Source organism: Muntiacus reevesi, chromosome 1 (genome assembly GCF_963930625.1).
Source record: "Muntiacus reevesi chromosome 1, mMunRee1.1, whole genome shotgun sequence".
Classification (NCBI taxonomy): domain Eukaryota; kingdom Metazoa; phylum Chordata; class Mammalia; order Artiodactyla; family Cervidae; genus Muntiacus; species Muntiacus reevesi.
In genome coordinates, this window is record NC_089249.1 from 86,875,082 (window position 1) to 86,947,170 (window position 72,089).

The following is a 72,089-nucleotide window of genomic DNA, read 5'->3' on the forward strand; positions in this document are numbered from 1 at the left end:
TTATCCATTTTGAATTTATCTTTGTGTATGGTGTTAGTAAGTATTCTAATTTCATTCTTTTACAAGCAGCTGTCCAGTTTTCCTAGCATATCACCTATTGAAGAGGCTATCTTTGCCCCACTGTATGTTCTTTCCTCCTTTGTCAAAAATAAGGTACCCTCCACACTATCTCCATAGTGGCCATTTTTGTTGTTTAGTTGATCAGTTGTGTCCAACTCTTTGCAACCCCATGGAATGCAGCACACCATGTTTCCCTGTCTTTCACCATATCCTGGAGTTTGCTCAAACTCAGGTCCATTAAGTCGGTGATGCCATCCAACCATATCATCCTCTGTCGTCCCCTTCTCCTCCTGCCTTCAATCTTTCCCAGCATCAGGGTCTTTTCTCATGAGTTTGCACTTTGCATCAGGTGGTCAAAGTATTGGAGTCTCAGTTTTAGCATTAGTTCTTCCAATGAATATTCAGGGTTGATTTTCTATAGGATTGACTGGTTTGAATTCCTTGCAGTCCAAGGGACTCTCAGGAGTCTTCTCCAACACAACAGTTCAAAAGCATCAGTTCTTTGTCACTCAACCTTCTCTCTGGTCCTACTCTCACATACATACATGACTACTGGAAAAGCCATAGCTTTGACTATATGGACCTTTGTTGGCAAAGTAATGTCTCTGCTTTTTAATATGCCATCTAGGTTTGTCATGGCTCTTCTTCCAAGGAGCAAGCCTCTTTTAATTTCATGGCTGCAGTCACTGTCTGCAGCCCACGAAAATAAAGTCTCACTGTTTCTATTGCTTTCCTAACTATTTGCTGTGAAGTGATGGAACTGGATGCCATGATCTTGGTTTTTTGAATGTTGAGTTTTAAGCCAGCTTTTTAGCTCTCTTCTTTCACCTTCATCAAGAGGCTCTGTAGTTCCTCTTCACTTTCTTCCATAAGGGTGGTGTCATCTGCATGCCTGAGGTTATTGATATTTCTCTCAGCAATGTTTTTTTTTTTTTTAATTAATTTATTTTAATTGGAGGCTAATTACTTTATCGACACAATGGACATGAGTTTAAGTAGGCTCCAAGAGTTGGCAATGGAGAGGGAAGCTTGGCGTGCTGCAGTCCATGGGGTTGCAAAGAGTCTGACACAAATGAGCGACTGAACTGAATTATTTTACAATATTGTGGTAGTTTTTGTGATACATCAACATGAGTCAGCCACAGATGTAAATGTGTCCCCTCACCCTGAACCCCCCTCCTACCTCCCTTCCCACTCCATCACTCTGGGTTGTCCCTGAGCACTGGCTTTGAGTACCCTGCTTAATGCATTGAACTTGCACTGGTCATCTTTTACTTCTCCTGGCAATCTTGATTCCAGCTTCTGGGTCATCCAGACCAGCATTTCACATGATGTACTCTGCATATAAGTTAAATAAGCAGGGTGACAATATACAGCCTTGATGTACTCCTTTCCCAACTTTGAGCTAGTTGTTTTTCCATGTCCAGCTCTAACTGTTGCTTCTTGACCTGGATATAGGTTTCGCAGGAGGAGGTAAGGTGGTTTGGTATTCCCATCTCTTTAAGAATTTTCCACAGTTTGTTGTGATCCACACAGTCAAAGGCTTTAGCATAGTCACTGAAGCAGATGTTTTTCTTGAATTCTCTTGCTTTTTCTATGATCCAACAGATGTTGGAAATTTGATCTGTGATTCCTCTGCCTTTTCTAAATCCAGTTTTTATACCTGGAAGTTCTTGGTACATGTACTGTTGAAGCCTATCTTGAAGGATTTTGAGCATATTCTTGCTAGTATGTGAAATGAGTGCAATTGTGTGGGAGTTTGAACCTTCTGTGGCATTGCCCTTCTTTGGGATTGGAATGAAAACTGACCTTTTCCAATCCTGTGGCCACTACTAAGTTTTCCAAATTTGCTGGCTTATCAAATGCAGCACTTTAATAGCATCATCTTTTAGGATTTGAAATAATTCAGCTGGAATTCCATCACCTCCATAGTGGCTGTGCCAGTTTACATTCCTACCAACAGTGTAGGAAAAATCCCTTTCCTCTGCACCATCTGCACCATTTGTTTATAGATTTTTTTCGATGTTGGCCATTCTGACTAGTGTAAGGTGGATCAGGTGGCTTCACAGGTGAATTCTATCAAACAGTTAGAGGGGAGTTAACATCCACCCTTTTGAAACTCTTCCGAAAATTTGCAGAGGAGAGAACACTTCCAAATGTATTTTATGAGGTCACCATCACTCTGATACCAAACCCAGACAACAAAGAGATACGTAAAAGAAAATTACAGACCAACATCACTGATAATGGCCTTTCATTTTCTTTTTATCAGCAACTATCACTGATGAACATAGATATTCAGCCTGAACAAAATATTGGAGTGTCCAAAAGGTCTGTTCACTTTTTTCCATAAGATGGCTCCAGTAGTATTTATTTCTGTTTAACTTCATTTGAAACAATTTTGTTACACTGTAATTTGACAGCTGGCATACCAGTATGCATTTATAAAAAAACATAAAAATTGGCAAATTTTTGTGTAGCCATTTTGATATTAATGATGGAAGAAAAGAGCAATGTTTTCAGCACAATTTACTTTAATATTTCAAGAAAAGCAAAAATGATACTGAAACACAGCAAAAAAAATTTCTCTAGTGTATGAAGAAGATGCTGTGACTAAATGTGTCAAAACTGGTTTGTGAAGTTTTGTGCTGGAGATTTCTAGCAGAATGATACTCTCTGGTCAGGTAGAGCAGTTGAAGTTGATAGTGATCATATTGAAACATTAACTGAGAACAATCAATGTTATACCACACAGGAGATAGCTATCATACTCAAAATATCCATATCAAGCATTGAAAATCATTTGTACCAGCTAGGTAATGTTAATCTCTTTGATATTTTGTTTCCACATAAGTTAAACAGACAAACCTTCTTGACTGTGTTTCTGCATGTGATTCTCTACTGAAACTTAAATTTCTATTAAAAAAATTGTGACAGTGAAAAGTGGATACTGTACAATAATGTGGAACAGAAGAGATCATAGGGCAAAAAAAATGAGTGACCACCATCTACACCAAAGACCAGTCTTCATCCAAAGAAAGTGATATTGTGTATATGGTGGGATTTGAAGGGAGTTCTCTATTATGAGCTCCTTCCAGAAAACCAAATGATTAATTCCAACAAGTACTACTTCCAGTTAGATTAACTGAAAGCAGCACTCAGTGAAAAGCTTCCAGAGTTAGTCAACAGAAAATTCATAATTTTCCATCAGGATAATGCAAGACAGCAAGCTTCTTTGATGATCTGGTAAAAACTCTTACAGCTTGGCTGGAAAATTCTGATTCATCTGCCATATTCACTAGAGACTATACATTCAGATGTCCATTTATTTTGGTCTTTATTTTCTTAGTGAAAAAAAATTCTCAATTCTCTGGAAGATTGTAAAAGGCACCTGAAACAGTTCTTTGCTCAACAAGATAAAAAGTTTTGGGAAGGTGGAATTATGAAGTTGCCTGAAAAGTGGCAGAATGTAGAGGAATGAAATAGTGAATACATTGCTTAATAAAGTTTTTGGTAAAAATGCCTTTTATTTTAACTTTTTGACCAACCCAATACTAGCAAACTAAATCCAACAACACATTAAAAGGATCACACACCATGGTCAAATGGGTTTATCACAGGGATGCAAGGATTTTTCAATATCTGCAAATCAATCAGTGTGATATACCACATCAAAAAATTGAAGAATAAAAACCATATGATCATCTCAATAGATTAACAAAAAGCTTTTGACAAAATTCAGCATCTGTTTACGATAAAAACTCTCCAGAAAGTGGACATACAGGGAATCTACCTCAACATAATAAAAGCCATGTATGACAAGCCTACAGCAAACATCATTCTCAGTGGTGAAAAACTGAAAGTATTTTCTCTGAGATCAGGAAAAAGACAAGGACGTCCACTCTTGCCACCATTATTCAGCGTAGCTTCGGAAGTCCTGGTTATGGAAATCAGTGAAGAAAATGAAATAAGGGGACTCTAGATTGGAAAAGAAGAAGTAAAACTGTCACTGTTTGAAGATGATATCACTATACACAGAAAACCCTAAACATGCCATCAGAAAATTACTAGAGCTAATCAATGAATTTAAGTCAAAGAATATAAAATTAATATAAAGCAATCCCTTGTATTCCTATACATTAACAATGAAAAGTCAGAAAGAGAAATTAAGGCAATAATCCCACTCACCATTGCAACAAAAATAATAAAATACTTTGAATAAACCTGCCTAAGGAGACAAAAGATCTATATGCAGAAAACTAAGATACTGATGAAAGAAATCAAAGGTGACACAAGCAGATGGAGAGATAATGTCATGTTATTAGATTGGAAGAATCAATATTGTGAAAAACGACTGTACTACCCAAAGCAATCTACTGATTCCGTGCAATCCCTATTAAACTACCAATGGCATTTTTCACAAAATTATAACAAAAAATTTCACAATTTGTATAGAAGCAAAAAAAGACCCTGAATAGCTAAAGCAATCTTGAGAAAGAAGACTGGAACTGGAGAAATCAAGCTCCCTGGCTTCAGACTACACTACAAAGCTACAGTAATCAAGACAGCATGGTACTGGCACAAAGACAAAAATATAGACCAATGAAATGAGCTAGAAAGCCCAGAGATAAACCCATGCACCGACAGTAAGCTAATCTTTGACAAAAGAGGCAAGAATATACAATGGAGAAAAGATTGCCTCTTCAATATGTGGTGCTGGGAAAACTGTACAATCATGTGTGAAAGAATGAAATTAGAACACTTCCTAACACTATATACAAAAATAAACTCAAACTGGATTAAAGACTTAAACGTAAGGCCAGAAACTATAAAATTCTTAGAAGAAAACATAGGCGTACACTCTTTGACATAAATCACAGCAAGATCTTTTTTGATCCACCTCCTAGAGTAATGGAAACTAGAAACAAAATAAACACATGGGACCTAATTAAATTTAAAAGCTTTTGCATAGAAAAGGAAACCATAACCACTTTTCATCAAAAATACAACCCTCAGAATGGGAAAAAATAATCACAAAAGCAGCAACTGACAAAGGATTAATCTCCAAAACATATAAGCATTTCATACAGCTCAATGTCAGAAAAACAAACAGCCCAATCAAAAAATGGGCAGAAGATCTAAATAGACACTTCTCCAAAGAAGACATACATATGGCCAAGAGGCACTTGAAAAGATGTCCAACATCACTCATTATTAGAGAAATGCAGATCAAGAAAAGATTTAAAATCAAGCATATCTCAGGGACTTGATTTAGAATGATAGCAAGGTATGGCGCTACAGAATGGGAGTGAAAATGAAACAAATGTGTAAGTATGACAAGAGGTGTACTTTGTGTAGATCAATTGGGATCTTTGTAAAACTAAAATTAAATTTAAAAAGAGAAGAAAATGACAACTGGTGACCTAGAAATGTATATTCTTGACACTGCTATAAAGGAAAATATGTTGTGCAAAATGTAATTTGCATGCTATTTCAGAACAAGCACAGTTGTAAAATGAGACACACTCTTCATATTAAAAGTATTATCTTTTGTGCTGCAGAGAATATGCAATTATTAGTGACAGAAGAGACATCATTCTTCTTCCATTTCTTGTGTTGTTTAGACTTGTACTTTAGTGTTAATTTCAACAAATGTATTAAATTTCTCATTTAGAAGCTAACTGACTTTCATTCAGCTCTATGGAAATTCTCTAGGTTGGGGCACACAGATGGAAAGGAACCAGAGATGTTATTCCTCTCCTTGCCAATCATAGAAGTGAATTAAATGACCTCCTGGTACAAATACATATAAACTCTCTTTGTAGGTGTTTAAAGGTACTCTTTCTCAGACTTTGGGACAGAAATACATTAGTTTATGATAGTACAAGTGGTAACCATGTTTATGGTGTAGCAGTAAAAGCAATCATAATTCCAACGATAGATTAGGGAGTGGACTAACCCCAGGTCCCTAAAGTCTGACAAGTATACAGTAAATCCTCAGGTAGATCTATCAGCACAATGATGACAGGAGCTTATATAAGACTGAGCTAAGGTTTCTTCTGGGCTTGCATCCAAAAGCCAGGAATTGTAGAGAAACTTTACCCTCGGTAATTAACTACTAAGTCAATAATTATTTGAGTGGGAAAGGGTTAAAATCAATGTCAGTCTTTGCATACTGCAGCTTTTCTATTTTCAGAACCTATCATCCAAAAAAAAAAAGCAACAACACACAACTCTAATGCCCTTAGCAGATGGATCTGTGTTATTGCAGAACAGGGACCTGGAAAGTCTCCATATACCAAGCTATAAATATCCTTTTGACATTTATTATCCTCACTTGAGTTCAGGTGCTTAAATACTTGGACTGAAGTCATGTTTGTTGCAGAAAAAAGCTGATCTTTAAGCATGCCTTGTCGCTGGCTAAATTATTAGCAACAGACAAAGATGGAGGGTAAGTACTCCGGAGCAAGGGAGTCTCCCACTTAAGAGAGGTCATGGAACCTTTAAGTCAAATTAGTTGAAGTTTAGATTCGCTTGTAGTACAAATTCCCAAACACCTCACCTCAGACAATTTGATGGATCACATCCCAGCAACTCCCCACCAACCCCCAACTTTCCAAACATGTATCTACTAGTGTGGTGTTCTGTGGTATTGAATTTGAATCCCAGCACTGCCAGCTGCACTGGATTGTAAATTCAAAGTCCAATGAATCTCAATTCACATTGCCTTAAGGGAAGTGTAGGATTATGTAAACCAGGAGATAATAACCACTATAAAATCCTTCTAATAAAATAAAATCAAACTAAAGGTATCAACGTAGATTAACAGTCCTTCTCCATTTAGGACTGTGAACTCCTCAAGTGTGGTTATTTTGTGGTTCAGGAGAGGATTTATAAGTATTGTCCTTAATTAGAGACCACTTAATTCTCTTAGGGATGATTATTTGCAGCCTGGAAAAGGTTTTATCCTGAGTGGAAAAGAATCCATGCATGACTTTGTCTGGGATATTACATAACAAAAAATTTGTTACATTACATAACAAAGTCTTGCGGATATATCCATCCCAGAGCTATTCCTAACCCCAGCCCAGAGGACCCAGAACAGTGTGAAGCTGAAGAAGACCCATAGGCCTCCTCTATCCTGTTCTTCCCCAGTACGAATGACCCCTTAGTGGCTTTCAAAACAAGCTGATTTGGTGTGGTGGTGTACCAATGCATTTACAGTGCTTGGAACTGGGCAACACATTTTAAAGGGATATTGTCAGAATACGTTGTCTAGAAAAGAATGAGGGGCCTAAAATTTATGAAATATAAACATCGTCAAAGAAGCTGGACTTCTCTTTTCCAAACTAAACATCAGTAAGGTATCACAGTGCTAAGTGGAGGCTCAGAAGCCAGATTGTCTACTTTCAAATCTTAATTCTTCTACTTAGTAGCTCTGTGACTTTGAGGAAGTTATTTACTTCTTCTGTACTTTCAGCTTCTTCATTTGTAAAAGGGGGAAAATAATAGTGCCTAATATATAATGTTGCTAGAGAATCAAACGTTGCAAGAGAATCAAATGAGTTAATAATAATAAAATGTCTGAAAAGTATTTGAACATAGTAAGGCTTTATCAGTGTTTGACAAGCAAAGGAAAAATATGTAAACTGTTTTCAAATATGCAAGAACCTGTAATACAGATGTGTAAGTAAGCTTTTATTTGAGTTGCTATAGGTTAAGGATTCTTAATTTGGGCATCTGTGGAAAAATTTCAAGTAGCCCTCCAAACCCAACAAAGTATTGTGTTGGCCAGAAAGTTCATTTGAGTTTTTTTGTGAATTTTGCATATACATATACTTTTCTGGGGTAAATGTTCATAGCCATTCTTTATATTTCCAAAGAATACTATTACCTTAATCATTGAAAATTAAACCAAGTGAATGTAAGTTTCAGGGAGTTCCACTTTGGCTTATAGGAAAGGAATTATTCTTAGACTTTAATGATCAAAACTCAGTGGGTCCTTTTGGGAAAATTGGTAGCTGTATCTCAAGAACTGTTTATTTTTATGCTAAAAGAACACATCTTTGGGGTTGGAGGGTCACCTGAATGGAGTCTCACTATCAGAGGCCTTGGAGATGAGATAGAGCTCAGGATCCCCGGCTTATACCCCTTTCTTCCTCTTCCTGTATCACTCCTTCCCCATAGTTGAAAAATATGTGGGTCTCCTGGATCTTGGCAATTTAAGCTGTGAGGTTACATAGTGCACCTTTGCACCAATTACTCAATACTAAAGCCAGTCCTATTACTCCCTTGTTGAAAATTTTCTGGTATCACTCCAATGACTAAGTAATTTTTTTGCAAAGAACATAAATCCAATTATAATATTACATCATCCACTCTTCCATCTGTATTTCTTACTTAATAGAGTCCCAATCTTTCATTAATAGCTAATTCAAATATTATATGCTCTGTGAAGTCTTTCTTAAGTCCTCTAAAAAGAGTTAGCTGCTTTGTATTATGAATTCCTATGATTATTTCACTTAAATCTCTACTGTAGCACTCTTGATCTAGCTTATCTCCCATATTAGAATAGAAATACATGAAAGGCTGAGACTGTACATTGTTCAACAGTCTATTCCTGTGGTAGACATTGCTAGGTACCCACCACATATCTTTTCTCTACTCTTCCTTACTGAAATAATGCTTTCTGGACTCCCATGCAGCTAGAGGTAATCATGTGACCAATGAGATATAAAAGAAGGCCACATGATTGGGTTCTGGCTAAAGAAATATTAATTCAAGTGCTGTACCATGCTTTTTCCCGTCATCATAACCCACCCCCTCCACCCCCACCCAACCCATGCATGATCTTCTGCGCGGGCTTTTTCCCTCTCCAATGACCCTGACTACATGTTGAGGGTAAGATAGGAACCTTGTTTTCTGAATAACTACCTCATCCCCACTAGCCACATTTTTGTGTGTGTTAAACTTCTAAGGAGAAGGGCATGACAGAGGACGGGATAGTTGGATGGCATCATGGACTCGATAGACGTGAGTTTGAGCAAGCTCCAGGAGTTGGTGATGGACAGGGAAGCCTGGCGTGCTGCAGTCAATATGGTCACAAAGACTTGGGCACAACTGAGTGACTGAACTGACCAACTGAAAACTTCTAAGATATGCTGCTTATTTGTCACAGCAGCACAGCCCAGCATACTCTAACTAATAGTCAAAGGTTGACGAAGCAGAAAGCTGAATGCTAGTTCTTTGGTAACAATCTGGAACCCCCATGATTATCTCTAGACTTCTCGTTGCAAATAAACGCATATCTGTAATATTTTTCTTTTATTTATGACTAAATCAAATACCTTACTGTTACTATTTTCAGTGTTCATGAAACAGTAAGCAGGAAGCTCCTAAGAAGACATATAGTAATATTATTTCTGAGTTTTAATTGAGAAAGAGTAACATTTTAAGTTATTTAAAAGTAAAGTCTATCAAAGAAAATAGATCTGAAGCTACAAAAATAGTTGGTTAAAAAAAGGAGAGTAAATACCATGTGGGATAAGAAACCAGAATGTGAGTCTGATACAAAATGAATTGGAGTAAAGAAATAAACAAAGGAAAAAGGAGAAGAGTAGAAATCATCATGTTATGTTTCAAAAGTTGGATCCAGATCTAAGGTAAAGACATTCTCAAGAGAATAGAGAGATGCTACTTATAGAGAGACCTTTCTTCCTTGAATATTTCAAATTCCCACACATAAAGGAAGTCAGGTCCAATATAGCAAGGACCTTTTGAAATATCTGATGTCTGGGGTGGCTACACTAAGACTTGCTGTTTTTCTTATACACACAGTCAGAGTTCTTTCAGAAAATTTATAAAATCATTGGTAAAGGTCCTTGTAAGGCCTTAAGCATCTAAATAGCTATAGACCTGTGCATAAAGCTAAATGTGATTTTGAGGCAATGAAACTCTTGACTCCTGGAATACAAATTATGAGATTTTGGCTCTGAAGGAAAGCAGTGCATATACAATTCACTGAAGCATGGGAATATTCAGAAATTTAGTTAAGAGAGATCAAAGAGTTTAAAAAGCAGAGCAGAGGCCCTAATTTGGGCCCAAGTCTTTCTGTTCTCAAATTTGTGAAACTGAATCTCATTTCTTATGAATTTATTATCAAATCTAAGTGGATAAAACATGCATATAGGTTACAATGTCTATTACATAAATTTGGCTAACTTTAAAGCTTCACCACATATCAGAAAAGAGAGGCTGACCTCTTTGCACCATAAATAGCACCATCTATTGAGAGAGATGGCTGCTTCCTCAGCTGGAAGAACCAAATTTTATGCACAGTCCAACCATAGTATAAAGAAAGGTGGTTATTTTCTGCATGTTGTTAGTGAGTCATCCCCAAAGTGCTACTTGTCACTTACTTTTGGTATCCTGGTCTTTGAAAGAGGTGCTATGGTTATTTTTTTGTGTTCTATATCTAAATCTTCAAAGAACTATGTGATGCTCTCCTGTACTTTACATATCTTCTGGACAACTTTCCTAGTGCTGGCTCAGGGGTGGATTCATTGATTCATTCCTTCAATAATTATTTAAAAATCATGAGCTATAGGCCAAGTATTGCCTTAGGGACTAAGGATAAAGAAGAATAAGGCAACTTTTCCACCTTAAAGGGGCTTAGAATGAGGAAAGTGGGGAAGAAAGAGTGATGCTAACTGTTCCTAATAAGGTGTATAGATTGGTATATGACAGACCAGGATAGCCCAAAAGCTTGGTACTAATAATATGCTGAATTTGGAAAGAGGATTGAGAGAGAATTTTGATGATTCTGATCTCTGTCTTAGATCTCATGGGTTAGATGCTTTTTACAGTCCACAAATTAGCAGGATGCAGAGCAAGGTGCTGAGTCAGGCCTGTAAGCAGCTGCCCAAGGCATCAATCTATAAAAGATACTAAAATACCACTGTCATAAATTTTAGCTATGGGGCCAGTTAATGACTCAAGTTTTCACATGCAACCCCTTAAATTGGTGTTGTCCAGGTAAATTGCTCCCAATGTTGGTAAATGGTATAGCACGTGGAAGAGGAATAAAAGCAGCCCTCCACAGATGCCACCCTCCTTCCTTCGAGGAATGATGGGAAGCACGCATTCCAGTTGCAAGGTGTAGCGACAAGGTGTCTTGTCCCCAAGCCTGAAAGCAGATATGAGTCACCTGGGGCCAATACCTACTGTCAACTACAAATCTGAACTTAACTAAAGTATGGCAAGGCTGTTTACCTCGAACATGTGATGTGCTCTATTTGTTTATTTTACTCCCTAAAACTTAAACATGTTCATTAAGAGGTTGATTGATTGAAAAGAACTTAAAGAGAGAAAAACTTACTGAGATTTTTAAAAAAATTTCAGAACATGTACTCTGCTTTGATGAGTGAAAGTGAATTAATGAATGTAATTCTGTTTCTCCTATTTTAGTATACACTCTCTTGAATATACAGTGAAAAATAAAATAGAGCAACACTCAACCTCTGCTATGTCAGAATATTACTTTAAATATTTTGTTACTAAAAGTTGATTGATTGCAAGACTTTGTTTTTCTTTTTCTTTTTTTTTGGTAGAACTGACACTACAAGCATGTACAGCAAGATAATATTTGACTACTTGCTGACATTACTGTAATCTTGCTAGGTGGTCTGTTGCACTAAATTTCACAATATGAAGCCAAATTATATTGCAGGAAATATTTATAAAAATGAACAGTGAGCTTATTTGTCCTCATGATTCTAATTATACCTCATTCTCTGTTTCAAATATTACAGAAAAAGTGCTAAGAAATTCTATTTGTAAATCTGGCATGTGGCTTTAGAAGCATTTAGAATAGCTCATTAAGATGGATTTACCCACAATGTTGTAGAGATTCTATGTGGATAAAATATTCACTGACATGTTAACAAAGTTTATATCCAGAGTAATTTTTGTTTACTTTAAAACTCTATCACATGTGTGAAGAGGGAGTCTGACCTACTGGATCTAGAAACACCCATTCAAATGCATCTCTTTTATTTGACACTACCTGTATAAGATGTTACTATACAAAAAGTGGTCATAAAATACTTTGCTCACCTATAAATAAAAAAACCCTTAAAAAATATTTTTAAAAGACTACATCCACAGAAGTGAAACTTCATCCTTACTAACAGGTAATTTATTTTGAAGTGATGAAAACTGTAAAATAAAAGACAATTTCAAAAATATCAAAACATTTTATTTTGTCAGGTGATATAGGAAGTCTCTTTATCATAAAGATATGAGTCTACAGTGTTTATTAAGTCACTTTCTCCTATCATATCCCATTAAATATTGAACAAATAATTTTAAAATATCACATTAAAGGAGTCTTTGAATATTCGCCTGTCTGATGTTGGTTAGAATTAGAAAAGTCAGTTTTTAGAGCGAGGAGACAAATGATTTTAGACATGACAAGTTACAGATACTCAAGGAATATAAAAATGAAGACACCAAGAAATTATATATTATAACTATAGGACAGCATAATGGGTAACAACATAGACACTGGAGCTTGGCTGTTTGAGTTAAATTTCTTGCTTTGTTAAGTACCAGTTACGTGACCTTGGGCAATGTATATCGCCTGTCAATGTCTGGATTTTCTTCATCTATAGACCTTTTGGGTTGCTACTGGATTAAACTAAGTAATATTTGTAAAACGCAGTGTCTCAAACACAGAAAGTACTGTTTAAGTATTTGTTGAATAAATACATGGGGTTTAGAACTTGGAATTGAGATCTGGGCTAGAAGCAGGAATTTGAAAGCCATCAGCACAGGGTGATAGCTGAAGCTCTGAGATAATGAAGAGTAACACCGACCAGAAATACCAAGTCAATTGACTGTCATGGGCCAAGAACAGATTCTTCAGGAACACTAACATTTAAGGAGTAGCTACAGCTAGTAGTAGATTCAGTAAATGAAACCAATAAGGAAAAGCCAGAGAAAGGAAAAAGCTAAGGAGAGAGCATTATTGTCAGAAGTCATAAAATTAAAGAATGGAACTAGGTATAGCCAACAATGTCAGATGCCACACAAAGGCACTGAAAAGTGCTTACTGGATTTAGCATTTCAAAAAATATTATAGTTGTTCTATGGAATGGGTTCGGTTGAGTGAGTAATTGCAGCTAAGACATACTGCCAAGTGTTAACTAGTGCGAGAGAGTATGATAAAGCAGATAGAAGTGTAGGCTGTTTGGAGGAACATGCTAAGAAAAGAACCAAGGCAGTGACTATAAGGAGACTTTTGGATTAATAATATTAATCGGTTTCTTTTTCCTTATTTTTTTCTTAAATGAGAGGTACTTGAGACTGTATATGGTGTTTGAGGAGGGTGATCATAGAAAGGAAGAGAATGCAACCATTGGAGCAAAGTCCTTAAAGAGACAAGAAGGGATCAGATAAAGAACATAGATAGATAAATTGGTCTGAACAGGAGAAAGAAAGAACCTATTCCTTGAAACTCAAGGAAGAGGAAGAATGGATACAGATAAATTTGGGAATGGGAAGTTGCAGGACTCCATATCTCATCAGTAAGCTGTACCCCGCAGTGTGAGATACAGGGCTGTGATCAGTAGCTGCCCATGAACTGATGAACCAGGGCATAGGCAGATGTTGTTGTTGATGAGATAAACAAACTTTGAGGCCAGATTATCAGAAGGGCCATCCACGTATATTGTGAGGCTGCCAGTGACGACAGGAGTTACAGTGGAAAGTGAGATAAGCAAAGGACAGGACTGAGAACTGGTACAGGGCGGCGCAGTCAAACACCGTGAGCTTTACAGGAGGAAGGGTTTTTATACGGAGGTGGAAACATTTATGTCTTCAGTGCTGTGCTGGTCGTTTTCTGTTTGTTCCTTCCCCCCTAAAATCAGACTGGCTGGTAAATGAATTTCGCCAACGTGAGACATTAGCAGGAAATTGGAGGGCAGGAGAAGAGACAGGTTGCCCTGTTTTTTCCCCGCTCACTCCTTTATTTCAGCATACTTCCAGTAGTAGCCACGTCCTTCTAAAACTGGAACTCCATATCTTGTACTCTCACTAGGTTCTGTAAAAATGTCCCTTCCCCTTAGCCCCAGGGATGGTAATACCTTTCCATTTTTGCTAATATCTGCATCTCTTATTTAGTTCCTTATTGCACTCCATAGCCTGCCACTTCTAAGCAGCCACGTCATTTAGTCGATAGAATTTCATTCTTTTGCCTGCTGCTCCCCTCAGTGATACAAGAGGCACTCAGGAGTTATATGTTATTTAATGGCTGAAAGTATGTCAAGTGTGGGAGAACCAGCATCTTCCACTTCGGAGGTATGCAGGAGAAGTGAAGTCAATAAGCTGTTTCTGGAAACTTCAGAGAAAGACTTCACACTAAGTTGGACAGCATTTGCTAGGGAGTAACAAGATCAGAGTTTTAGATTCCTATTTATTAATTTTTTTAAATATTGGAGCAAAGCTGATTAACAATGTTGTTACTTCAAGTGTACAGCAAAATGATTCAGTTATACATATACTTGTATCTATTCATTTTAAAATTCTTTTCCCATTGAGGTTATGATACAATATTCAGCAGGATTCCCTGTGCTATATACAGTAGGTCCTTATTGATTATCTATTTTAAATATAGCGGTGTGTGCATATTGACCCCAAACTCCCAATCTATTCCTCCCCCTCCCCCATTCATTCCTGGTAATCATAAGTTCCTTCTCTAAGTATGTGAGTCTGTTTCTATTTTGTAAATAAATTCACTGTATCTTTTTTTTTTTAGATTCTGTGTGTGTGTGTGTGTGTGTGTGTGTGTATATATATAATTCTGTATATGTGATACTTATTTTTCTCTGTCTGACTTCACTTAGTATGATAATAAACCTTGAGTTGAGAGAGGCAGAAATACATTAGAAGTGGTTACTCTATTAATAAAAGTAGAAAGCCAAGGAAAAGCAAATAGTGCTTCATGGGTTAAAATAAAAATGAAGAATAATGACATAACTGAGAAACAGGAGTAAGAACTATCAAATATTTGAAGAGAATTAACAACAGGTGGTCTTAATCTGCTATGGGGTGGGAACTGGAAATTGTCTATTTTGTTTATCATAAGCAAATTATTTTGGCCAGAGACCAGAGTTCATTTTCTCCCTTCTCTGTTTGCTCAGGCTTCTCAGCCAGCGGGTTATTGTGAAAAGCTGTTCCAGTGTTTGCAGCCCTCCTGCACTCAAGAATGACAACACAGCCAGGCGCTGGATGCTGAATGACAGGATATAGCAAAACAATGGAATGGTCTTCCTTATTGTAAAACACTGGTGACAGATCAGTAGAAAGTTAGTAGTAAATGTAGAAAGAAAGAGAAAAGGATTCAGAGTTGCTAGTTTATTTCCTTCTTTTCCTTTGTTTTATAAAAATGGTAGGTGGAGTTTTGTTTTAATTTTTTTATTTTGGTGGAAGAAGAAATAAATTTGGAAGTGCTATCAAAGATCTGTGATTCCAATACTAGAATTCATGGATATTAACATTTCAACATTGTTGCTTCAGATATGATACTTTGACGTTTTTACTTGGATATAATTTATGTGTAACTGTTGGCCATTTGTCTTCTTTGGGAAAATATCTATTCAGGTCCACCACCCATGTTTAATTGGATTATTTAATCTTTTTTCTTTTGGGTTGTATTAGTTCCTTACATATATTAAATATTAATCTCTTATCAGTTCAATGTCTGCAAGTATTTTATGCCATTCTGAAGGTTGATTTTTCATTTTGTTGATTGTTCTTTTGCTGTGCAGAACTTCTTGGTTTGATGCCGGTCCTACTTAATAATTTTTTGCTTTTGCTGCTTAAACTTTCAGTGTTGTAACCAAAAACTCTATTGCCAAGACCAATGTAGAGTGGCTTACTCCTTGTGTTCCTTGTAAGAGTTTTACAGTTTCAGATCTCACATTTAAGCGTGCAGTCCATTTCAAGTTAATTTCTGTGAGTGGTATAAGATAGGGGTCTAGTTTTATTCTTTTGCATGTGTTACCCAGTTTTCCCAGCAACATTTACTGAAGAGACCCTCCTCTCCCCATTGGCACTTTTGTCAAATATTAGTTGACCATGTATGTGTAGGTTTTTTCTGGGCTCTTTCTTCTGTTCCACTGATGTATGTGTCTTTTTTCTTTGCTTTTTTTTTAATTCAGTCAGGCCCTATATGCCTTTTGACAGTAGAGTTGGATATATTTACAGTAAAGTAATTATTGCTAGATAAGAACTTAATACCATCTTATTGTTTTATGGTATTTCGTAGTTCCCTTGTTCTCTTTTGCTGTCTTCTTTTGTGAATTGATGATTTTCTATAGTAGTATGCTTTGCTTGATTTCTTTCCCTTTATCTTTTGTGTGTCTACTGTAGGTTTTTGCTTTGTGGTTACCATGAGACAAACATAAAACATGTTAGATATCATAGTCTATTTTATATAGATAACAACTAAAATCACATATAAAAACTCTACCTTTTTATTCTCCCCCAACCCCCCAAATTTTATGTTTTGTTATCACAGCTGACATCTTTTAATATTAGTATTGCATATCCATTAACAAATTATCATGGCTATAGTTATTTTTAATACTTTTGTCCTTTAACTTCTATACTAGAGTTGAGAGCTTAACATAACACCAATCACAGTCTGAGTAGTCTTAATTTGACCATATACTTATCATTATAAGTGTGCTTTATACTTTCAAATATTTTCATGTTACTAATTAGAATCCTTTTATTTCAGTTTTAAAAACTCTTTCCATCATTTCTTGTAAGACAGGTCTAGTGGTGATGAATTCCCTCAGCTTTTGTTTTTTGGGGAAAGTCTTTATTTCTCCTCCATTTTGAAGGAGTACTTTGCCAGATAAAGTATTATTGGTTGACAGGTTTGTTTTTTGTTTTTTGTTTTTTTCCTTGAAAATTTCAGCACTTTGGATATATCATTACAATCTTTCCTGGGCTGTGTGGTTTCTATTGAAAAACCCACTGATAACTTTATAGGAGTTCCATTGTTAAGTGAGGACTTCTCTCCCTGCTTTTAAAATTCTGTTTGTTGGTGGGAGGGATGTTCAAGTGGGAGGGGACATGGGTAAACCCACAGCTGATCTGTTTGGTAGAAACCAACACAGTATCTTTTAAAGCAATTATCTTTTAATTACAAATAAATAAATTAAAATTCTCTTCATTTTTGATATTAGACAGTTTAATTATAATGTGACTTGGAGAAGATCGTTTTGAGTTGAAATTTGGGGTGACCTATTAGCTTCTTGAACTTGATATGTCCATCTCTCTGTAAATTGGTAAGTTCTCAGTCACTATTTCTTCGAATAAGCTTTCTGTACCTTTCTGTCTCCTCTTATTTTTTGTGTGTTTATTAATTTTGTTAAAAACATTTTTTGAGAACTATAAAAAGTCATAAAATCATCTAAGAAAGAAAAATAAATAGAACAGAAGCTTAAAATGCAATAGTAGCAAGGAATTCAGAAAAATAAGAAAACAGATTAAAAGAGGAAAAAGCTTCAGTGTAATGAATTGTCTGGGCAACTTTTCAAATCCCATATATTATGAACACTAGTGTTTTTTGAGACTAAACATGAGTGAACTTCAATATTTAGACAGTATATGTTTCTTGATAATTTTCTCCATCTAATAGGTGTGTCAACTATTTCCTTAAGCATTTATGACAAATGATTTTTTAAGGCTTAAAGTTTAACTGTCTGCTAATTTAATACATGGGCAAGACAAGCATAAAAGCATGGCAGTAGGGCCTATTTTTTAATTTTTAAATTAAAAGAGCTTTTCATTTAAAAATAATTTCAGACTTATGGAAATGCTCAAAAACAGTAGTAAAAGCGCTTAAATAACAGTAATCTTGATTCTCTAAATGTTAACATCCTACATAACTATACTACAGCTATCAATATCTAAAAATTGACATTGAAACAATATTATTATCTACAGACTTTATTCATATTTTACCAATTAACGTCCTTTTTCTGGTACAGGATTATACATTATTTTACTTTTCATGTGTCATTTAATCTATATAAGTCCTCCCATCCTTCTTTGCTTTTGCATTAGTACTCTTCTAGCCAGATTTTTTTTTTTTTTGGTAGAATATCCTTCAGTTTGTGTGTGCAGACGTTTCTTCCTAATTACCTCAGAAGTTATGATGTGTTTTTCTCAGTGTGGCATCAAGAAGCACATGAATAAGACTTTTCCCATTACTAGTGATGTTAACTTGATTAAGTGACTTGATTAAGGCCATGTTTGCCAATTTTCTTGTCTCCAGAGTTACTGTTTTTCCTTTTGCAATTAGTAAGTATCTTGTGGTAAGATATTTTGGGACTAGGAAAGTATCCTGTTTTTCATTATACTTTTACCCACTAACTTTTAAAAATCTATTGATGATTTTTCTCTAAAGCAATTTGTTTGCTAAATGATATTTTTCTACTTCATTTCTTTCTGCATTCTTAGTTGGAATTTTAATGTAAGGAAGAGAAATTCCTCCTCCCTTGTTTATTTATTCAATTATATCATGATGGACAGATACATTCTCACCTCATTCTGCGAACTATAATCCATTACTAACTTTATTATTTTTCTTTTCAAATTATCTTAAATTTGGTAATCAGAAGCCCCATCTACTTGGTCCCTTTGACAAGTTCCAACCATTTCTTCAGTACTTCCTTACTTCCTGGTCATAAAATGCTCTAGGCTTATCTTTTACTTATTTATTTGTATTAAAATATTTTTACTTCTAGTTTTATTGAGATACAATCGACTAGGCTCACGTTTTTCTTTCCTTGCCCCAGCCTTTGAATCAGCTTTTCCTCTAAGGAGTCCTGTTGCCTTTTATTGGAGAATGATATCTGAATCTAGTATCTGGGTGTTAGACTTCCCTGGTGGCTCAGATGGTAAAGAATCCACCTGCAATCAGGAAATCTGGGTCAATCCCTGGCTTGTGAAAATCCCCTGGAGGGGGCTATGGCAACCCACTCTAGTATTCTTGCCTGGAGAATCCCATGGACAGAGAAGCCTGGAGGGCTACAATCCATGGGCTCACAAAGAATCTGACATGACTGACCAACTAACACTTTTCAGTTTCTGGGTGTTAGGGATGTTCATGGCTCCTAGAGTGTCATTGCCCCCCTCAGAAGAGAGATTTAGGAATAATCTAAATACCTAAGTTTAGGAAGTATCAGGAATACACCTATAATTGAACAAGTTGTTATTGCTTACTGCAATGAGGGAGGCTGAACATTATAGAGAATCATGAGTTATTTTAATAAGAAGATGTTAGAACGAGCTTATTATAATATTTGGACTCAGGGCCAGGTGTTTTGGGGAAGGATTTGAGGAAGTGGGACTTTGTTCTGGAATGGATATTGTCAGTGAGTAGGGTAATTCTCTGATTGGGAATCTTAGTAAATGTTATCTAAGAAGAGAGAAGTCTAGAGGATGGTTAAAACTATAATTTGAAAAGAAGCAGTCAACAGAGTAGACCAAATTAGGGGATGTTTTAGTTACTTTTGCAGTTTGCACAGTGATCTTGTTTTTGTCTATGCTTAAACAAAAGTTTTGATAAGTGATTTGTGTGTGTGTGTTATCTTTGGATGCCATAAGACAGAGTGACTCTGTCTGATGTTTGTGCTCTGTGAGATAGTTTATATTCTAAAGGAAAACATCAGGCCTAATTATGAATGCCAGCCAGTATCTGGATGTCACGGGCCACTTTTCTATTTTTCAATGTAGACATCCTCCCTCTCTCCCTCCTTCCCTTCCTTTCTTCCTTCCCTCTTCCTGTCATCTATCTAACTTAAAACCATAAGTTCATAATGATACCTCCAACTATAACTTTAAAATATGTATTTCAAAAAAGAACTGAGCTTTCCAGAGAAAGTGGACAAAATTTATCTTAGGGGAAAACTGTGAAGTTGTGGGTTAATGAATAGTTGTCCATAATAAAATGCAACTCTAAATGTATAGACATCACACCATTACTGTAGAATGTTATCTCTTTGATGGTTGGAGCCTGAGTTTTCCTTTACAGAGTTAAGTGTGTACCCACTAGGTCTTCTACCAGTTTTTTAAAAAGATTATTTATTTTAATTGAAGGATAATTACTTGACAATATTGTGATGGCTTCTGCCATACATCAACATGAATTGGTCATAGGCATATAAGTGACCCCTCCCTCTTTTGAGCCCCCTTCCAACTCCCTCCCCACCTCCTCCCTCCAGGTTATCACAGGCTTTCAGTTCCCCACATTACACATCAAACTCACACTGACTATCTCTTTTACATATGGTAATTTATATGTTTCAATGTTATTTTCTCAAATCATCCCACCCTGTCCTTCTCCCACTGTGTCCAAAAGTCTGTTCTTTGTGTCTGTGTCTCCTTCGCTGCCCTCCACAAAGGATCATAGGTATTATCTTTCTAGATTCCATATATATGTATTAATATATGATATTTGTCTTTCTCTTTCTGACTCACTTTACTCTGTATAATAGGTTCCAGGCTCATCCACCTCATTAGCACTGACTCTAATGCATTCCTTTTTATAGCTTAGTAATATTCCATTGTGTATATGTATTTCTACCAGTTTTTGATGATGGATGCAGTTAGCCATATTTGAATGGATGCTTTTCACTGTGAACTCCATTCCCAATGGTCAGCTCCTGGGGCCTTGTTTATGACCTTGTCACATTGCCCACAGTTAATAAGATTAGAAATGGACAGTTGGACCTTTTTAGGTATTTTCCCTGGGAGTTTAAAATTGAGCCCAGGAAGGAGATTTAAATATCTTTTGACACTAGAACTGTAGTGCCAGATGTAGGAGAATCAGCAACCATCTGTGGTTTGTGATGTGGACCAGAGAAAAAGAGAAGGCCAGTCTACACAGAGAGAGAAGAAGAAAGCAGATATATGGGGAGAAAATAGCAAAAAAGAGTCTCTCTAACCTTCTAGACCTTGGTTAAATTACCTTTCCAAAACTCCCGAACATTCCTATCCTTGAATAAGGATGGCCATGAGACAGCTCTTCCTGCTTTATGGGTTTAATTGGTTGTGCTTAGATTGGTTTCTGATATTTGCAACCAAAAGTCTTCTAATGAATAAATAGAGAGGATGGTATTACACCAGTTACAGTGTGCCAGAGATAAAACTATAAAGAAGGAAATTCTGAAATTATTGAGATCTCACACTTCAGTCTTCAGAGATGTTTTCTCAGGAGATGGCATTCCTGTGTATCTGTTTTGCTTGGTAATTTCTAAATAGCATTTACTATTTTATAAAACTATAAAATACATTTAATTATAGAAAATATATTATTCAGAGAAAACAAGAAAGTAAAAGTCTGCCAAAGAAAATAAAAGTCTGTCATATATTGTATTTTAACTTTTAGTCATATATTTATTTTAAACAAAGTTGAGGTCATCCTAAATTCAGAAATTTGAAATCATTCTTTTCTTCCTGTTAACATTGCACCATGAATTTCCTCATGAGTTTCAAAATATTCTAGTGGCTGCATAATATCCTACTATGTGGCTGCTGCATGAATTATCTGATAATTCTCTTAGTATTGAATATTTCTCTGTATATTACTATCTGTAACTTCATCTATGATTTCATTAGAATACACTCCTAAGGGTAGAATTACTTACTAAATCAAAGAGTTAGAAATCTTAAAACTAAGCAGATGAAAACAATGACAATACCCAAAAGGAAACTGGCCAAGAAGATGGCAGAAACCTCAGTGTTGCCTTAAGCAGAGCTGACCTGCTACTCTCTTGTGATAACAAGAGGGAGAAATGCAATTCTGCCTTACTGAAACCACTTTATTGTTTTTATTTTTGTAATAGCAGCCTAGAATTCACCTAATTTCTATTAGATAGCCTAATGTTTTTCTAAGTGATTTTTAGAGTCTGAATACTCCAGATAAAAAGAACATTAGATAAAGAGAACTAACACTATTCTGTATGTTACAAATATTTCCTCCAATTTATTACTTGCCCTTTAATGTGGTTTGAGAGATTTAAATGAATAAAAAATTGTGGTACATATACACAATGGAATATTACTCAGCTATCAAAAAGAATGCATTTGAGTCCATTCTAATGAGGTGGATGAAACTGGAGCCTATTGTGCAGAGTGAAGTAAGTCAGAAAAAGAAACATCAACACAGTATATTAATGCATATAAATGGAATTTAGAAAGATGGTAACAACCATCTTATATGAAAGGCAGCAAAAGAGACTCAGATGTAAAGAACAGACTTTTGGACTCTGGGAGAAGGCGAGGGTGGGATGATTTGAGAGAATAGCACTGAATAATGTATATTACCATATGTAAAATAGATGACCAATGTAAGTTCGATGCATGAAGCAAGGCACTCAAAGCTGGTGGTCTGGGACAACCCAGAGGGATGGGGTGGGGAGGGAGGTGGGAGGGAGGTTTAGGATGGGGAAACACATGTGCACCCATGGCTAACTCATGTTGATGTATGGCAAAAACCACCACAATATTGTAAAGTAATTATCCTCCAATTAAAATAAATAATTAAAAAAAGAAAGAACAAAGTAAAACTGTAAAAAAAAAAAATGAACAATTTATATGTAAAAATGAACCATTTCCTTCCTGCTTTATTTTATTGATTTACACTGAGCTAGTCCTGTTCTGGCCCTTGATCAAGTATTTTCTTCTGGTGGGCCAAGTGAATTGTATCAACCAGGCCTACATACACATCCATATATATATATATATATATATATATATATATATATATATATATATATATATAATATATAAATTTATATATATATATAAATGAGGATAAAATAATAGCATGTATTAGTATATTAGTGTGTCTTTGGACAGTGTAATTATGGGTGGGTTTACTTTTTTCCAAATTTATAAATTAGTATGCATTAGTTATATCAGAAGGAAGATACTTAAAAAAATAGTACAATCACAGATTATATGTAAACAATGTGGTGTTATTGGCAGGAAGTGAATAGGGAGAAAACTGTCCTGTGGAAAGATGTCCAATGATTGGTGACCAGAGGAAAAGAGAATGCAAAAGGGAGAGGCATTGGATCAGATATAATGTTTTATAATACTCTGAGGAGGAATAATCCCAGGGAAAAACTACTTAAGAGAAAAGATGTTTTTGAAAACGGAGGGAGTGATTATGAACTAAGAATTGACAAGTGATTTCCAACTATTTTAGATTTGTAACTGAGAACTGATGTTCAGGAAAATATTTCTTTTTCCCTATTTCATATTTATTGTTATATGTTAATTTATAAAATTCAGAAAATAAACACTGGGTAGGAAAAAGGAAAAACTTGAACTCACCTAGATACATAGGGAATCATGGTTGACATTTTGGTGAATATCCTTTTACATGTTTTCTAAGTAAGCAAATACAAATTTGAACATGTACGTCAACTATTTATTTTTGCAGAAAAGAATCATATTGAACATTATTTCATCACATTTTTATTGCATCATAAATGTTACATTTAAATAGAAATTGCTCTATTTAAATGAAGCTAAGCTGAAATTAAATTGGTTTTAAGAATGTCATGACATTTCTGGGGGTGATTGAAAATGCATATGATTTTTAAAGCAGGGCTGGGACTCCTGAAATCAGAAAAATCCAGACAATGACTAAACAGTCTAGTGGCTTTGCTGACACCACTATTATAGTTCCAGTATTCTCAATTCAAAACACATGAATGAATGGAGGTTAAAAAGTAACCAGATCCTAAGAAACTCTTCTGTTTCTTGGTTTCATATATTCAAATTAAAATAATTTTTATCATGAAAAAATATACAAAGAAGAACCTTGGTAAAAGTAACCTTGTGTTTTCTGATTTTTTTTCTGGTTAAAAGTTTCTCCTGCTTCTAGCCTAACTCAACTTTAGCCAGACCTAACTTTAAGCCATGTGATTTGTTAAATAAAATTAAACCCAGAAGAATTTATGCAGTAAACAGCTTAAATAGTCTTTCTGCAGAAAATTAGGAGTAATGTGAAGAGAATGAGGCTAAACACTATAAAATTCAAGTCCGGGTGGTTCTCAGAGTTGGTTTAAGACCACCTGATCAGTATCATTTATGAAAATGCAAATTCTCAGATACTGCCTTCTCCCTGCTGCATTTAGTGAAGTCAAGGAACTTAGTCCTGAGATGAATCTTTTGTTTTCCAGTTTTATTCAAGTACAATTGACAAATAAAGTTGTAATATATTTAAACAAATTATAAAGATACATATATATACACTCACATATTTTTATGTGTGTGTGTATACATATATATATATAATATATATAAACACCCTGTTTTTTTTTGTGTGTGAGAACACAAGTTACTCTTAGCAAATTTCAGTTGTCTAAAACAATATTATCAACCGTTTTACATTCTGGATCTTAAGACTTTATCTTATAACTGAGAGTTCATACCCTTTCACTCAGTTCAGTTCAGTTCAGTCGCTCAGTCGTGACTCTTTGCAACCCCATGAATCACAGCATGCCAGGCCTCCCTGTCTATCACCAACTCCCGGAGTTTACTCAGACTCATGCCCATCGAGTCGGTGGTACCATCCAGCCATCTCATCCTCTGTCGTCCCCTTCTCCTCCTGCCCCCAATCCCTCCCAGCATCAGGGTCTTTTCCAGTGAGTCAATTCTTCACATGAGTTGGCCAAAGTATTGGAGTTTCAGCTTCAGCATCAGTCCTTCCAATGAACACCCAGGACTGATCTCCTTTAGGATGGACTGGTTGGATCTCCTTGCAGTCCAAGGGACTCTCAAGAGTCTTCTCCAACATCACAGTTCAAAAACATCATTTTTTCGGCCCTCAGCTTTCTTCACAGTCCAACTCTCACATCCATACATGACCACTGGAAAAACCGTAGCCTTAACTAGACAGACCTTTGTTGGCAAAGTAATGTCTCTGCTTTTTAATATGCTATCTTGGTTGGCCATAACTTTCCTTCCAAGGAGTAAGCGTCTTTTAATTTCATGGCTGCAATGACCATCTGCAGTGATTTTGGAGCCCCAAAAAATAAACTGTGGAAAATTCTGGAAGAGATGGGAATACCAGACCACCTGTCCTGCCTCTTGAGAAACCTGTATGCAGGCCAGGAAGCAACAGTTAGAACTGAACGTGGAACAACAGACTGGTTCCAAATAGGAAAAGTAGTACGTCAAGGCTGTATGTTGTCACCCTGCTTATTTAACTTATATGCAGAGTACATCATGAGAACCGCTGGGCTGGAAGAAGCACAAGCTGGAATCAAGATTGCTGGGAGAAATATCAATAACCTCAGATATGCAGATGATACCACCCTTATGGCAGAAAGTGAAGAGGAACTAAAAAGCTTCTTGGTGAAAGTGAAAGAGGAGAGTGAAAAAGTTGGCTTTCACTAACCTCTCCCTATTTCCCCTATCCTCCAGCCCCTGACAACCATCATCCATTCTACTTTCTGCTTCTATGAGCTCAATTGTTTTTAAAAGATTTCATATATAAGTGATACCATGCAATATTTGCCTTTCTCTGTCTGGCTTATTTCACTTAAGACAATGCTAGGTTCATCCATGGTGTTGCAAGTGGCAGGATTTCCTTTTTTTTTAGGTTGAATATTCCACTATGTGTGTGTGTAACAACACTACATTTTCTTTGGCTTCCCTGGTGGTTCAGCTGGTAAACAATCTGCCTGAAATGCAAGAGACTCCCGTTCAATTTGTGGGTCGGGAAGATCCCCTGGGAGAAGGGATAGGCTATGCACTCCAGTGTTCCTGGGTTTCCCTGGTGGCTCAAACAATAATCAGCCTGCAATGCAGGAGACCTGGGTTCAATCCCTGGGTTCAGAAGATCCTTCAGAGAAGGGAAGAGCTACGCACTTCGGAGAATTCCATGGACCTAGGAGCCTGGCAGGCTACAGTCCATGGGGGTCATAAAGAGTTGAACAGGACTGAGTGACTTTCACTTCACTTTTACATTTTCTTCATCCATTCATCCATTGATAGACACTTAGGTTGTTTCTATATCTCAGCAATTGCAAATGATGCTGTAATGGACATGGGAGTGCTGATATCTCTTTGAGATAAAAATGGTTTCATTTCCTTTGGATTTATACTCAGAAGTGGGATTGCTGAATCATGCGATAGTTATATTTTTTATTTCTTGAGTAACTTCCATACGGTTTATTTATAGTGGCTGTACCATTTTACATTCCCACCAGCACTGTATAGATTTTCTTTTCTCAATGTCCTCACTAGTATTTATATCCTGTCTTTTTTTATAATAGTCTTTTTTTTTTTTTATAACAGTTGTGAGGTGATATAGCAATGTGGTTGTGGCTTGCATTTCTCCAATGATTGATGTTGAACATCTTTTCATATACCTGTTGGCTATTTGTATGTCTATGCAGTTCCTTTGCCCATTTAAAAATCAGGTTGTTTTCTTTTTTGCTATTGAGTTGTATGGGTTTCTTGTATATTTTGGATATTAAACTCTTACTGGATTAGATGATTTGAAAATATTTTCTCTTCTTCCTTAAGTTGCCTTTTCATTTTGTTCATTGTTACTTGAGATGTTCGGAAGCTTTTTAGTTTGCTATTGCCCAACTTAGCTATTTTTACTTTTCTTGCCTTTGGTTTTGATTTCAAGTCCAAAAATATCATTGCCAAGACCAATGCTAAGGAACTTATCACCTGTTTTCTTCTAGAAGTTTCATGGTTTCAGGTCTTACATTCAAGTCTTTAATCCATTTGAGTTGATTTTTATGAGTGATGTAAGTTCAGGGTCTAGTTTCATTTTTTTTTTTCTGCCTGTGAATATCTAGTTTTCTCACAGCCACTTATTGAAAAGGCTGTCCTTTTCTATTGTATGTTCTTGGCTCCTCTGTTGTAAATTAATGTGTCATATAACCACAGGTTTACCTCTGGGCTCTCTACTCTGTTCCCTTGATCTTTGTGGCTGTTTTTATGCTTATATGATACTTTTTTGCTTACTATAGCTTTATAATATAATTTGAAGTCAGAAAGTGTGATGCCTCCAGCTTTGTTCTTCTTTCTCAGGATTAATTTGGCTATTTGGGATCTTTTGTGGTTTCATACAAATTTTAAGATTATCTTTCATCTCTGTAAAAATGCCACTGGAATTTTGATAAGGATTATGTTGAATCTGTAGATTATTTTGTGTAGCATGGACATTTTAACAATATTCGTTCTTCCAACCTATGAAAATGGAGTATCTTCCTTTTGTGTGTGTGTGTCTTCTTCAGTTTTTTCACCAATATTTTATAGTTTTCAGTGTACAAACAGTTCACTTCCTTAATTAAATTTATTCCTAAGTATTCTTTTTGATGTTACTGCAAATAAGATTAATTTCTTAATTTCTCTTTCTGATACTTTGATGTCAGTGTATAAAAACTGGTATTTTATATTGATTTGGTATCCTTCAACTTTACTGGATTCATTTATTCAACAGATTTTTGAAAGTCTTTAGGGTTTTCTATACATAATGTAATCTTCAGATAATGACAATTTTACTTCTTCCTCAAAGAGTTTGATGTCTTTCATTTCTTAAAAATTTTTCTTAATTCTGGCTAGGATATTGTTCTTGATCATAGAGGAAAACTTTAAGAATTTCATCATTGAATATAAAGTTAGCTATGAGTTTTTCATGTATGGCCTTTGTTTTCTTGAAGTACATTCCATTTCTACCTAATTTGTTTAGAATTTTATTATGAAAGAATGTCAAATACTTTTCTGCATATATTGAGATGATCATATGATTTCTAACCTTCAATTTTTGAATGTGGGTGTATCAGATTTATTGATTTGTGGTTGTTCAACCATTCTTACATCCCAGGAATAAATTCCATTTGATTGTGGTGTCTGGCCCATTCTGTGTGCTATTGAATTCAGTTAACTAGTATTTTGCTGAGAATTTTTACATCTATATTGAGGAGGGATACTGGCCTATAACTTTCTTTTCTTATAGTATCCTTGTCTGTGTTTAGCATCAGGATAATGCTGGCCTCGTAAAATTAGTTTGGAAGTGTTCCCTCCTCTTCTATTTTTCAGAAAATTTGACAAGGACTCTACTAATTTTTCTTTAAAGGTTTGTTACAGTTTACCAGATAAAGTCATCTGGTCCTCAACTTTTCTTTCTTGGGGGGTTTTTGATCACATATTCAATCTCATTATTAGTAATGGGTCTATTTAGATTTTCTATTTCTTCATGATTCAATCTTGGTAGGTTATACATTTCTAAGAATTTATCCATTTCTTCTAGATGATCTAATTTGTTGGTGTATAATTGTTCATAATGCCCAAGAGATTCTTATGTATAGTGAGAGAGAACCAGCAGTTTGGATCAGGAAGGACGTTCTGGTCTGTTTATATGATATCCAGTTGCCTCTAATATTTGGCCCCTTCTCTGGTAGCTCAATTAGAGGATGTGTCATGACCAATCATCAAGAACTTAGAAAACCTTGAATGGATGTACAATTGTGAATGTGGTTTCATGAAACAGAGCAAAGACCAGGACAGGTGTAGTGAGTAGCAGGTGCCAGGACATAAACCAGATTAGAACAGGGAGGTTAAGTACAGCTATAATCTTAAATATGCTTAATTCCAGGATCAGTTTAAGGATGTCAACCCCAAGGAATCTAGATGTTAAGAGTACACAGTGCCTATTATTTACTGCCGTGGTAAAAGTCAGCCTAGGATGTAGATAGGTCAACTATGACTGTCAACAAATAGCAGTCATGCCCTGAGATGTACTAGGCCTGGGTGATCTAGACAGACAGAATCCTTGCCTTCCAGAGCTCACCTTCTGGGGGAGAGAGTGTAAGCAACTTCAGTTCAGTTCAGTTTAGTCAATCAGTCATGTCCAACTCTTTGTGACCCCATGGACTGCAGCACGCCAGGCTTCCATTCCATCACAAACTCCCGAAGACTACTCAAACTCATGTCCATCGCATCGGTGATGCCATCCAACCATATCATCCTCTGTCATTCCCTTCTCCTCCTGCCTTCAATCTTTCCCAGCATCAGGGTCTTTTCCAATGAGTCAGTTCCTTGCATCAGGTGACCAAAATATTAGAGTTTCAGCTTCAGCATCAGTGAATATTCAGGACTGATTTCCTTTAGGATAGACTGGTTGGACTTGCAGTCCAAGGGACTCTCAAGAGTCTTCTCCAACAACACAGTTCAAAAGCATCAATTCTCTTGTGCTCAGCTTTCTTTATACTACAACTCTCACATCCATACATGACTACTAGAAAAACCATAGCTTTGACTAGACGGACCTTTGTTGGCAAAGTAATGTCTCTGCTTTTTAATATGCTATCTAGGTTGGTCATAGCTTTTCTTCCAAGGAGCAAGTGTCTTTTAATTTCATGGCTTCAGTCACCATCTGCAGTGATTTTGGAACTCAAAAGCCATTAGTAGTCTGGAGTGATTATCTGACAGCTAAATTCTGGTGAAGACATATTGAGGGGAAAGCCCAAGATTACATGTAGAACAAGCCTGAAGGAAGGAGAGGCTATGCTCATTTTCTATCACTCATTAACATTTTTGTTTCACCCTCATTTAGTAAAACCACATGGGGAAGTGAACTTACTTTGAGAATGAAGAATACAGCTAGATCTCAATAATTTGGGTTTTATTATTGAAATTTGTAATAACTTGGAGAGTGGCTTAATCGAAGTTTAAGTTCATCTATGAAATAATTTTTTTCAAACAAATTGATTCTACAAACTTGAGTAAACTTGCTTTCAAACATATTTAAAGTTCTCTATTAGATATTATCAAGTGTAAAACTAAGTGCAAATCATTTTAGAGCTGTCCCTAAATTTGCTACTAGTCAACGTAATACTTAAGAACAATTATACAACCTATTTTTCAATATTTCAGTAATATAATTAGATTTCTTTCTGATATGGCCTGTAATTCTCTCTCTACTCTCTCCTTTACAAGGCCTCCTCTGCCTCCTTTTCCCTTCTCTCTTCTTTATTTCCCCTGTCTCCTAAGCCCTTTCTCTCTCCGTCCCTTTCTCTTTTTCTCCTCATCTCCCTATTCCCCTCTGTTTTCTTTATCTTCTTGCTTTTTCACCTGCCTCCCCTGCCCATCCCACCCCCCACCCTTGGTCCCGACTTTCCCTCCTCTCACTTTCGGCCTCTCTCACTTCTGTTTCTAACCAGAAGTTGAGAAAAGTTTATAACTGAGATATGCACTACCAAATAAGCACCTGGGTAATCCCAATGTTTCCAAATGCTAAGCCTTCCTCTGTGAATTTCTCCGGGTAAGACTAGTACACCTTGAAAGTGTCTGTCCTCTCAGCAACAGCCTTTGGGCTAGCCATACACTGCTGCTTGACCAAGGGTTTGGAGAGTTTGGAAGCCTGTAGGAAGGCTCTGTTGCTCTTGCCTTTTCAACCAATGATGTAAAACATCAGCCAATCTGTAATTTAAATGACATACACTGATTACTGTGTATGTACATCCAGCAGCACACATTTTCTTACAGAAATAAAGAATTCTGGTGGCAATTTATTAATGTTAAATTGTCTTTACAGTGCAGAAGGAGAAAAAGACTCTAATTTGCACACACATTCTTCTGGTATGAAGGAATCTTTACCATCATGAAGCTATTTCAGCTGTCTCATCCCTAATTACCACTTGTATCTCTCTCTCCCTTGCTCCTTCCCTAGCGTTCTCTTTGTTTTTAATTGGTGATTCCAGCCATCTGGATCCACTAGCTTATGAAGGCATGAGAGAAACAGAACATAAAAGAAAACAAACTTCACCCATTTCAATCAAGTCCACATCTGAAAGCTCCCATATTCCACAGCGTTTCCTTTGCTATAGGAAATATGGTGTCAGTATAAGCCAAGCTGAACGGATGTCTGAGAGTGAATGCAAAGAGAAATGCTAATGCCCCATTAGAGTGAAGGCCTGGCCTCCAAACCACTTTAAGGAGAAGCTGTCGGGCATGTCAGTTTGCCACATGGTGGAGGAAAGGACCTAGGGGAGTTTATTCTGAGAAGTCTGGGCTTTGCAATCAGACCCATCTGGGTTTGAACCCTGGCTGAGTTGTTTTGAATGCTATAATTTAGGGCAGGGTTTTTTTTTTCTTCTTTCTTTCTTATTATACTTCATTTCAAAGTTGTGATTATTAAATGAAGTGAAATATGAAAATACTCAGTGATACTTTAAAATGTTAGTTTAAAAGTAATAGTAAGACATATTCTTGGGGCCAAGTTTGTATAGGAAGAACTTAGGGGTTGAAAGGAATGGCGGCAAGACTTGTCTTGAGGTTATTATATTTGTAGGTAGCATACTGCCTTTACCTAGTTGTTATTTGAGGTGAAAGACCTCATGGAGCAGGGGCCAGGATTTCTCGGAGCCACTCCTTGGTACTGTCTTTGCATCTCCTAATGATTATTATTAACAGTTTAGAAAAAAATTATTTCAGTGCCTCCCCACTCTTCATACTATCATGACTATATTCAAAAACCATTATCCTACCTTCTAACTGTTCTTCCATCCACTACTGTCCAGCTCTACTTTATCCTAATCCAGGCTGTGACAGCCTTTTATCCAAGCCACAGCCATGGCCTCCAAGTTTCCCTTTCTCACATTTACTTACATTCTTCTTATTTAACCCTGAGTAATCTTATGCAGTAATCTGAGAATTTTGTACACCAAGCATGGCATTTAACTTATAAAATTTTTGAAGGCGTTTCACTGCCCCCAGAAATAAAGTCCAATAAAAAAAAAGACTTTACACGTCTCCTTGGCTGCTGCTACTCTCTCCACTGCCACCAAGCACTGGCCTTCCTTTGTTCTCCTCCGCAGCCCCAACGGACATGGCTAAATCTATGACTGCTTTGTACTCACCCTCATCTAAATATTCTTACTTCTGCTTGGAGTGTGCGTCTCTATTCTCTTCACCTATCTAATTGCTACTCATTCTCTCAGCATCTGTTGGATTATCATAAATTTATGGACGTCTTCCTCGATAGTTCAGGTCGTTGTAAGAGCGTAGAACACTTGCAACAGTTTATCGGTAATTCACTCCTTCTTTCATTCAGCCACTCAATAAAAACACAGTTAGGCATTGTGCTTGATACTGGAAAAACAATTATAAGCAAAACCAGATAGTAATTTGCCCTCATGGAGCTCAGTCTACTGGGGGAGACATAAATAAATAATCACATAAATAAATTTATAGTTACCAATTATATATGTGGTATGAAGACAGGATGTATAGTGCTAAGGAGTTATTTAGGAGATCTGATCTGATCAATGAATGAAGGAAGATTTCTCCAAGGAAGTGATGTGTGAGCTAAGATCTTAAGAATGAATAGGAGTTAACTATGAGCCGAGAGGGTCAGGTGGGGACAGCATAGATAAAGCCTAGGGCAGGAGGGCACATGCTAAGTTTGAGGAAATGATAGGCTGGCATGCAAGAAAGTGATAAGGGTGGAGATATACATGGTAAATGGATCATAAAAGGATCTGTAGGCCATATGAAGGATTTTTCACTTTATCTTGAACAGCCCTCTAAGTCAAAACTGGACTGGAGGGAGGACAAAGTGGCTGTGAGATGCCAGCTGGGAAGCTTCTGCCATGCTGCAGAAGATGGTGACTCAAAACAGACTGGGATTTTGCAGATGGAAAAAAGTGACTGGACTTAAAAGATATTTAAGAGGCAAAATGTATAAGACATGATGATGAGCTGAATGTAGGAATATGAGAAAGAGTTATTAAGGATGAATTTTACCTTACAGAGTTTACTACAAAAAGAAACCTAAAAAAGCCCAGAGAGATGTTCTGGAATTTAGTTTCGTTCATTGACTTAATTCTTTCCCTTCTGCTAGACTACAACAAAGTCAGGGGTTATCTTTTCCATCAGTATATACCTGAAAACTACCATATCACCTGTACATTATAGATGTGCATTAGATTTGTTGATTGACTGATACAAAAGGTTTGAATTCCTGCCTTGGAAGTGAATTTGTTGAAGATCCTTATGCTGTCAAAATTAGCAGCTAGTGCCTCTTCTGATGTAGCCCTGGGAGTTGCCTCCCTTGTGAATTCAAAAGTTGACCTCAACTTCAGCCTCTTTTCCTCCTCAAATGCTGTGTCAGTCTTGCTGATAAAAACAGGTGTCCTCAACCAATGCAAACTCCTCTTGCCAGACCTTGATCTACCCCATGTGGTTTTCCTCGAATTTTTTTTCACCAACGTATCCATTCCAAAGAAATGGCTTTCCTGTAGCCAAATTTATTGCCATAGTCTGCTGAGGAATCTGGGTTTGTGAAAACCCACAAGTTCATCTGAAAATATTTTCCAAAAAGTCATCATCCTGATATTCATCTCTCACCCATTCCCAGTTAATAATTTCTAATTCATGCTCCAGGAAATTTCCCAAACTTTTTGGTCCAGTGTTTACTTTGCTTAAACATTACATAAAACACTGCAGTCTTCTAAGTACAGTATATCATTGAAGTCACACGAAGTACTTCACTCACAACACAGAACAATAAGCATGCAGGTCTGGTTCTCACTACTAAGCCCATTATTTCCTGAGCACATATGTCCCTTATTCTACTAACAACAGCAGCTAACATTTATTGAGCACTTCTCTACTCCATGCATTATTCTAAGCACTTCACTTGTATTAATTTATTTAATCCTCACAGTAACTTTGTGAGATGGGCATTATGTCCATCTTATGGATGATGACACCGAAGCATGGAGGGTTAAGTGACTTGCCCATGTTAGAAGTGTGCTGAAGTGTGATAGCATGAAATTTCCCATTTTAATCAGTCTGGCTTAGAGTCCTTATCCTTACCATGCCATGTCCTGCCTCTGTACAGCCTTCCCTTTATACACTGAGGGCAGGGCCACCAGAGTAAAATAGAATTCCAGTTACATAGCTTTGTTTAGCTGTTCAGTTGTGTCTGACTCTTTGCAGTCCCATGAACTGCAGCACACTAGACCTCCCTGTCCTTCACTATCTCCTGGAGTTTGTTCAAAATTCATGTCCATTGAGTCAGTGATGCCATCCCACCATCTCATTCTCTATTGTCCCCTTCTCCTCTTGCCCTCAATCTTTCCCAGTGTCAGGGTCTTTTCCAGTGAGTCAGTTCATCGCATCAGGTGGCCAAAGTATTGGAGTTTCAGCTTCAGCATCAGTCCTTCAAATGAATATTCAGGGTTGTTGATTTCCTTTAGGATTGACTGGTTTGATCTTCTTGCAGTCCAAGGGATTCTCAAGAGTCTCCTCCAGTACCACAGTTTGAAGGCATCAGCTTTGGTGCTCAGCCTTCTTTTATGGTCCAACTTTCATATCAGTACATGACTACTAGAAAAAAAAAAAAACACATAGCTTTGTTTACTGCAAAACTTTTAACAAAAACCTATTTGAGTCCAAGTGAACTTTAAACTTTTTAACCCTGGCATTGAATGTCTTCCTCCCTATGGTTCAGACTCACATTTCAAGCCTTAGACCCCATACCCCGTAGAGACCCACTTCTACCAACTCCTCCTTCACAAGTTCTCATGTTCATGTCTTTGCATGGATGCCCTCCTGCCCTCTCCATATATAATTCCCCACCTCCTTCAGAACCTGGCTCTCAAGCCTCCTTCATGAAGCTCTTCTCATGCCTGTAACTCTTCAGTTGAACTCGTATTAGAGTACCTCCTTTCTATGTTTGCTTTAGTTCTCATTACAATTTTCAGAAATATATTTATTTCATACAGATGTAGAAGTATATTTTAGAGGTGAGATGGACCTTAACCATCATCTAACCCAACAGTTCTCATTCCCTTTTAAAAAACATAGTAATACTCTGTTAAAGTGATATGACTCATTGTAAAATGAACATTTCAGTGGCACTTAGTACATTTATAATTTTGTGCAACCATCATTTCTATTTAGCTAGTTCCAGAATAGTCTGATCGCTGCAGAGTAAAACCCGTACACATTAAGCAGTTTCTCCCTATTCCTCCCTCCATTTGCCTGTGGAAACTACCAACATATGTTCCCTCTCTATGGATTTATCTATTCTGGATCTTTCACATAAACGGAATGATGTAACATATGGCCTTTTGTGTCTGGTTTCTTTCAACTAGTATCGTGTTTCGGAGGTTTGTCCACATGGTAGCATATATCAGTATTTCCTTTTTATGGGTGAGTAACATTCCATTCTCTACTCACACTAGTTTGTTTATCCATTCTTCCATCAGTGGGCATTGGGGCTTCTTCTGATTTTTGACTATTGTGAATAGTACTCTTTGGAGGCAGGTGTTTGGATCTGCCTATTCTGCCATTTTACTGACATCTAGCCTCATTCCTTTTTTTCAAATGCACTATTATTCACAGTCTAATGTATAATAGATAAAAATGGAGCTTCATAGATACAAATAGATAGAAATGGAGCTTCTCTGGTTGAAACCTGGTGTGTGGCTTTTGTTCTTCAAAGTAGACCAAGGAGCTCTTCCAGGAAGGCTAGAGTCCTCTGTGGAGCACAGTTTGATAGGCCTCAGTCTATCTCCTCTGTATTACAGATGAAGAAACTGAAGCCCAGACTTTACATTAAAACCAAACAGCTGGTTAGTGTGACAAAGCACACTCATCAAAATGTTTAAATAACAAGAGCATGATTTAGCAGGGTTAACCAAACTGAGATTAGATGATACATTTTCAGGAATTTAAAACAAATAATTCACATCTTTATTCAGGAAGTATTACAGAAAACCCAAGAAAACCTGAATGCCTAAACTAACTCTTTACAAACACAGTATTTTACTCTATCCTGAGAGATTTATGTATCTGATTCTGTGGAAGTGGATAAAGCTACAGTACAATCAAGTATCTTTGCTGCACATTAGACTCACTAGGGAAAACCACAGAACTGATGCCTGGCCCCCATCCCAGCCCAGGTAAAATAGAATTTCTGGAGTTGGAGACGTGCTGTCAGAATTGGAAAGATCGCTCAGGCGACTCTAATGTTCAGACAAGGTTGAGAACCTCTGGCTTTGGCTGTTGCCGCAAGTGCATTGTTCTTATCATTTTTCCTCCTGTGGATTCTCCCTGCAAAGCCTAGCTTACACGCCATATGACCTTCTCGGGCTACCCCAGTTCACACTGCTCTCACCCTTCTCTGAACCACTGGGGCACTTGTTTCACTCATTTTGCTCTTAACCATGCCCTAGCAAGCATTGTTTTTTGGCCCTTGTATGGATCAGCCTTCTCTCCCAAACCGCGGAATACAGGATCTTAATGATCAGGAATAGAATTTGTACCCCCTTTTCTTTGCTCCCTCCTCACTTTTAATAATCATTTCTAAATAACAACTCCTAAAACCTGTGCTTCTTTGCTATTAAAAGTATAGTTATCCTGCTATTGACCTAGGGTTGAAGTGGTATGTATCCATAGACTGGCTCCAAAGATGAATGTGATACAAAGTGAATGTGAATATTCTTTGGAAAGCAGTACATGTTATTTACATACAAAAGATGATACTACTATTGGAACTAGGAAGAAAAGAAACCATCTTTATTTTTTGCTCTCCAGGAAGTACACTGCAGAGAACCACAGAAAAAAGGAAAATCTCAATTTCCTTTCTAATGTAATTCAAATTTGCTTCTATAGAAAAAGGACATGATTTCATTATTGTCAGGGGATTTACATATCTCATTTAACTCCTACAGTAATTTTCCAGGGATTACCTTCACGTTATAACTGAAAAAAAAATTGCTTAAGGCCCTATTTGTAATGGGTCTATTTGAACCCAGGTCTGTCCTACAGTAAAACCCATGTAATTTTTTATCAGACTCACATGCTCCTTAGAGTACATAATAGTTATAATTGTGTGGCTAGGGTTTCCTATAACAAGTCGTATAAAGTCAATGTGGTATAAAACAGTAAATTTTCACAGAATAGTCTGAGAGGGATTCCCTGCAAAGTAAATGTGACTGGGTTCAAAAGATAGACTGGTTCTTGGTAGAGAATGATCTTTAGAAACAGGTTCACCATCACTCTACAGACTGGCCCCAGGGTTTGCTCCATCGACCTTCTCCCACACTTTGTGTGTTCCTTGTACTAAGTATTGAACGCAAGATCTTCAGGGGGATAAAGCAAAGCATAAAGAAAGACATATGACTCTGGTCTGCTGTTCTTAATTTTCTATTCACTTTAAGTCTAGAGATCCTGGCCAGGCTTTGTAAAAGAAGTATGATACCGAGACTTCAGAAACTCCAAGATGGCCTCCTTATCCCAAAATATTTCTCCAAGAACCTTAGAATCTTAAGTCCAGAGACATATACACAGTTCTTAAAATATTTAGAGGGACACAAAGAGTGCCTAATATGAATAAAATACATGACTTTAAAAGGGCTGGCAACTGAAGCTGATTGTGATAGGAGCCAGGATTAGGAGCAGAAGCAGCAGAGAGCAAAGTCTTAAGAGTGGAGAAAGAAAGTGATGGGGAAGGACGATCCATCCTCCTTCCTCAGCCCGTCACCCTCATTGCATACTCCAGGAGGGCTCGCTGAGGGCCTGCTGAAATGAAGAGCTCACTCCAGACATACCTTGAACAAGCCACTCTTGAACCATCAACACTCCCTCTGAGGCCAGATTCAGAGAATCCGTCTCAGCTCCACACTCCTCAAACAGTCCTTCCCAGCAGGGTAATGAATGGGGGCTTCTGGCAAGCACCTGAAGGCCAACTCCTGTCTTTCAGGCTTGGATTTCAGGAAACAGCTTGGGAGGATGCTCTCCAGGCCCAGCAACTCCGGGGGCTTGTCTTGGGATCCGTGGGAGAGGAGAGGCTAAGAGGGATTAAAGCTACCCTGAAACCCTGCAGCCTGAGGGGTGGATGTGCGGGTGGAAGGGGAGGGGGCGGATCAGCTCAGCTGCTTCACCTTCCCAGATAATCCATCACTGCCAGTGCAGCTGCAGGAGAGCAGGCCCGTGAACTGTCTGCCTGGAAGGAGGGATAACCTGCCGCCGGCTTTTATTTTCAGTTGAATTATAACACTTACCTTCTCATCGGGCCTTTCATCAAGAGGCTTAAGTGTTTTTCTTTCTGTGGGCCTTACTGACCACGTTTCCTCATTCATTATCGCATAGGAGCCTGCCATGCTGAACCCATGTGCAGTTCCCGCCCCCAACCCCCAACTCCCCATCCTCTAGGGGCTCCTTAGGAGCAACAATTGTATAATTCAGAACAGACTCTCCTCTGAGCAACTGATCTTACAAGGACATTACAACGGGCTTTAACAGTAGTTACCAAAGGCAGGGATTTCAGGAACAAGATGTGAACTCCCCAAAAGATGGGGCACCATAAATACCTCCAACATCTTTGAATTTACCTGTAACTTGACTGTGCCGTTTGGAAATCTTCTGTATGTCTGGGGCTAAGAAGAATGGTGCGCTTGGAATTGGGGTCATTTAAATATCGTCATTAATAGGCTTGTTACCTTAAGGAGAGAATTATGGGTTGTTTAGGGCCAGCAGTCAGAATACCTGTGTTCTGATCCTACCTTGTATAACCATGAACAAGTGATTTAAGCCTGCTGAGTCTCAGTTTCCTTATCTGAAAAATGGATATAACAATAATGCCAACTTCATAAGATTGCTATAAGGGTTAAATGTCACGATCCATGTAAAAGCTCTTAGCACAGGGTCTGACATTGTATGTACTCAATAAGTGTTAGGCATCATCATTTATTCATAATTCGTTTATTCACAAAATTGTTACCATCATCTACACATACTTTACTCTTCCTCCAAAAATCTATCTCAAATGCAACCACTCTTCTCCATCTCTACTCTCAGGACCCTTCAGCAAATCACATTAATTCTCCAGCTAAACTTTTCCAGTAGCTATTTAAACTTGTACTCATGCCCTCTCAAATTCATTCTTCCCACAGAAGAGATATCTTATAAAAAGGTAAAACTGATCATGTCACTTTCATGCTTAAAACTTCTCAGTGGATTTCCATGGCTCTTTGATTAAAATAAGGACTTCTTTCAAAGTCCTAAAAATCCTTGCCTGATTTTGCTTTTGATTAAATCTGTGTCAAATTACTGTTTGTCATCCTCCTTCCCTCCCCGTTTTTCTTCCCTTCCTTTTCCTTCTCCTCCTTCTTATTCTTCTCCTCCTCCTCTCCTGCCCCCTTACCAAGTAACCTCAGGCGACAGTGTCTTCCTGTGTCAAAGAATGACCAGTTCCTCAGCAAACCACTGCTCTGAGGTCTCAGTTACAGTGAGACCTTCAGTTCAGTTCAGTCGCTCAGTCGTGTGCGACTCTTTGTGACCCCATGGACTGCACCTCTGGTCCCCTGTCCATCACCAACTCCCGGAGTTTGCTTAAACTCATGTCCATTGAGTCAGTGATGCTATCCAACCATCTCATCCTTTGTTGTCCCCTTGTCCTCCCACCTTCAATCTTTCCCAGCATCAGGGTCTTTTCAAATGTCAGTTCTTTGCATCAGGTGGTCAAAGTATTGGAGTTTCAGCCACAATGAGACCTTAAGATGATATATCTCATCACTACTTGCTCTTAAGTGTGGCCATTAATTGAGACCTGCCAGTGAAATAAGAGCAGGGCTAACAGGTTATCATTTTAAGCCTGGGCCATAAAGAATCCCCAGACACAATCTTTTCTTTCTTCATAGGTTAGCTAGATGTTGCTGTGGACAAAAACCTTAGCCATCAAATGGAAAATAACTGTTTACTCCACCAAGCCACTGAGATTTCAAATTTATTTATTTTTTTTTCAGATTTAAATTATTATAACAGCTAGCATTACCTTAACTAATACACTTTCTCTCTTTCTCAGTCATTTCACTTGCTATTCCCTCTGCTTGAAGTATTTATTCCCCAGGTCTAATTCTAGCTATCCACGTGGCTGGGTCATGGCTTCTTCACATCTCAGGTCAAATATTAACTCCTCAGATGTGTGCACAGTTGCTTCAGTAGAGTCTGACTTTTTGCAACCCCATGGATTGTAGCCCACCAGGCTCCTCTATCCATTGCATTCTCCAAGCAAGAGTACTAGAGTGGGTTGCCATGCCTTCCTCTAGGCAATTCCCTTGACACAGGGATAGAGTCCATGGCTCCTGCATCTCCTGCACAAGAGGTGGACTCTTCACCACTGAGCCACTGGGAAAGCCCAATTCCTCAGATAGAGTTCCCATAATTCCCCTGTCTGAAAGCTTCACAATACCTGCTTGTTTAGTATGGAATTCTCAGAGGCTGGAACACTACCTGGAAATAAATAAATGAACTGAATGAACAGTGAAAACATAAAATACTTAACAGACACTGAGCAGTACCTTGGAACTAAAAGAAGTTTTGATGTAACTGGTGATAAGAAAATTAAATTTTTTTATGAGAAATGTATTAGGGTTCTTCAGAGAAACAGAACCAATATTCAATGCAATTCACACACACACACACACACACATGTAAAATATAGAAGCAATAGGATACTGAAAAACAAATATATATATAAATATATGGTGTGATTATGGAATCTGATTATGTTGTCTTCAAGCTGGAAACACAGGAAAGCCAGTGGTATAATTCTAGTTCAAGTCTAAATACTTGAGAACTAGGGGAGCCAAAGGTGTAGACTGCAGTTTGAGGGCAGGAAAAGATCAATGTCGCAGCTAAATAGGCAGGCAGGTGGAAGACAAATCCTCCTGTTCCATGCCTTTTGTTCTATTCAAGCCCTCCTGCATAAGATGATACCTGCTCATATTGGGGAGGGCAATCTACTTCACTGAGTCTACTGATTCAAATGCTCATCTCACCCACAAACAATCTCAAAGATATACTGAGAAATAGCATGTTATCTGGACACCTGTTGGCCTTGTCAGGCACATGTAGTCAAATAGCATTACCTCCATTTTATAGATGAAGAAATATGACTTAAAGTGTTTTCCTACTTTAATAAAAATTACACCACTGGTAAGTGGTAAGGCTGCAAACCAATCTTCTGACTCCAAATTCTATGTTCCTAGCACCAAGGAACAACTTTATTTTCTTCTCAAATCCTTCCCATCACTCAATGTCCAGTTTAAGTATCACTTTCCACATAAGATTTTCTTTGGTGTATATAATACATGCTTCCATTAATGAAGTACTGAGCAATAAATGTACTGTTGCTTTGGCAGTAATTATACATTTAATCTACCCTCACTAGATTTGTGTATTCACTTATTCATCCTACAAATGCTGTGTAGAGCCAATATATGGTAAGTACTATGGCTACAAAAGGAAATAAGAAATGATCCTTTCCCTTGAGGAAATTAGAAATTACTAAGAGTGATATATAAGCAAGCCTCTAGGATTATTGAGACAGAAGACATGAGTTAAAGATACTGGAGCTCAGGTCTCAAGTGAAACCATGCTTTATTAGCTTGAACTTCCCACTTCTAGACTTACTTTATAGAAGAAAGAAATTAACCTCTACATTATTTAAGCCACTTTATATCACTCTGTTTTCCTAGTAACAAAATACCATTCCTAATTGATGCCTGGACCTAATATAAAATATTTGAACAGTGTTTAATCACATTAAAACATCTCTCTGCAGAGATATATAAATTGAATAATTATGGAACTAGAGAGGGGAAATGACTACATATGTGTTTCAACTCAACTAAGTTGCATAAATAGCTACTGTTCATATCAGGAATATTGAGTTCCTATGTCTTATTCTTCAATATGAGGCAGTGTTCCAATAGTGTGGGAAATAGTGTGAGAGATTTTAAAACGTGTGACATCCCAAAGGGCTCAAGAGGTAGAATTAATATGACTGGGTGCCCACTCTATGATGTCACATACATGGGATACAATGTCCAGTTCATCCACTTCAACTCTGCTCTGGGAAAGGGGTAAATTTCTCCCTAGTTCATTTGTATCTTAACTGAAAATTGGCATTGATTAGTGGCAAAGGCAGAATCTTGGATGTCCCTTGAGAGAACACTTGTGTTTGCGTGCTAAGTCAGTTCAGTTGTGTCCAATTCTGTATGACTCTCTGGATTGTAGCCCACCAGGCTTCTTTGTCCATTGGATTCTCCAGGAAAGAATACTGGAGTGGGTTGCCACACCCTCTTCCAGGGATCTTCCCAACCCAGAGACTGAACCCATGTCTCTTATGTCTCCTGCATTGGCTAGAGGGTTCTTCACCTCTGGTGCCACCTGGAAGTCCCTGATACAGATCATATCTCCTTTTTTTAAAAGATGAAGACTTATAGTCTGGAGAGTGCAAAGAGAGAGAGTACATTGCCATTTTCATTTTCAATTAGGATACACTTAGTAGGGAAAATAGAATAGGTTAAGATGATCCCTCTTTGTGATAGATGGTTGAATATCAGTCTTTTGTGGAGGCTTTTGGTCTTGTCACCTCTAAGCATCCTCAGCAAAAAGTTCTCCCACATTCACTCCTTAATTTTTAAGCTATTGTTTGCCTTAAAGTACTTGGGGGCCATGGGAGAGTAGAACATACATTTATGCTTAATGTATAATTAACTTTATATGTTAAATATAAGAACCATTGGAATATTATTTGCAGCCTTATTTTCTCAGATACAGAGAATCCCATTTTGTCTGAAATGAATAAGATCTCTTGACATTAAGTTGGTTTTGAACCCATAGCACATTTGAACAGTTATTTGGAATTTGGGTATTGGAACTGGACCCAATTTGGAACTGGGTCCTCAGAAATAGATGTAGATTCAGGCTGCTAGATTCAGTAAGTAATTTGCTTTTGCAGGAAACCTCAAATGAAAGGATCAATGACTAAGCTAAATCACTAATTTGAAAACATGGTAGTATGAACATCTTGGAACTAAGGATGTTGTTGGAAAATTAGAGCTACCTTAGAAGTTTGTATGAACCACGGAAATTTTTAGAATCTTAGTTCACCAGCCTGGCCTAGAAACTTACAAGAAAAATGGAAATAGGTTTTAAAAAAATGGATGCAATTTAAACCCCCATTTTGGACAAATATTCCTTTTGCTTTATTAGATTCAAGAAAGACTCTTTTTGAGCTGAAATGTTCTTCTTTACTTATGGAGGTGTTAACATCAGAAGAGACCTAGCTTGGGGTATAACCTGGGCAGTAGCTGTATTATGACACTCTCTTTTTGCGTGGGCATTACTCTTTATGATAAAGAGAAAGAACATGGGGTTGGGCAGGGGTTGGTGGGGCAGAGGCAGTAATTCTTCCTCCGAGCTTAGAGCAGGGCAGCTATTCTAGGATCAGAAAAGAAAAGTAAATGTATCATCCCCAGGAAGTGAATGCATCATCCTTTCCTAAAATCCATTTGATTCCTAAAGGCAAGAATCAAAATCTAAGAGAATAATTGCTTCCATGTTTGATATGTAGTAGCTGTGAAGTGGTGTCCTCACACACACGCATCCTAAGTTTGGATACAGAAGAACTTTTCCATATGGATCCTGCAGCAGATTGTGTTTTCCAATTATTTTTTCCCCGTTTCACTTGGTCTTCCTATAATGATTCACTGACCATTGACACTTCTCAGCTGAGAAATAAGTGAACTTTTGTAACTGACTTGATCAACAATGTGTGGCAGAAGTGTCACTGCATGACTTCTGATGATCAGTCACAGTGGGAAATGTTGCTTCTGTCTGGCTTTCTCTTTCTTTGGATGCTCAACTTTCAAACAAGCCAGTGTGCTGTGAGGGAGTCCAAACTAGCTCATACCAAGAGATCACATGGAGAAACCCATGTGGAAAGGAACCAAGACTCCCAGTCAGTGGTCAGAATCAACCACCAGACTTGTGAATGAGCCATGACATGCTTCCAGCCTCCAGCCTAAGGGCCTGTGAAGCTCACACCAAGTGGAGCAAAGGTTAACTGTCTCTCCTGAGTATTGACCAAATTGCAGATTTTAGAGTCAAATAAATGAGGTAATTATCTTAAGCCAACAAGTTTGGGGTGGTTACACAGCCATTAGTTAGCAGGAACAGAGGCTGTTAAATGTAAATCTATAGAGTACTTCTAACGGCCTCAAGTATTCATACCAATTGGTGGTCTTACCATAGCTCTTAAATTCAAGCTCAAGAAAGTCTAGTATTAATGTTATTCATTTTCAGTGACCTCAAATGGTGTGTGTATGTGTTTGTCTGAATGTGACAGTCTCATTATTCTCATGTCCATAAAAGGCAGGGAGAAAGCAAATGTAATTATCCTTGGTGTGAGTTTTAAAAACACCTTTTTGAAATGGGCCACCAGCTATAGTAAGAGAAAATAAAGAACCTTTTGGTAATTGTGTTTACACTTCCAATAGCTACTAGCAATCTGTTTGAGTAGCTATTCTAATATTTCAATCATAGCCCAAATTTACCTTTGCAGCAAAACAATCTGGCCAGTTTTTGCCTAAAGGCAAGGTCAATAAAATTTAAAAAGAAAAAACTCCACCAACTCCAACTTTATCAGGTGCTTTTTACACAGTGAAAAATATTTACTCCTAAATTAATAAAATCTATAGGCTACAAACAGAAATCCAATTACTAAAACTAACCCCATAAAGAAAATCTGAAAAATAATACTTAAAATGTAATTAACATGCTGCTGCTGCTGCTAAGTCGCTTCAGTCGTGTCCAATTCTGTGCGACCCCATAGACGGCAGCCCACCAGACTCCCCCGTCCCTGGGATTCTCCAGGCAAGAATACTGGAGTGGGTTGCCATTTCCTTCTCCAATGCATGAAAATGAAAAGTGAAAGTGAAGTCACTCAGTCGTGTCAGCGACCGCATGGACTGCAGCCTCCCAGGCTCCTCCGTCCATGGGATTTTCCAGGTAAGAGTACTGGAATGGGTTGCCATTGTCTTCTCCAAATTAACATGTGGGATATGGAAATAGTATGAATGAGAGAAACGTACAAGAGAGAGGGTAAGAAAAGTCATAGCACAGTGACTTAGACATGGCATTAGACATGAATGAGGATCTGAGGTGAAGATGAATCATGACGATAGTAAAGATTACAATTTTTAAGGTATTATATCTTTTTCTGAAATTATTAAGCTTTACCATGCGCTTAGAGTGATGGGCTTTATATACCTGTTTCTTCAAAAGACCCAGCCCGGGGGAGGAAAAGGAAACATTTTGAAATATATCAGAGCACTGTGTTCATCTTAACCAGGCCCTCCCTCAGGGGAATCTATTTTAGCAGATGCTAACTTACCAGTAGGAAGTAAACTCCAGCCCCCTCAAGCCATCCTGTCCCACTTAAGAGGTGTGTGTGTGTGTGTGTGTAGCTAGCAGCACTTATAAATTCAACGTCCAGGGGCACAGGATCACCAAAAGACTGAGACCTAATCATAGGTCTATAGAACACTTCCCCATCCTTATACCTTATGATTACATTACTAAAAGTTCTTTTCCATAGCTCCTTTTACCCAGTCTACCACTCAACAAAAATTACAAGGTATACTAAAAGACAACAAACAAACATACCAATATAGTTTGGAGAGACTGAATAAGCACCAGAGCTAGATATGGCAGGACTATTGAAATTATTAGATGAGAAAAAAATTTAAAGTTATGATTAACAAGCTAAGAACTCAACTAAAAAAATAGACAACAGAAAAGAATAGACAGACAATGTAAGCACAGAGATGGAATTTCTAAGAAAGAATCAAAAAGAAATGCTAGAGGTCAAAAACACTGTAACAGAAGTGAAGAATGCCTTTGATGGGCTTACTAGTGGACAGGACACTGTTAAGGAAAGAATCTCTGAACTTGAAGATATATCAGTGGAAATGTACAAAACTGAAAAGCAAAGAGAAAAAAGACTGAAGAAAGTGTAATGGAATATCCAAGAACTTTGGGACAACAACGCAAAGTGTAATATATGCATAATGGAGATATGAGAAGAAGAAAGAAAGAAAGAGATACTGAATCAATAAAGACTAAGTGTATGAAAGATGCTCAGTCGTGTCCGACTCTCTGCGACCCCATGGACTATACAGTTCCTGGAATTCTCCAGGCCAGAATACTGGAGTGGGTAAGCCTTTCCCTTCTCCAGGGGATCTTCCCAACCCAGGAACAGAACCCAGGTCTTCCACATTGCAGGCAGATTCTTTACCAACTGAGCCACCAAGGAAGCCCTAACGACTAAGAATCTCCCCAAATTAATTGCTATTGTTGTTCAGTCAGTCATGTCTGACTTTGCAACCCCATGGACTGCAGCAGTCAGGCATTCTGTCCTTCACTATCTCCCGGAGTTTGCTCAAATTCGTGTGTGTTGAGTTGGTGATGCCATCCAACAGTCTCATCCTCTGTTGTCCCCTTCTCCTCCTGACCTCAATCTTTCCCAACATCAGGGTCTTTTCCAATGAGTTGGCTCTTTGCCTCAGGTATCAGTGCCAAAGTATAGGAGCTTCAGCACCGGTCCTTCCAATGAATATTCAGGGCTGCTTTCCTTTAGGATTGACTGGTTTGATCTCTGTGCTGTCCAAGGGACTCTCAAGAGTTTTTTTTCCAGCACCACAGTTTGAAACCATCAATTCTCTGGTGCTCAGTCTTCTTTATGGTCCAACTCTCACATCTGTTAATGACTACTGGAAAAACCATAGCTTCAACTATACAGACCTTTGTCAGCAAATTGATGTCTCTGTTTCTTAATACACTGTCTAGGTTTGTCATAGCTTTCCTTCTAAGAAGCATGCTTTTTTTCATTTCATGGCTGCAGTCACAGTGATTTTGGAGGTCAAGAAAATAAAGTCTGTCACTGTTTCCAGTTTTTCCCCATCTATTTGCCATGAAGTGATGGGCCCAGATGCTATGATCTTCATTTTTTGAATGTTGAGTTTTAAGCCAGCTTTTTCACTCTCCTCTGTCACCTTCATAGAGAGGCTCTTTAGTTACTCTTTGCTTTCTGCCATTAGAGTGGTGTCATTTGAATATCTGAGATTATTGATATTTCTTTCAGCAATTTTGATTCCAGCTTGGGTTTCATCTAGCCCAGCATTTCACATGATGTTCTCTGATTATAAGTTAAGAAGTGTAACAATATACAGCCTTGATGTACTTCTTTCCCAATTTTTAACCGGTCCATTGTTCCATGTGAAGTTCTAACTATTGCTCCTTTTCCTGCATACACATTTCTCAGGAAGCAGGAAAGGTGGTCTGGTATTCCCATCTCTTTAACAATTTTCCACAGTTTGTTCCACACAGTCAAAAGTTTTAGTATATTCAATGAGGCAGAGGTAGATATTTTTCTGGAATTTCCTTGCTTTTTCTGTGATCCAAGAGATGTTGGCAATTTGATCTCTGGTTACTCTGCCTTTTCTAAATCGAGCTTGTACATGTGGAAGTTCTTGTTTCACATACTGTTGAAGTCTAGCTTGAAGGATTTTGAGCATCACCTTGCTAGCATGTGAAACAAGTGCAATTTTGCAATAGTTTGAACATCCTTTGACATTTCCCTTCTTTGGGACTGAATGAAAACTGACCTTTTCCAGTCCTGTAGCCACTGCTGAATTTTCCAAATTTGCTGGCATATTGAGTGCAGCACTTTCACAACATCATCTTTTAGGATTTGAAATAGCTCAGTTGCAATTCCATCACCTCCACTAGCTTTGTTCACAGTAATACTTCCTAAGGTCCTCTTGATTTCACACTCCAGGATTTCTGTCTTTAGGTGAGTGATCATGCTTCATGGTTATCTGGGTCATTAAGAATTTTTGTACAGCTCTTCTGTGTATTCTTGCCACCTCTCATTAATATCTTCTGCTTGATACATATGGTATCTGTCCTTTATTGTGCCCATCTTTGCATGAAATGTTCCCTTACTATATCTAATTTTCTTGGAGAGGTCTCTGGTCTTTCCTATTCTATTGTTTTCCTCTATTTCTTTGCTTTGTTCACTTAAGAAGACTTTCTTATCTGTTCTTGGTATTCTCTTGAATTCTGCATTCAGATGGGTATATCTTTCCTTTTCTCCTTTGCCTTTAGCTTTTCTTCTTTTCTCAGCTATTTGTAAGGCCTCCTCAGACAACCATTTTGCCTTTTTGCATTTCTCTTTCTTGGGGGTGGTTTTGATCAATGCCTTCTGTACAATGTTATGAATCTCCATCCATAGTTCTCCTGGCACTCTATCACATCTAATTCCTTGAATCTATTTGTCACTACCACTGTATAATCATAAGGGATTTGATTTAGGTCATGCCCGAATGACCTAGTGGTTTTCCCTACTTTCTTCTATTTAAGCCTGAATTTTGTAATAATGAGTTCATGATCTGAGCCACAGTCTTGTTTTTTCTGACTGTATAGAGCTTCTACATTTTTGGCTGCAAAGAATATAATCAATCTCATTCCAGTGTTGACCATCTAGTGATGTCCAAGTGTAGAGTCACTTCTTATGTTTTTGAATGAGTGTGTTTGCTATGACCAGTGCATTTCCTTGGCAAAATTCTATTAACCTTTGCCCTGCTTCATTTTGTACTTGAAGGCCAAACTTGTTGGTTACTCTAGGTATCTCTTGACTTCCTACTTTTACATTCCAGTCTCCTATGATGAACAGGACATATTTTTTTGTGTGTTAGTTCTATAAGGACTTGGAGGTCTTCATAGAGCCATACAACTTCAGCTCTTTTGGTATTAGTGGTTGGGGCATAGACTTGAGTGATGTGATATTGAATGGGTTGTCTTGGAAATAAACTAAGATCATTCTGTCATTTTTGAGACTGCACCCAAGTTCTGCACTTCAGACTCTTTTGTTGACAATGAGAAATTATATCAGATTCCAAACCACAGATCCAAGAAGTTCAGAGACTACCAATCAGGATGAATGTAAAAAACTCAGTATATCTGGGCATACTATATTCAAATTTCAGAAAAACAATGATAAAGAAAAAATCTTCAAAGCCAGAGGAAAATACCTTTAAAAGACATATCTGAAAATGTATTGCAATCGAAAAATACACAAAGAACTCTTATATCAAGATAATAAGAAATCAAATAACCCAGTTTAAAAATGGGCAAAAACCTGAAGAGACAACTCACCAAAGAAATACAGTGGTGGTAGTACGCATATGAAAATATACTCTACATCATACATATATTGTCAGGAAAATGCAAATTGAAACAACATTGAGATACCATTAAACACATATTAGAATGGCCAAATTCCATAACAATGACAACACCAAATAATGATAGTGATGGGGAGCAAGAGGAACTCTTTTTATTGCCAGTGGGAATGCAACATGATATAGTTGCTTTGGAAGGCAGTTTTTAAAAAAATTAATTATTATGAATTTTTATTAGAGTATAATTCCTTTACAATATTTTTAATTGAATATTTTTATTTTATCTGTTTATGTATTTTTATCTTAATTTTTAAGATAACAAATAGGTACTGTTTATACTTTCTAAAACTAATTTTTAGCCCAAGCAGGCCTGAACAGGACACATTTCTTTTTTATTTTAGGACACATTTCATAAAGTTCATTGAGGACTGTCTCAAGGCCAGGGACCTTAAAACAGAAGGTGACTCAGAAAAGGACATTCCTGAAAAAAATTCCAGTAATTAATTTAATCCTATAAATTATCTTAATGAGAATGAAAATAGTAAGGCATTGGAAGCAACTAATGTGGCTGCAGAGACAAGTTCTCTGAAATAGGATTTTTGAAGGGCTTATTCCAAACATGAAAAGAGGAGGGCTGAAGTTTTCCCCTTTGCTCTCCAATATCTTTGCTTCCTTTCAGATGACTTTAGAACACCAGTTTTATTGACATATAATTCACATATCATAAAATTTACCCATTTAAAGTAAACAGTTCAATGGTTCTTTCTTTTTTTTTTTTTTTACTGATCGTTTTAGTGGTTTTTAAGTACACTCACAGGTGATGCAATCATCAACACAATTGAATTTTAGAATATTTTCATAATCTCAAAAAGGAAATAGTATCTGTTAGTAGCTACTTTCCATTCTCCACCCCCAGTTCTAGGCAGCCACTAAACTATAGGTCTGTCTTTTCTGGACATTTTGTATAAATAGAACCACATAATATGTGGCTATTGCGCTAGCTTCTGCTGAAGAGCAAACTGAATCTGCTCTCTGTATACACATATCCCCTCCTTTTTGGACTTGCCTCCTATTTAGGCCGCCACAGAGCACTGAGTGGAGCTCCCGGGTTGTACACTAGGTTCTCATTAGTTACCTATTTTATACATAGTAGCGCGTGTATTCAGTCCCAATCTCCCAGCTCACCCCACTCTCCCAACTCACCCCACTCTCCCAACTCACCCCACTCTTCCTTTCCCCACTTGGTGTCCTTATGTTTGTTCTCCGTGTCTGTGTCTCTATTTCTGCTTTGCAAATAGGTTCCTCTGTACCATTTTTTTCTAGGTTCCACATACATGTGTTAATATATGATACTTGCTTTTCTCTTTCTGACCTCTCCACATGACAGTCTTTAGGTCCATCCACCATAAAACTAAAACTAAGCAACAACAAAACATACTCTTAGCATATGATCCAGCAACTGTGTTCCTCGGTATTTATCTAAGTGAAGGGAAAACTTAAGTCTGTACAAAAACCTGAACACAGATGTTTACAGGGGCTTTATTCATAATTATCAAAAGTTGGAAGCAACCAATTCTTCAGTAGGTGAATGGATAAATCAACTGTGGCTCATCCAGACAATGGAATATTGTTCAGTGCTAAAAAAAAAAAAAAGATGAGTTATCAAGCCATGAAGACATGCTGTTGTTCAGTTGCTAAGCTGTGTCTGACTCTGTGACCCCATGGCTGTCTCTGGGAACTAAATAGATATTACTAAACAAAAGAAGTCAATCCGAAAAGGCTACTTTACTGCATGAGTCCAAGTATATGACATTATGAAAAAGGCAAATCTATGGAAACATTAAAAAGGTTAGTGGAGGAGTTATGGATGAACAGATGGAACATAGAGGATTTTAAGGGCAATGAAACTATTTTATGTGATACTATGATGGCAGATACACATCACTATGCATTTGTCAAAACCTGTAGACTTTGTAACACCAAAAGTGAACCTAATGTAAACTATTGATTTTAGTGTTAATGATATGTCAATATAGGTTGATCAACTGGAACAAATGTACCACTATAATGGGATGTTCATGTGGGCAGTGGTTGAGGGTATGTGTGAGCAACAGGTGTAAAGGAGAATTCACTGTGCCTTTCTCTCAGTTTTGCTGTGAATCTAAAACTATTCTGAAAACTGAAGTGCTTTCGTTTAAAAAAAGCCAGGTGCCAAAAAGAAAAAATTCAGACAGAACCAGAGCTGTTGTTTCCATCAGCCATTCTTAGAAGAAGGGTTTCTCCATGTCCAAGTGAGGGGGGCTGTTCATAGAAAATACAATAAACTACTTAATAATGTTTTTAATTACTGCAGATAAACACATTATCTGGCCCAGTATTGTCCCCAGTCCCTGTATGTGTATACGTATCATCAATATTGATATTGATATCTATATGATCTATATACTGCAGTGCATGGATGTATTTCTATAAGCATATATTTTAGTGAAATATATATACAGTCATCCCTTGTTATCTATTAGTTTCAGGACCTCTCTCAGATACCAAAATTCTCAGATGCTCAAATCCTTTATATAAAATGGCATATATTTGCATGTAACCCAAGCACATCCTCCTGCATACCTTGTCATCTCTAGATTACTTATAATACATATTACAATGTAAATACAGTGTAAATGCTATGCAAATGCAAGTTTTGCTCTTTGGAGCTTTTTGAAATTTTTTTTTTACAAATATTTTCCATCCAAGGTTGGTTGAAACTGCTCTTGCAAAACCCATGGATACAGAAGTCCAACTAAAGTTTGTGTTCAAACATGAATTTATTCATTTGTAATCAACAATTTTCCTTGGCCTATACCTTCATGATGTTTCTTTCCTCTCTCATCAATGTCTGGCTTGCCCCCTTTGCAGCAGCTATTACAAACTAATAGCAGTTCCTGAAATACTTCATACTACAGTCCATATTTCTGCCCTTTTCTACATCCCATTCTCTGTCTGAATTTCCCTACCCTCTTTATTATTTTATTTTTTATTTTTATTTTTTAAATTTATTTTTTTTTTATTAGTTGGAAGCTAATTACTTTACAATATTGTAGTGGTTTTTGCCATACATTGACATGAATCAGCCATGGATTTACATGTGTTCCCCATCCTGAACTCCCCTCCCACCTCCCTCCCCATCCCATCCCTCTGGGTCATCCCAGTGCATGATAACCCTCTTTATTTTAAACTTCATTAATTTGAATTCTATAAGGTAAAAGTCTTTTCCAGAAGATTTTAGTGACTTTCTAATCTTCTTTGTGATTGCATAATACACTGTCATGTTATCTGCCAAATATACTATAATGGATAACTTATTTTCCTCTTTCCCCCATAATTCTAAAATTCCTTACAGTTTGGGTCCACATTCTCTTTTGACTTTAGGAAAGTACTTCTCAAAGATCTTACAATCTTATGGGGGAAGTGGATAAATAAATCTATTTTCTCTTTTCCCATGAACCAATGTTGTTTGTATTAGACTTTTTGATAAATCAGTGAACAATATATAGATTATGATTACACAAGTACTTTTCATAGGTGAGCCATGCATTCTATCATGAATATATTTCCATTATTGTACCATTTTCAACTTTTCTGAATGTAATAATTTTCTTAGCTCTTTACCTTAAAATTTAGATTATATTTTGTTAAAATTACATATCTACATAGTTTAAACAAACAAGGGGAGAAAAGAAAAGCTCCCCTTTTCCCATTTTCATCACTTCAGAGAACCAGGTAGGCTGCTGCTTTGGGCACTTGTCTCTGTATAGCTAAATATTGCCTATATAGCTAATTGATTTTACAGGTGAGTAACTATGTCATTCTACTATGGTATTTGGGGGGTTTCTTTCTTTCACATTAACTGTCCTCCCCTCCCCATTGTGCATGTTTATTTTCTGTGTGTTCAGTACCTACCTCTAATTCTTCCTGGAAACTCTGAAACAACTGTATTAAGTCCTATCAAAATGATTGAATGCATTCCATCATGCATTGACACGAAGATTTTTCTCCCTTGGCAACTCCTTCATGCTGTCCTTTGCCCTCTGCTGGCACAAGTTCATGGCTCTCCAAATTGTGGCAAGAGCTCACCTATGAATGTGTCTTTATTATTAATCTGAAAATTATCTTCACCTCTCTCATGTTGAATCATGTTTCCTTGGCCCAATGTCTTATTCCTTGGTTTGCCCCCTCATTTTACTAAAGAACATCACCTAATTTACTTCAGAGAAATGAAGCCATAGTACCTAAAACTCTTGAGAACTTGTGAGGCTAAAATGTATTTTATTCTAGCATTTGATTTAAAGTTTTGTCTTGGTTTAGAATGGTGGAAATTATTTCCATGAAGAGAATGTATCTATTTGTCCATTCTTCTCATTTCCAGTGTTGCTTTCGAAAATTCTGATACCATTCTTTTTATTGATTTTTAAAATTAGAACCCATTTATTCTTTACTGAAGATTCTAGAATCATTTCTTTAATGTGATGATGTTCTAAAAATTTTACAATGTTATACCTTCATGTAGATCTTTATATTCACTGTTGATCATATTCACTGTGTCTTTTATCTGGAAGCTGCCATCCACTATGGAGAAAATTTCTATTGTTCTTTGATAATTCTCTACAACCCAATTCATAGCATTTTAATTATTACTAATTTCTGGAACTTCCAGTTGTATATATTGGTCTTTTTGGATTAGTCTTATTTTTTAAGATATCAAAAATGGTTATTCTGATGTACTTTTACAAAGTACTCATCATGGCAGAAATAAAGTTTTGTTCTACTTTTAAATGCCTCAAATATATCTGTCATACAACTCTATCTAGGTTGGAACATTTTCTTCCTCAGTCATGTTTTAGTATTTCTGTTTTTATTTAGAAAAGTAATTTGTATACAATAAAATGCAGAGACTCAGTGCAATTCAACAGGTTTTGAAAAATAGGAACACCCAATATATATGGAAAGGTAAATCACCATCTCAGTCAAGATGTAGAATATCTTCACCATTACAGGGAATTTTATCATGCCACTTCAAAATCAGTACATGCCACTCCCAGCCCGTGATAGTTACTGATTCGATCTTTGTTATTATGGCCTAGTTTTGCCTCTTCTAGAACTTCATATAAATTCAATTCACTATGAACTTTTTGGTATCTCACCCTGTATTCAACCTAATATTTCTTAGGTTGATTCATGCTGTAGCTTATTTAGCTGCATCATTCCATTTGTTATGTGTTCACCAGTTAATGATGGGCATTTGGGTTGTTTTTAGTTTGGGAGCGGGTATTATGATAACACTACTATGATATCTTTTATATGATCTATTAGTATGGACTTGATTTCTCATTTCTCTTGGAAGAAGCTATCTAGTTGGAGTTTCTGGACCACAAAGTAGGTGTATTTTACCTTTTTAAGAAACTGTCTACTTTCATAGTCCTGAGAGCTTGTCTCTCCTTCTTACCTGACTCTGTATGGATCTTTCTTTATAGACCTGGTTTTAGGAGAGTCATCCTTGAAGTCTTCATTCTATTTTCAGAGAGGATTGCTCCTTGTGTAGACATAGTTTTGACGTGTTCATAAGAGGAGGTGAGCTCAGTGTTCTCCTACTCTGCCATCTTAATCTCCTGAACTTATCTTTTATGGTTTGTTAATGTAGTGGCATGATTTCTTAATTGGGAGACCCAACCTCCTGGATTCTATGCTGCTTCTGACATTAACCTGCTATGGAGTCTGGCAAGTTTCTCCATCCTCTGGGCCAGGTCTTCTTGGAGATGAAGTGAATCAGATAGCTTAGATATTTAAGTTTAGAGTCTAAACTTGAGACTCAAAAGTGTTTCAGTTCTAAAATCTTATGTGCTTATATTAACAAGATGTAAACTTTACCCCAGCTTCTACCCCCAAACATCTACTTATGTAAGGTTCAATGGTGAGGGAATAAAACCTAGAGGAGGAGTTATTCTCATCTGAGTACAAAATATTTTGTAGAGTCATTCTTTATCATGTCTTTCTTGTCCATTTCTTCACCACCCCTATTTTTTTTAAGCTGAAAAAATAAGTTTGAGTCCTTGTAAAATAAGTAGAGAATGGTTTTCCCTGTAAGCTACATTTTCTCATTATATAAGCCATGACTTGAGTAACTTAAGCTCTTTGAAACTTGCTTCCAGATCAGTAGGAAATAGTTGGAAAATTATAAGAAATTCAACTGTGTGTTCCTGAAAGCACTTGTATACTATGCTTCAGCAGAATCTGTTTGTAATGAGCACTGAATTAGGACTCACATTCCCAGCCCACTTCTTCCCACACATGGCCTACTTTTTCTGTCTGCTTTATGTTTGAGGTAGAGAAGAATGTAGAGTGTAGTTTCCTGGGAAAAGCAGGTCATAGTAGCAGGAACTACTTTGGAGTCAATCAAATCTGGGCTTGAATCCTAACTGTACTTGATGACCTTGGACACATTATTTACCTTCTCTGAGCTTCTGCTTTCTTTTCTGTAAAGTGGGGTTACTGACTTCTATCTCAAGCAATAGCAATAGGGAAAATGAATCCAAAGGTATCTATTATGATGTGTGACACATATAAAACAACCAATAAATTTTGGTTTCTTTTCTTTCTCCTGATTCTTTCTGTTATGGTCTTTAATAACATGGCTCCAATGAAGAGCTTCATTCTTTTGACGTTTATTGAACATCTGTTATATTCACATAAACACATTGCTTTAGATTCTGAGGTTACAGAAATAAGCAAGGCAGGAACACTGCTCTCAAACAGTCTAGCAGGGAAGTCAATATATAAACAGGAGCTGTGTCCCAGTGTGGTAATTACCTGGTGCCAAGATACGGAGGCAGTATAAAGGAGAGAGGATTAACTCGGTTTCTTTTATCTTTTGCTGTTTTCCTCTCTTCTCACCTAACTCCTTTCTTTCCTTCAGTCCTTCAACTCTGTGCAGGCCCAAGGGACAGTTGGGCAGGGCCATCAGGAGTGGGAATGTCTTTCAGTTCCTTTTTTCTTCATCTTGAGCCCAGAGTATAGGAACATTACACTGGGAGCCATAAAAAAGTTCTTTCTTATAGCACGTTTCAGGGTTTTTTTCCAGTGACATCATGGGCCATCTGGATTTGAAGACAGCAGCTTCATCCAGAACACACACAAACATTCTTCCCTGCCAGGCCCTGCAGGCCTGCCCTCTAGGATCAGGAACACTATAAACGTCCTGTAAAGCTGTCTTTTTAATAGCCTCCTCAGAAGCAGTTTAAGGAAGACGGTTTTTTTCCCCCCTGCAGTCCCACATTTGGGAGATAAAGTGGATTCTCAGCACACAGGCCTTGGAGGAGGAGGTGAAAAGTGAGGTTCTGAGGTTCCCACAAAAATAGCACATTGCCTCCTGCTGAGAAGAAGAAAGCCATTTTCTAACAAGAAATTTGAATTTAACCCCTACAACATAAGGTTAGACATAAGTATACAGGTTTACCAGTGGAATGTCTTAGGAATTGTATCTTTTAAAGAGGACTTTAAAAGAGCAGTAAAACAACTATATTCAACAGCCATGGAGCTGGCGCTTGACCCTCACCTCTGCCCAAGTAGAGAAGAAAAGAATCCAGAAATGGGAAAAATGAGGCTTGTTTCTGCTCTGTCCCTGAAAAGTCTCAAAGCCTATGTGTGACAAGAAAAATGAGGCTTCTTGAACTGATCCTCTTCTGTGAACTAGAAAGCATGAATCCCTCTTCTCAGACGAGGCATGTTCCCAATCTCTAAAGGATAACTTGACCTATCCACTGTACTCCATCTCCAAGGCCACTTTCCTGATTCAGCTCTTCGCATCTTTCACTTGAACAATGGTCTTAGCTTCCTAACTGGTTTCCACTCTTGCTCCCTTCATTCAGTTCATCTTCCACACAGAAGCCAAAGGTGTATTTTTTTTTAAAAAAATTGTACTATATTATTTTCATGTCTAAAACCTTATATTAGCTTTCTCTGCACTTAAGATGAAGTTCTAAGCCATAGGTAGTCTGCAAAGGCCTATGTGACCCTTGGGCTTCCCTGGTGCCTCAGACCTTTGCCCCAAGTACAGCTTCAGTTCCTCATACCCTTATCAACTCATCATTGATATCCTTCTTGTTCCTCTTTCTGCTATTCTAGTCCCACATTTACCGGCCTTCAGGACTTACACTATCCTCAGGACTTCTACCTGATGGACCTTTCTGCTGTTACCTCCATCTTTCAGCTTACACAGCACTTCTTCTATGGCCTTGCTCACCATCGTCACCTATTATTTTCTCTCACAGTAATTATTATTTTATGCCATAACGTGTATCATTTGTAATTGTATAGTCAGAAGTGTGTTTATCTGTTGATCACTTATGTTTCTCATTTGACTTCACGAAGGCAAGAACCATGTCTGTTTTACTGGCCATTGTATACCCAATACCATATACAGGGCAGGTATACAGTAAGTGTGTGAGATGAACGTGGAGATTAGGTAGAAGCAGTCAAGAAAGCCATCAGGCTTGGAGCACAGTTTGTCTGTATCCAAGGACACTTTTAAATGTGTCTTGGATGGGTCTCACCCACACCACACATCCTTCTCTTTGCAAGGGCAGCATTGTTCTTCCCTGATAGCTGAGCTGGAAAGAATCCACCTGCAAATCAGCTTGATTCCTGGGTCAGGAGGATCCACTGGAGAAGAGAAAGGTTACCCACTCCAGTATTCTGGCCTAGAGAATTCCATAGACTATATAGTCCATGGGGTCACAAAGACTTGGACATGACTGAGAGACTTTCACTTTCATGGCACCATGATAGTTCTTATATTTTTCCCAATGACTAATGAGATTGAGAACTTTTTGTATATTTAATGGAATTTGCATCATTTTTTGGTAAAGTGTCTGTTCAAGTGTTTTGCTCATTTTTTTTTAGTTGCCTCTTGTATTTGTTATTAAATATTTTCTCCCGTTTTGTGGGTTGCCTTTCACTATACTAAAACATTTTAATGAGTAGAAGTTCTAATATTAATTTAGCCTAGCTTATTTTTTTTTCTTTTATGGCTAGTGCATTTTATTACAGGGCTTCCCAGGTGGTTTTTGGTAAAGAATTTGCTGCTAATGAGGGAGATGTGGGTCTGATCCCTGGGTCAGGAAGATTCCCTAGAGAAGGAAATGGCAAACCACTCCAGTATTCTTTCCTGGAAAATCCCATGGACAGAGGAGCCTGGCATGCTATAGCCCGCAGAGTCATAGTTGGACACATCTTCACAACTGAGCATGAATGCACACACATTTTATAACATGTTTAAGAAATCTTTGCCTACTCCAAATCATGAAGATATTCTATGTTTAAAAGCTTAATTTTTTTGTATTTCCCATTCAGACCTGTCATCCATTTGGAATTGATTTGGAAGCATGATGTGAGATAGGGGTTAAGATTTTTTATTTTTTTGGTTCAGTATGTATATCCAATTGACTAGCACCATTTACTGAAAAGACAAGATTTTCCTATTCTCCAGGATGTGATGAAGGGCTGGGATTAAGGCACTGGGGTTGTAGCTTTTATCTTAAAAGCCGGAACTTGATTTGCCCCTTCAACATTCTGCCAACATTGATTATCTTGAGCATTTGACTGTATGGAACTCATTTCCATTGAACTTTCCAGGGAGCTAGGCTGTGGGGGACTAAGTCTCAGACAAGTTAACCTTAACTCTCTGAATAAGTTTTCATATTTACCCATTCACCCTTTGTAGTGGATTCAATTATTACCTTCAGGAGGAAATAGAGTCTCAGGGAAATTACGTATTGATAACTTGTTCATGGTCCCATAATAGTGAAGACAGAATTCAAACCAAGAATATTCTGATTTCAGAGCCCTAGTTTAAGTCTCTTTAAGGGTTCCAATTTCCCCACATACTCGCCAAGAGCTATTGTCTTTGTCTTCTTTATTTATGATACTCAAACAGCTGTGAGATGATATCTCATTGTGGAAAGCTTTCATTTCATTTAGCCAATGATTACTGATATCTAGCATCTTTTCATGTCTGTTATCCTTGTATATCTTCTTTGAAGAAATGTCTATTCAAGTCCTTAGACCATTTATTAACTGTATATGTTTTTTTTTTTAATTATTAAGTTGTAGGAGTTCCTTATATATTTTGGAAATTAACCCCTTATCATATATATGGTTTGCAACCTTTTTTTTCCCATTCCACAGACTGACTTTTTACTCTATTGATAGTTTCTTTTGCTTTGCAGAAGCTTTTTCATCTGAGGTAGTCACACTTATCAGTTTTGCTTTTGTTGACTGTACTTTGGTGTCATACCCATGAATTCACTGCCAAGACCAGTTTCATGAAGTATTTCCCTTGTGTTTTCCTATAAGAGCTTTATATTTTGAGGGCATGTTTCAGTCTTTATGCTATTTTAAACTCAATTGTTTGATACAGTATCAGTTTCCAATTTCATTTTTCACATGTGGGTATAAAGTTTTCCTGACACCATCTGTTGAAGAGACTGTCTTTTCCCTGCTCTGTATTCTTGGCACCCTTATGGAGGATCAGTTGACCATACATGTTGTGTATTTACCTCCAGGCTTTTATTCTATATGTCTCTGTTTATGACAGTACCATGCACACACACACAAACATGTGTCAGCAGGCATATCAAGAAATTAGAACACTTGTACCCTGTTAGCTAGATTGCAAGATAGTGCAGCCACTATGGAAAACTGTATAGAGATTCTTACAGACATAGAGGATAGATAGACTTATGGGCCTGGGGAGAGGGGAGGAGAGGGTGAGATGTATGGAGAAAGTAACATGGAAACTCACATTACCATATGTAAAATAGATAGCCAATGGAAATTTGCTGTATGGCTCAGGAAACTCAAACAGGGGCTCTGAATCCACCTAGAGGGGTGCGATGGGGAGGGAGATGGGAGGGAGGTTCAAAAGGGAGGGGATATATGTATACCTGTGGCTGATTCATGTTGAGGTTTGACAGAAAACAGCAAAATTCTACAAAGCAATTATCCTTCAATAAAAAAGAAAGAAAGAAAGAAAAATTAAAAATAGAGCAACCATATGATCCAGAAATATCACTTCAGAGTGTAGATCCTAAAGAATTGAAATCAGAATCTCAAAGAGATATTAACACTCCTATCTTCATTGCAACACTATTCACAATAACCAAGACACGGATGTTACCTAAATGTCCATCGACAGATGAATGAATTAAAAATTTTGATTATATACATATTAATACAATGGAATATTATTCAACCTTAATAAAAGAAGAAAATAGTGAAACATGCAGCTACATAGATGAACCTTGAGGACATTATGCTAAGTGAAATAAGCCAGTGATTCCACATGATTCCACATGATTCCATATGATTTCACATGAGGTACTGAAATAGTCAAACTCATAGAAACAAAGAATAAAATGGTGGCTGCCAGTGGCTGAGGGCAAGAGGGAAAAAGGAGGTGCTAATCAATGGGTTTAAAATTTCAGTTATACAAGATGAATAATTTCTAGAGATCTGCTATACAACACTGTGACTATAGACAGCAATACTATACTGTACACTTAAACATCTAAGAGAGTAGATAACATGCCACGTGTTCTTACCACAATAAAAGAAAATAAAATTTCTATGTGTAGTCTCTCAGAGAGCCAGAGAAGATCAGTGTTAGACCCTGGAGATTAATTACATTGGTGATTTTCACCAATTGAGAAATTAAATAGAGTTAAACTCCTTTTCTATAGAATTACATAGGAAAACTGCAATGTCAAACAGATAATGTGATGAACCAATGGTTCCTCAGGAAAATAACATCTTTATTTGGTGGAAAACACCCCCTTATTTGTGGAAATTCTAAAGCACTTCTGTAGAAGGTGACTTATAGTTGGAGAAACATCGCTTGGAAACCAGCACTGTACTTCAAGAGCATCATCTTACAGACGAGAAAACGAGCCACAGAGTCATGTGGTGAGTTGCCTCAGTCTGTAGACAGCTGGTTGCATAGTTTCAGCCTGACTTCTAAATTTTAGTCTTTATTTGACACTACACGGTGTCATTTTACAGTCACTGCACACCAAGTAGCACTTTTCCTTAGTTTCAGAATTGTTACAAATTTGCATCTCTGAATCACTAGGTAGAAGGTAGGCGGCCTCTCAAACTCACTGTCCAGCCTGTTCCTTGACATGCATATTAGGAAGGCATGGCCTTGCATAACTGAAGTAATGCCACTGGGGGTCATTAGGGAAAAAGGAGGATTCCTTTTCAGCACCTTAATAACTGCATGTCCCAGAGAGTGGGCTATCTACATTAGCTATCATGAGTTATTCATCTGAACATTCCTTTAAAAAATATTTCCAGCAAATGTTCATGCCAAATGAATTATCTATATCCTTATGTATACTCCTCTCCTGAAGTGAACACACCCCAAAATGATACCCAGTTATGCTCCTATACAATCCATAACCCTTGAATGTATGATTTGCTTTAACTCAAAAGAATATGGCAAAAATGATGGGAAAATCACTCCCCTGAGTATATACACAAGACTCCACCATAGTGGACTAAAGAGAGATTCTCCTGTTGACCTTGAAGAAGTAAGGTCAAGTTGTGTGAGAGTCTGTGACAGGGCCGCATGGTAGCAAGCTGAAGGTAGCCTCAAGCAGCTGAAAGCAACCCCTGGCTGACAGCCAGGGAGAAAACAGGGACCTCAGTCCTACAACCCTAGCAACTGTATTCTGCCAACAACCATGTGAGTTTGAACTAACACTTTATTGCAGGCTGTGAGATCCTGATGGGAGGACCTGGCTAAGGCATGCTTGGACTCTTGACCCCAAAATGTGAGATAATAAATGTATCTTTCATGTTTCAAGCTGCTACATCTACCATAATTTATGTACCTGGAATAAAACAAATACACTTGTCTCTGGACTCTTTGTAATCCCTTCACTAGTTTTATTTTGACTTCCTCTTCTCCTGTTTATCTAGAACCTTGTTTCATTTATTATCCTCTCATTTTCCTTTATATTCTAACTTTCTTTCTAAATGGGTACAGTTCTCCATCAATATAAATTATTCTCACCTCTCACAAACTGAATAAAATTGTTTCTACTTAAATGTGCAATTAAAAAACAAACAACCTAGATGCCCATCAGCAGACGAATGGATAAGGAAGCTGTGGTACATATACACCATGGAATATTACTCAGCCATTAAAAAGAATTCATTTGAATCAGTTCTAATGAGATGGATGAAACTGGAGCCCATTATACAGAGTGAAGTAAGCCAGAAAGATAAAGACCAATACAGTATACTAACGCATATATATGGAATTTAGAAAGATGGTAACAATAACCCTATATGCAAAACAGAAAAAGAGACACAGATGTGCAGAATAGACTTTTGGACTCTGTGGGAGAAGGCGAGGGTGAGATGTTTCGAGAGAACAGCATCGAAACATGTATATTATCTATGGTGAAACAGATTACCAGCCCAGGTTGGATGCATGAGACAAGTGCTTGAGCCTGGTGCATTGGGAAGATGCAGAGGGATCGGGTGGAGAGGGAAGTGGGAGGGGGGATCGGGATGGGGAATACATGTAAATCCATGGCTGATTCATGTAAATGTATGGCAAAAACCACTACAATATTGTAAAGTAATTAGCCTCCAACTAATAAAACTAAATGGAAAAAACAAACACACAAACAAGAAGCTTTTCTTGAATTCCTCACTTTCATCTCTTGAGAAGAAACCAGCATAGTATTGCTTCTCTTCCTTGAAAGTCACACTATTTGAAAGAAGAATCTCTCTGTCTTTTACTTTTCTACTTCTCATCATTCCTCAATTCACTGAAGTCTAGCTTCTGCTCTCATGCTCCTCTTGGGGAAATGAACTGCAGACCCACATATTGCACTATTAGTTAACTCTTTAGATTGTCATTATGGACAAAAATCTCCAAAATGAACTCATCATCTTCATACTTTGTATCAGTTATTTATTGCATAATATTTTCAAACAAATTACCTCAAGATGTAGTGGCTTAAGACAACAAACCTTTCTTGTCTCAGACTTTCTGTGAGTCAGGAATATGGGCAAAAGTTAACTGGGTAATGCTGGTTCTTTCACTAGGTTAAAATCATGGCGTCAGCCAGGATCCACTTGCAAGCTCATCACCATGGTAGATCTCAGATCTACTTTGAAGCTCACTCGTCTGAGTTGAGAGCTTTAGGTCCTCACTGGTTGTTGTTGTTCAGAAATACTGGTGTCTTGCCATGTGGGCCTCTCCCATGGATTACTCACAACATGTTAACGGCTTTACTCAACATGAGGGCTTTGAGTTGGGGTGGGGCGAGAGAGAGAACGAGCACAAGTGAAAAATGAAAGGTAAGGAAGTAAGACAGGAGTTACATCTTCTGTATCCTAATCTCGAAAGTGACATCCTATCACTTGTGTCATTGAAAGATCTGGCCCTCTCTCCCTTACCCTGGAGGGAGGGTGAGTATCAGGAGGAGAGATCTGATAGCCATTACAGAGGCTGCCTATTACATGCCTATATTGCTTTTACCTTCCACAGTCCCTACCTCTGTGTATAGAACCACTTTCCTTTCACCCATGCAGGGCCCTAAGAATAATCCTTGTTTCTGTCCTTCCACTACTCTACCCTCAAAACTATTTGACCTCCTAACCCAAATCAATTCTATCTTCATACTCTCTCTCTAAATTATTTGTTCCTCTCAATTCTCACTTCTCTGTTAATAATATCAGCTATATTTTTTTGTGTGTGCGTGTGTGTGCACTTACTGTATGCTACTAGGGTATAAGCACATGAGGTCAGGGACTTAAGGGTTGTGTTTATTATTCCTTCCCCAGTTCCTAGCCTAGTATCTGAGACATAGTGGACATTCCATAAATATTATCAAATAAATGAGGGATTGACTTCTACACACACTTTTGGACTGTTTACATACTTTGCTGTTCAGTCCTCACAGCCCTATGAAGTAGGCATTACAACCATTTTATGGATGAAGAACTGAGGTATGGAAGTGAAATAATTTGCTTTAATTTATGCAGTTAATAGCAGAAGGCAATGGCACCCCACTCCCATACTCTTGCCTGGAAAATCCCATGGATGGAGGAACCTGGTGGGCTGCAGTCCATGGGGTCGCTAAGAGTCGGACACAATTGAGTGACTTCACTTTCACTTTTCACTTTCATGCACTGGAGAAGGAAATGGCAACCCACTCCAGTGTTTTTGCCTGGAGAATCCCAGGGTGGGGGAGTCTGGTGGGCTGCCGTCTATGGGGTCGCACAAGTCGGACACGGCTGAAGTGACTTAGCAATAGCAGCAGCATGCAGTGAATAAGAATTACATGTAATGATCTATTTTAAAGGACATTATAACTGCAAAGCACTCTGCAAATGTGAGCTGTTATCATTATTATCTTTTGCTCTTGTTTTGAGCCTGTCCGCCTTCCCAGCCTTCTCCCAATTCACTCATGCTTCACATGGAGACAGGAGGAAGCACAAATCCAAGAAAAGGAGGGAAAGTAATAATATTAAATGACTGCCAAGGGATCCGAGCAATGGATTCAACAGGCTGTATCAGTCCAACTCACCAGGGTGGCCATTCCCTGACAGGGATCCTGGGCCCACCACATGCTACTTTACGGTATGAGAGGGGTGATGACACAATTTAGTGTTGGTGTTCTGCCTCATCGAAGACATGGCACTGTCATTATTCATTTTGGAGAACGGCTTGCAGTGCAGAAAGAAATCATGTCAGATAGAAAAGGAGAGTCTTTCAACATACCATCCCATCCTGAGAGAGAGAGAAGGAGAAAAGAATCAGACCCAGTGGGCAATACTGACTCTGACTCCATCCCTCCACATCACCACACAGGCTGATCCTGAGCTGTCATCCTCCATCCTGAAGAAGCAGTAGGAAAGTGATGCTTCACACTGTTCCAGTAATTTTCAGTTTACAAAGTTCTTTCATATACATCTTCTCCCATAATCCCCATGATGAATCATGATGAGGGAAGGGTAGCTATAATTATTTTCATTTTATGGTTTATGATTCTGAGGCTTTTCAAGTTTCAGAGGCCTGGTTAATATGGAGTCAAATGTATTGAGTGCCTTTTCCCAGATACTTTCATGTATGTTATTTTATGAGCTGCTCACAATAAAACAGTCAGGCATTATTGTTATCCCCATTTTACAGATGTGGGAGTTACAGGCTAAAGAAATAAAGTGTCTTACCTGAAGTCATGCTGTTGGTGTAAGGTAGAGTGAGATTTGGAACTCAGGTCTTTTTTAATTCTCTATGCACAACATTCTTTCCAATAAGCAAATGATATACTGAGAGAGTAAGTCTGGAGTTTTAAGCCTGATGACCTAAAAGAAAGAAGAGAAGAGAGAGTAGAAAATGAGAAGCTCAGGAAGGATTAGAGAGAAGGAAACAGTGCAGGGAAGGGAGAGGTGAAGGTGTCATTTAAGAACGCAGTTGGGTCTCCACAAGGCATTCTGTGTTTTGGATTTAAGCTCTCAGGAGGGGATAGGATGATACCCCCAGGTAAAGCATGAAGGAACTCAACTGTGTTCTCCAGCCCAGGCCCTGAGTGGTGCATCTCAGAGGACTATCAGTCACGAAAGGATCTCATGGAACATAAGGCCATCAGAACAGTTTGCCAAGGCATCACAGAAATACACAAGATGAAATATTCTTAGCTGACTGTCCTCAGAGCAAAGGAAAGTGAAAGGCTGGGGTAATTATACAGTTTGCAGTGCCTGTGTTTACCAAACAATTTAGGGTCTAATTCTCCCCTTGCTTCATCTCCCAAGATTTTTTCTTTTTCTTTAAAACCAGCCCAAAAAAAGCCTACAAGCAGAGACTTTATTTTGTTTTCAGACTTTTTCAACCCCAGGGAAGACAGAGAGAATTTGTTCAGACTCCTTAGGCCCTCAACTATAAGCAAGAAAATAAAACAGCAGGTCTAAATATAATCCTGTGTTCAAAGCTAAGCAAAGGCCAAAGTGAAAAGCTTTTAAAGTAAAATCTCTCCATGAACTACAGCGCAAAAACATCCCAGTGGGTAATTCTAAATTCCCCAAAAATATTTGCTTGCAGGCTTGAAATTAAGTCTGAAACTTTGTTGCTTGAATATGTAATGATGGAAGAATGTTTAAGCTACCTGGCTTGTGTAGGTCGAACCTTCTCTGAGCTAAACTTCTCTCACTAAGGGACTGCCAAAGATTCTGCCTTTTCGTTAATTCACTGTCACAGCCTCTGGGAGAAAAGGATGATATCCTGCCCTCATTTTCCAAAGAGGAAATTAAGATGTGGTGCCTGAAACTGCCCAAAGCCACACAGCAAGTCCACAGGGGAGCCAAGGTCAGTCCTCCCTCCCCAGCCCACACTTCCAGCTATACTCTCACACCAAAGTGCAGCTTTATTCACGACAGAAAGGGGGATTTAAACTCAGCCTTCACTTGAATATCTCTCCCAGGTCACTTTTATTTATTACTCCTTTTGCTTTCCTCAAATTTACCTGACCAGTAAAAGTTTTATCCACTTTCTGACCATCAGCAACACAGTAGGTGCTGGACCAGGATGGGGGGGGAGGTTGTTATAGGTTTAGATTTTTCTCTTCCCCCCCCCCCCAATTCATATGTAGAAGTTCTAATCCCAATACCTCAGAATGTGACTATTTGGAGACAGCTTTTAAAGGGGTGATTAAGTTAAAATGGGATCATTAGGGTTGGTCTGAATCCAGTATGACTGGTGTCCTTATGAAAAGAGATACAGAGAGAGAGAGGGAAGACGTTGTAAAGAAATGGGGAGAAGACAGCAGTCTGTAAATCAAGGAGAGTAGACTCAGAAGACACCAACCCTGCTAATACCTTGACCTCAGACTTCTGGGCTCCAGAATTGTGAGAAAATAAATTTGTCATTTAAGCAGCATGGTATGAAAGCATCAAAAGTTCAAAAGCTTTGATGCTGCGGTGCTTTCGAAATGTGGTGCTGGAGAAGACTCTTGAGAGTCTCCTGGACTGCAAGGGGATCAAACCAGTCAGTGTTAAAGGAAATCAGCCCTGACTATTCATTGGAAGGACTGATGCTGAAGCTAAAGTTCTAATACTTTGGTTACCCGATGTGAGGAACTGACTCAGCAGTAAAGACCTTGATGCTGGGAAAGATTGAAGGCCGGAGGAAAAGAGGGCGACAGAGGATGAGATGGTTGGATGGCGTCACTGATTCAATGGACATGACTTGGGGAAACTCCAGGAGATGATGAGGGACAGGGAAGCCTGGCGTGCTGTGGCCCATGGGGTTCTGAAGAGTCAGACATGACTTGGTGACTGAACAACAACATGAACAGCAGTCTCTGGCACATTCTGTAGTAGTCCTGGTGTTGTTCAGTCACCAAGGCATGTCCAACTCTCCACAACCCCATGGACATGGGAGAAGGAGATGGCAACCCACTCCAGGATTCCTGCCTGGAGAATCCCATGGACAGAGGAGCCTGGTGGGCTACAGTCCATGGGGTTGCAAGGGGTCAAACACAGCTGAGTGACTAACACACACAGGAAACATACATGAGATGGAAGCACTCTCCAGATAATCCAGATCAAATGAAATGCAATTGTTCAGTGTTATGGAGGCCCAATGTCAGTCTTAGGACAGTGAGAATGTAGACTAAATGTGTGAAGAACTTTCCCCTTAAAGAGCATTTTAATCTTGGTATAGTAAGGTTAGAAAGAACCTTTGACACTGATTTGAAGAAACAAAGAAGTCACAGAGGTGATAGTGGTGTGCATGGAAGTGGTCTCTTAGATTTGACCAAGAAAGCAATCCCAGTCCTCAGACCTTTTCTTCTTCCCTTCCTTCAGAGACTGGTGGCAGAAGTACACAGCTGTAAATAAGTTGGTGTCAACTGTAGAAGTGTAGTAATTTGTGGGAGACTTGTTGATTGCATGGCACTAAGAAGCAAGTCAGTAGAATGAGCCCATTTCTGATTGACCTTCAGAAGCAAAGGATATTTTAAAATTTATTTTTAATTAATTTTAAATGTATTTTAATTCTTTTAAAAGAATTTTTTAAAATGCTTTACAATATTTCTTTGATTGGTTTCTACCATACATCAACATGAATTAGCCATAGGTATATATATATGTCTCCTCCCTTTATTACCTCCCTTCCACTTCCTACCCTTTCCCACCCCCTCTAGGTTGCTATGGAGCCCCAGTCTGAGTTCCCCCAGTCATTGAGCAAATTTCCATTGGCTATTTATTTTACATATGGTAATATACATGCTTCCTTGCTGCTGTCTCCATTCGTCTCACCCTCTCCTTCCTCCCCACTGCCTGTGTCCATAAGACTGTTCTCTGTGTCTGCATCTCCACTGCTGCCCTGTGAATACATTCATCAGTACTATCTTTCTAGATTCCATATATATGTGTTAATATATATTTGTTTAGCTCTTTCTGACTTACTCCACTCTGTATAATAGGCTCTAGCTTCATCTACCTCAATAGAGCTGACTCAGATGTGTTCTTTTCTATGGTTGAGTAGAATTCCATTGTATATATGTACCACAGCTTCTTTATGTATTCATCTGTTGATGGACATCTGGTTTGCTTCCATGTTTTAGCTATTGTAAATAATGCTGCAGTGAACACTGGGGTACATGTGTCTTTTTCAACTTTGGTTTCTTCAGGGTATATGCCTAGAAGTGGTATTGCATGGTTGTATGGTAGTTTTATTCCTAGTTTTTAAAAAGGAATTTCCATATTGTCTTTCATAGTGACTGTATCAATTCACATTCCCACCAACAGTGGGGAACTCAAGCAAAGGGTTTTTATTAATTGGTTGGCTTATAGAAGTGTATTCACCAAAACAAGCTGACTTAAATCAAAGTGTTTAAAACCTGTTCTGATGGTTCTGTAGCTACAGAATCTTTATTAATTGATTAAGTAGGTTTATTCTGCTTAATCAATTTATTTTGGTGACTCCTTTTCATCCTTGCTATAGACAAATTGGTCTTTTAAGAGGAGTTGTTGTTGTTTAGTCACTCAGTCGTGTCTGACTCTTTTGCAATGCATGGATTGTAGCCCATCATGCTCCTCTGTCCATGGGATTTTGCAGGCAAGAATACTGGAGTGGATTGCTGCTTCCTTCTCTAGGGCATCTTCCTAACCCAGAATCAAACTCGCAGCTTCTGCTGCATCTCCTGCATTGTAGGCAGGTTCTTTATCACTGTGCCACCAGGGTAATCAAAAAGTATTAAGAAAAGGTTAAATATTTTACAATAATCCTTCAGGTCCTCTCCTAGCCAAGTTTCAAGAAATACATCAAGGATTACTCATATTTTAACTATGGTTGTTGACTCTCCTTAAAGATGAGGTTTTGTTTGCAAATATATGAAATTCAGTTGACTGTTGATATGCAGGTTTTAGCCTCCTTGTCTTTTTGTTATTTGGGCAGTCACCCATTGGAACAGTGGCTGCACAGAAATACTTAAGATTCTGGAAAATATAAGCTGAACAATTGTGTGAAAAACAAATATAACTAATATATTATCAGAAGGAACTAACAGGTGCTCTTGAATAATAATTAAAGACTTCTTCAGTTTGACCAAGAAGACAATCCTACTGCTTGGGCTTTTGTTCCTTGAGTCTTAGATATGCGGGTTGCCTTTTAGCTTAACCCATATTGTCAGTCCAGGTACAATAGGAAGTGTAAGAAATGGTGCATATTTCCCCTGGTTTGCCAAAATAAAGTCTAAGGCTATACTATTATTTTCCATAATTACTTGGCTAAAGGAATTTTAAAAGGTCAGTTGTGTACCCTGGGCAAGAACTGCATTATTTACAATGGCAGCCAAAGTAAGAAACTCATTTTGATGACTGTCACAGGTTTTCTAGCTTCTCTGAGTAGAAGCATTACCCTTAGGAATCTGTTTCACCAATTATTATTCACTTTTTGGAAAGGATTTGATCCATGTACACATCTTATATGAAAGAGTCCCTTGGGGGTGTTGGAGAGTCATATGCCAGAAATGATCTACTGGTATCACAGAACAATTAGTCTTGGCTCTGAGTTGGTATTAAAGATGCTATCACCATAGGAAAAGGAACTCAAATGCTTCATGAGATATAGTTCCTTATTGTTGTTGTTTAGGTGCTAAGTCATGTCCGACTCTTTAGTGATCCCATAGACTATAGCCTGCCAGGCTTCTCTGTCCATGGGATTTCCCAGGCAAGAATATTGGAGTGGGTTGGTATTTCCTTCTCCAGAAGGAATATTAAATTCCTTAATGGAATTTAAATATATTATCTGTAGGTACCAGTAGATATTATCATGACAACACTCATAGTTGAATCTCACCAATAATATTTGTATCATTTTTTATTGCAAGGACATATTACTTCATTTACATATTATCTATAAGTTTTGTTACTAATGCAGAGTTAATGTAACATCTCTTTACGCTGTTTTTCAAATCAGCTGCACAATGCCTGAATGAGCTAAATTACATTTATAGTGATGATTATCTCTAATAAAGCCTACATCTAAGCAAGAACTATTAGTAAGAAGTCACAATGGGCTAAGTTAGAAGCGAGTAAAGAGGAACACTGACAGCAAAAGGAAAAGGAGCAAAAGAATTCACGTGACAGTTTGGACATCAGAACTTCAAGTACCTAGAACAGGGGTTGGCTGATAGGACCTGTGGGCCAAATATAGCTCACTACTGTGTTTATAAAGAAAGTTTGAATGCTGCATAGCCATGCTCATTTTGTTTATGTATAGTCTATGACTGCTGTTTCACTGTAATAGCAGAGTTGAGAAACTTCAGTAGAGATTTTATGGACTCCAAAGCCTGAAACACTAGCTTTTTGGTTGTTTATAGGAAAATTTTGCTATTCCAACGGCCCTGGGTGGAAGCTGTATACTTAGCGAAGTCATCGGCTTGTTCTAGATACACTGTGTTAGTAATGGACCTATATGGACCATCTGACTCTGAAGTTTCCCAGTAGAATCACAATTTAAACTCTCCAGTTCTTCAGACACAAAAGTGTTTGCTCCTCAGGGATAGAGCCATGCCTGCTACACTAGAAGCATGAAATAGATGGTTGTTTATGTGGCTTTAAGTGCCTACTATGCACCAGGCATTGCTCTCAGTATTGTGAGAATAGAGGAACAATGTAAAGAGCCTTTTATCCAGTCATTGTACAGGACACAGATTAAAAAAAAAAAACAAAAAAAAAACAAACAAAAAAAAAAACAGCTCCAGTACAAGATAAAGTTTTAAGCATCATAAGAGAATGACAGATCAAGTGCTATGAGGATTCAGGGAACAGGAAGTATTTGAAATAAGCCTTGAAGAAATAAAGGGAAAGGGGGTTCCTGGCAAATAGACCAGCAAGATGAAAAGGCATCGAGGGGGGACAGCATAGAGTATGTTTGGAGAGCAGTGAGTAATCTTTTGTGTACTAGTATATAGGATATCCAGTGGAAAGCAAATGAGAAGATCTGGGGGAAAATGATTGAATTTTTCTGGGGTCAGTCTTACAGTGGTTAGCTAGAGTTGGTTCACACCAGAGAACTGATTATTAAATATACAGGCATTTTTTAAGTTGGTTGTTAAATCTTTGGTAACTTGAAATTGGCCGTCATGACAATATTTATACTGCTGAAATCCATAAATGCTACAAATCAGGGCTTATTCTCTCTTTCCTTCCTCTTCCTCTTGTTTCATTTCCCTTCCCTTTCCCTTCTCTCTTCTTTTTTTTCCTCTTCCTTCTCTTCCCCTCTCTTATCTCTTCTTT